Consider the following 69,227-nt stretch of genomic DNA (forward strand, 5'->3'; position numbering starts at 1 on the left):
CCCACGGCACTCCCTTGGCAGTCGTGGTTGCTGTGCGGCGTGTGCTGCCTCTGTGGCCCTGGCTTGTTGGCGGGTGCTGCTTGGTGGGTGCTGCTTGGGGCTCCCCACTGGGTCCGAGACTGGCATCCAGCACCCCAAATGGTGGGAGAAGGGGCTGCAGGGTTGGAGAGTGGCAGGCTGTGGAGGGTGTGGTGTGGCTCCTACATCTGGGCGATCTTGAGGCCGTAAAAGAGGGTGCAGCTTATACTCGGGGGACCGGGTTCAGGTCCGGGCCTCCGACTCTCCAGCTGTGGGACCTTGGGTCACTGCTCCTCTCTGAGTCTCAGGCTTGTCATCTTTTTGATGGAGATCATACCAACGCTTAGCACAGATGGTAGTTGTGAGGATCACATGAACTGTTCCCTTAAATGCAGCTCCGAGTAGATGCTGCTCAGGGGCCGTGATTCCTGGGACCACAGCGGTCTTGCCTTCCAGCCCCAACGTCCTCTGTGGTAGGATGACTGAAATGCTCCCATTAAGGCTCTACCCCTTAAATACACATATATTTACATTCACATAATCACATAAACGGTGTGCCATCCATCACTGACCCCAGGGTGAATGAAGGATTGAAGAGCAGGGCTGTTTGGCGGCAGGGGTGGGAGGGCCCAGGAGGCACTGGAGACCTCGAAGGAGTGGGAGACGACCCCCGGCAGGCGTAGGGGCTTGGCAGTGGGTCCAGGACACTCACATTCGTCGTCTCATGGGTTTGCCTCCCGAGTGGAGAAGTGAACAAGCAGGGTCTGGCAACAATTACTTTGCTGTGTTTCCTGCCTTTACTCTTCCTGGAGTCTCTGACAGACTGTCCCTTCTCCCCTGTCCCCCGCCACCCTCCCTGTCTCTCAGGCCATCTGCTTGGTGCCTCTTCCATTGTACGCTTACTTCGAGTCTCGGGCCTTTCCCGAAGCACTACGATCTGCAACTAGGAGCTCAACTGCTCGCTGATGTTCAACCAGCCAGTTAGGTGGTCACACAGTGGACCCACCATCCTCTAATCAGCCAGCTGGCCAGTCAGTCAATGCTCTGACCACCTAACCAGCTAACTAGCCGTGAAATTGAGGAATTGAAGAACCAACTAGCAATCAACCAACCAACTGACTAACCAGCCAACCAGCCAACTAATCAAGGGACTAGTCAACCAGACAACCAGCTATTCAACCACCCAATGAGCAACTAATAAATCATTTAACCAACCCACAGACCAATGGACCGATCAAATAACCAACCGCTAACTAACAAATCCACCCAAATACACTGGTTGGGGGCACACGCCCAGCACAGGACTCTGGCTGGTCGGAGGAGAAGGCCGTTGCCTCCTGGCCGGGCCCCCAGCAGCCCCCCGGGAAGGGCCCACTCTTGCACTGCCTCCCTGCATAGCCCTGGCCCAGGCGTTTTCTCTGTGGACCCCACTAGCGCAGCGGTGTGCGAGCTGCACTGCCAGGGGCCCCGGGCTCTGTGGAAGGGCCCGGGCTGCCTAGGGAGGCCAGGGGCAGCCAGGTGGGCAGGCACTGAGACTGCCTTCCCCGTTTCCTACAGTGGGATTATGGGTGAGACTTTGAAGGAAAGTTAGATGTCTTTAAAATATTTTTTTTTATAAATGGTTTAGCTCTAAAGGCCAAGGATGGCGCCTTTGTGGGTGTGGGGGAGTCATGAAGATACCCAGGGCTCTGCACCGGGAGTTCCCGGTGGGCAGGGTGTGGTGAGGGACAGGGGCAGCCACCTGAGCCCCCCCAGGACGTGGGCCCTCTGAGTCCGAGGCAGGGCAGCTGGGAGCCGCAGGCATCGCACTCAGAACCTCTCTGAGACCCACATGTCGGCGAGGGGCTGGTACAGGTCACTTCTAACTGCATCTCCTCACCTGTTTCTGAGCACAGCCTGCTTCCCACGATCCAGGGCCAGCTGGAATGCCCAAACAGCCCCTGGCTGGACACGGGATGACCTTGGAAGCGGCACCCACTCTGAACTGATGCCTAAGCATCCTCAGCCCCAGCAGGGGCCGCCTGTCTGCCTGTTTCTCAGTCCCCACAGCGGATGGAATAGAGTGGGGATGTGTCAGGAGACGGTAAACCACCAGCTTCCTGGGCGGGGTGTGCAGCTGGGACGCCTACGGGGTTTCAGCTCAGAGTAGCAGAAAAGCAGCCAGGCAGAGCCCGGGGTTCTCCCTCGGGGGCGTCAGGGGTGGACTGAGTCCCACCTTGCTGTGAGGCCTCAGGTGAGTCACTTCGCCTTCCTGGGCCTCGGTTCCCTCTTCTGTAAGATGGGATCGGTCAGCGGTCCCCACTGAAAAGTCCAAGGCCAAGAGCAGGGCACGTCTCTGTTTAGTGGGACATGCCCCCGCCCCGGCTTCATGAGTAGAGAAACTGGCCCAGCAGGGGATTTTCGGAAAAACTGGGATTGTGATTGAGGTTTGCATTGATGTCTCTTTTCTTAACCCTGAGACACCTTTCCCTCTTTTTTCAGGGGCCATTTCTCCTAAGGAAAGCTGTTGCTTCTGTCCAAGTCCCCGGGCCGGACTCCGGCAGCCTCTTGGTCTCTCCAGCTCCGGGTCTTCTCAGCAAGGCCTGCCCCGCCCGCTGGCAGAGCGTGGCTTTAGCTCTCTCCCAGGGAACGTCCGTGGAACATCCCCAGACGGCCTGCCTGCTGATCCGAGGGGCTATCATTTATTCCGACGCGTCACCCCCTTCCTGATTTATTGGTGACGGGTCAGCTGTGTTCTGTAGGCAGCAACGGTCGTGCCATCAATTTTTCAGAGATTAAGAGCATGATGGGGAAGATAAATTCAGTGATTCTGGGCATCCTGGGAGAGCAGCTCCTAGGAGGGGCCCCCTCACCCCTTCAGGCTCACCTGGCGAGAAGTGAGTCCCTTTCTGCTGCTTTTCAGGGTGAGAAGTGCCCTGTAAGGAGGGGCTTTGCTCCCCGACGGGACAATGGTCCTGCTGAGGTCACAGGGCGGTGTCCTGCGAGAATCACAGGCTGTTTGACCTGAGAGTCACAGACGGTCAGAGCCAGACGAGTCCTTAAAATCACGCTGTCAGCCCTTTCATCTTACTGATCGAGAAACTGAGGCCCAGGTGGGGAAGCAACCTCGTCACGGACAGACAGCCAGAGGCCGCACCCTGACTCCCCCTTCGTGATTCCCGCGCGAGGCCTTTCTCCCGGGGGTGGGGCTTAGCCGCACAGCGGAGGACGGGGACTTCCGAGGTGAACGTACCTCTTTCTGAGCACCCCCACTTAGGGAAAAAGAAGCCGAAGTCCAGAGAGGACCTTTGACCTCTTGATTGTAAATTGCACAGGCATCCCTGATTTTGTGCTGCTTCCCTCGCACCCACCTCAGTGCTCAGGACACAGCAGGTGCAACAGATACTTGGGAGAAGAATGAATGTCTGTTAACGTGTCTGGAGCCAGAGCCACGGGACGGGAAGCCTGCACCGGGGCTCAGTGGCCGGTCTCGGCAACAGCAGCCTCGTGGCAACACTGTCCTGTTTCCGGCGTGTGTTTCCCACACGATGAGCAGTGGGCGGGGAAACGGAACTCCCACAGGTGGAATTTGCATCTAGGGCTTAGCTCTGGGCAGGTAACCCGCTCCCCCTGCTTCAGATGGAATCCACAGCTTGAGAAGTTACTCCGGAGGCTCCATTGCTAAATAAGACAGGCTTCTGGGGATACAGCTGAGATAGGTCCCAGGAGGGAGGCCCAGAGCTGGAGTAGGTGGGGGGTTGGGGTGGGGGCGGGGGAGGCAGTGAGACAGGAAGAAGCTGCAGAGTCCGGAAGGATGGCAGGGGGAGGCAGGGGAAGCCCCGGAGCCCCTTCTGTTTGCAGACGGTGCCTGGGTGATTTAGCACCAACTGAATGCAACTATGAGGACATTCCCCGGGCGAGGACCCTGCCTCAGCGGAAACCATCAGCCAGTTCTTGAAAGAGAAACATAAGCTTGGTTGAAATGATAGCATCCAATTCTAGTAGATCCAATTCACAGAGACTTAGTTTCAATGTAACAGACTTTCCCGGAGCTCCAGGTCCGATGTGTGCGGAGCTCTGTGGGAATGAAGAGACACGGGGCTATAAATAGTTATGAGAATGGATTCTGTCTGGAGCCAGGCCATCCAGGTCTGAGTCCGGGTTCTACCATTTCATAGTCGTGTAACCCTGGGTAAGTCACTTCACTGAGCCTCAGTTTCCTCACCTGTAAAGTGGGGATAATAGTAACAGGGTTGTTTAGAGGATTAGACAAGTTAGTACACACAGAGAACTTGTAGGATGTCAGCACACAGTATGCGCTCAATAGTATTGTTCTATTATTGTTGTAAATAGAGTGAATGTCCCGGGCGTTATGCAAATGAGGCTGCAGGGACAGTTAAGACCAAATTACAAGGGCCCTCAGCCCCTACTTGCAGGACCTCACTTGCCCTCGGTGTTCCCCCCAGGGATTTCCGGAGGTCTGTGGGGGGCCACTTCCCTTGTGGTCAGGAAGCTGCTCGCCCACATTCTGCAGCTCTGAGCATCCTGAGGAAGTCCCGGCCCACGGCTGGTTCACTTTCCAGGTGATCCCTGTCGCCTGGTCTGCACTGCAGAAGCTCCACACGGGCAGTCTGCATTTTGTCTGTGGCCCATGGACATATTTTGGCGGATGGCACGGTGTCACAATTTGACACCACAAGCCAGGGGATTTTGTGTTTAAAGAAACTATATTTTTAGCGATTTTCAAAACTGAAAGGAAGATCTGGCAAATCTTCCACAAACACACAAATAGGTCTGCATTTCTGCCAGGCCAGGAGGGGCTGAGCTGAGTAGCCGCCACCCTGTTTGTTAGGGTGGTCGGGGACCACGGTCTCCACTCGGCCCCCAGGCCTGGGGCTCCCTCTGTTCACCACCCCCCCGAGGTCCACCCGTTCCTGTGAGTAGCCTGGCCTCTGCTGGCATTCATTCCGTGCCCCCATCCACTCCTTCCTGGCCCTGCTGACCCCCCCCTCCCCTCCCCAAGAATTCACTCCAAAGATCTTCCTGCTTTCCGCTTCAGCCCCATCCCTCACCCTTGGAGTGCAGATTTAAAAAAGAACGCAATTGACTTGCCGAGGACAAGTGATCAATTAGACACGAAGACTCAAAGACTTGCTGCAGGAGAGCCTCCGGATGTTTTGATCTCAGGCCTCTTCTTGTACTTGGCTGCCTTTGGGGCTGCTGTGGGCAGGTGGTCTACTAGTAACGACAATCCAGCACCCGTCTCCCACCCTGCCCTCTTCTCTTTCTTCCTAAAGTCTACCCCATGCTCTGGGGGTGAGTGTGGGGTGGGGACCAGGGGCTGTGACAGGATTTTGGAGACACGTGTCCACACCGGGCAGGCCGCATTGTGTCCTTTCCCCGTGCTTGGTGACCCTCTGGGGGCTGCACAGGACCGCCAGAGGGGTGGAGGAGCCATGGGGAGAAGACGTGGGAGCTGACCGGTCTCCTTCAGAACCCTGCCACCCACAGGCAGCTCTTGGCCCAGTGGAGACAGGAGGGAGCTTGTAAGAAGTGCAGGCTCTTGGGCCCCAGCGCAGACCTGCTGAGTCAGAACCTGCATTTTACCCGGATTCCCCAGGCGGTTCGTGTGCCCAGAGCACTGTTCAGCTTGATCTTGGCTCTGGCGCATATTCATTCAAAGTGGGCGAAGCCTTTTGTAGTGATTCTTAACTGACGATGGGATCTGATTCTTACCACCCCCCCTCCTCACCCTCCTGGCCCAGTGCCTGATGGATAGTAGGTGCTCATAAGTTTTTGTCGATCTAAATCTTCTACAGGGGTTAAGTTTTCTATGTAGTTTTCAGCCTTGGCCACACACCTGGACTCCCCTGGGGAGATTTAAACCTCAGGGGTCTCTGGCCCCACCTCCAGAGAGTCCAACGGAATGATGGGGCGTGGCCTGGGCGTGGCTTGGGCGTGGCCTGGTCTTGGAGAGTTGGAAGCTCTCCAGAGCCCCAAGTGCAGCCCGTGCTGGGAACCGCTGCGTTGGTGCCCACGATAAAAATTCTCAGTGGTCGAAATCACTCTTTCAAATCCCACAGGGAGGCTGATGTTGGAGACCCCACTCACCGTCTCCGTTTTTCCTCAGTGTTGGGATTGGATATCCGTGTCCCCACTAAAGACCCCGCCCCGCTTGCATTCAGGGGCCAAGGCACGTGGGACACACGTCTTTGGATGCAAGGGTCACCCACATCTGGGTGATGCCCCAGGAGAGATGCTCACCGTGTGAGGGGGCGCCTGGGGTGTGAGAGCTCATTCACTTATATGGATGTCCTGCCCTTGACCTCCCCCTTCTCTCCCACCCCTTCTGCTTAATTCCTATTCCTGCTTTGGTCTCAACTTGGTCACTTTCTCCAGGAAGCCTTCTGTGACTCACCCCAGGAGAGGCAGGTTTATACGTTTGCAAAGAATGGTGCTCTTTACACAACCCAGAAGGCGAACACTCAGGCATGTGAGGTTGGGCGTGATGTCTAGCGCCCCCTTCCGGACTGGAGGCTCACCGGGGTCCTTCATTGTATTTGCAGGGCACATGGTGGCTTCGGTTAAAATTACAGTGAATGATGGCTCATATGACTAAATCAGTGAATACATGAATAAGAGCAGTTCTGCATGCACAGGTGGTTGAGGGGGTCACAATTGAGGAAAGGGCTCTTCCTTTCCATATGGCTTCTGGGTAGATGTGTTCTATCCCATTTCCATGAGGGACCCTGCAGTGTGCAGTGAGGCATGGCTGTATTTCTTAGGTCTATAATTTACCAATAATTAGGCTTTCAGGCACGTATGTCTTGTGGTTTGAATATGATTCAGTTATAGCTCTGTTGCTAAAGTAACCGCATACGTAAGCCCTCAAAAATGCACTTTAATAGTGATGGGCTACTGTGAATTGGTGCTATTTAGGTAACTTGCAATATACTTTCAGGGCAATATAATTACATGGCTGGGTTACTTTTAATTTCATGGGGCAGCGTTGCTCAAGCCTTCGTCATTCCGGTGCCACCATTTGAATTTTTGCCCTGCTTGTGTACCACCTCTACGGTGTCATGAATTTCATATTTTTAAAAATCTCATTTAAAATGTCAGTAAAGGTACTCATGAAAAATATCTGTGCATGTAGCTCAAAGGGAAAATTTAGATGACCACAGTAAATAGAAAACCAGTTATGTTCTTGCTTTTCTCAAATAGAAGGTAGCCATAAACTAGCTCCCACCCAGTAAACAAGGAAAATAAAACAATGTTATTAAATGTTAGCTAGACACAGCTGCCTGCCCAAGGCTCGGAGACTAATAATGCCTGTTCTTTGTGTCAGAAAGGGAGATTGGGAAGTGTGGGAGAGGGTGTCAGCACTAAATTGAGACTTTTTCCTAGGCGCAAGGAGAAGGGTTGGGAAAGAATCGAAAGAGTGTAATTTATGTTGTGATTCAATATTTGTTCAGTACCTTGTTCATATTCCAGGGCATTACGTTATCATAGAAATTCATCTGTATGAGCTCACAGTTTGCTCTTAAGAAAGCCAATCGCAGGCTTGATGTTTCGGTATCACGTTGGTTTCCTCCGGCTCTTCCTTACAGCCAAATCAAAAGGGTTGGGATTGAGTCTTAATTGAGGTCTTCTGCCCCCACACCTAAACTGTAAAGTTAAGAACCACTGACAAATCACAGGTACCTCCGAGGTGCAACTGACCAGGGTGGGGACCCTGGTGTCACTACTTGTTTGCTCTGTGACCTGGGGCAAAGCTCTTCACTTCTTTTAAGTCAACATTTTCTCAGCTGTGAAATGTGCATGATAGTATCAGCCTCAAAGGACGGACACGGGTTATAAAAACAGTGTTATACGTGAATCCCCGGCTGGAACAGGACAGGCAGTCTGTCACCTGTGGTCATCGTCCATCCTGTAAGCCCGAGAGAGCGAGACAGGGTCTGTCTTACTCATGGCCATGGCATCAGCGGCTGGCACCTGCTCGATGCTCAATAACACCCTCATGCTTGACCCGGTGCACGGTCGCAGCGGGTGGGGGATGCTGTTTGCTCCCTCTGCCGTCTTCAGAGAGTCTTCTCAATTAGGTGGTTTGAAAAATGTCACGTGTCAATGTAGAGATTCTGCCCCTTTGTCCCTTGCGGTTGTGGGGGCAGGGGCTGTGCGGGGCAGGCAGTATAAAGGGCTTCAAACTGTTTGTTGCATGGATGGTGGAAACAAAGCAGATGTGAGACCACAAACTCTTCAGCCATCAGACCTAGAAGGGCGGAGCGCCCTCGTTTTCCAGAGGGGGAAACGGAGGCCTGGAGAGAGAAGGTGACTCGACTAAGGTCATCCGGCCAGGCCGAAGCACAGCAGAGGCTCGCAACCGCATCTCCTGATACCCGCCCCGTCTGGAGCTCTGCCCTTGACATCACGTCCAGTCCTTATTTGCTCCTCCAGCTGCTGTCGTGTAATGGTGATCTGCTTGTCTTTCTTCCCGGAACTCTGCAAAGCCTCTGGTCTCCTCTCTCCCCTGGGAGTAAATCCACATTCTGCGCCGGCACCTGCAGAGAGCAGGGGATGCTGGGAGCCTCCATGTGTGCTCGTGTCGTTCTAGTCCGGGCCCAGCTGCGATCCCGGGGGTGTGCGCATGTGCTCACCAGAGCGCGGGCTTGCCAAGCCGTCTTCAGAAAAACATTACCTCATGTCTTCCCGCCTGGGTCTCATCTGTTGGACTAAAACATTTTTATTCTGTAATACTCTGCAAGCAACCTTCATGAAGAATATGGGAAAGGAAAACAGTACTAAGAAGTTTTTAAAAATTGCAGTCCCACCATCCAGAGATAACCACTGCTAATAATACCTTGGCACATTTCCTTCCAGTCTTTTTTCTCTTCATACATATGTATTCCCGCCCCCCCCCCCCCCCAGCCACCCAGGATGCTCACATCCTATAAACAGAGCTTTATACCTGCTTTTCCCCCACACCCACCATTACGTTATGACCATTTCCCCCATGTCACTAAATATTTTTCCTTCTTTTCTAGATATTTCTTCTTTTTTCCTAGAGGATCAAGGATTTGTATTCATGGACTTGGGGAAAATACATTATTTTTCTATTAAAATTAGCATGGCCACATTGTGAAGTGGAAGGCAAAATGTACCTGAATTTTATAACTGAGACGGGAGGCTTAAACGGAAAATGAGCGGATGAGCTGGGACCCGCAGAGGGGTCTCTGACATTTCACGCTTCTCTGACGTTTGATGGGCGCGGGTGAGCAGTATCAGTCGACTTCAAGACTTTTTAGGAGAATTTTTGTGAGTGTATTGGAGCCAGACTGATGACATCTGCCGGGGACCAAGATCTCAGATGCTCCCCGAGACATTTTTAAATACAGGACTCCCCAAGTGTCATTGACTTGATATGTGTTATATATTACAGACATGTCATACACTTAATAGATACCTATACATTGTGTACTATATACAATATACTTCATCTATAACATGTATTACATAATTACATACAACATAACTTTATTTAGATATAATTTACATGTCATACAATTCACTCACTTAAAATGTATGTTTCCATGGTTTTTAGTATGTTCATAAAAGTGTGTCACTATCACCACCATCAATTTTAGAACATTCTCGTTGCCTCAGAAAGAGACCCTTTACGCGTTAGCAATTCTTGCCTGTTTCTCTCTGCACCTGACAACCACAAACCTATTTTTGTCTCTATGGGTTTGCTTACTCCTGACATTTGCCATAGATGGAATTGTGCAACATGTGGCCCTCAGTGTCTGGCTTCTTTCGTTTCTATAACGCTGTCACGCTTCATCCTTGTTGCAGCAAACATCAGTTTTCCGTGTTTTTATCGCTGGACAATCGTCTGTTGTATGGATAGACCCCATGGTGTTGGGCCCATTTTTAGCCGTTGTGACTAATGCTGCTATGAACATTTGTGTACGCGTTTTTGCACGGACATAAGTTTTTGCTTCTCTTGGTGTCTGTCCAGGGGTGGAGCTGCCGGGTCCCAGGGTAGCTCTGATTCTCCTTTGGAGGGACTGCCAGCCTGTTCGCCACAGGGGCCACGCCATTTTCCTTCCCACCAGCCGTGCGTGAGGACTCCCGAGTCCCCCCACTCGGTCCCATGCTTGTTACGGCAGCCCTCCTCGTGGGTGCGATCGGTTTTTCACTGCAGCTTGGATTTGCATTTCCCTGACGACTAAGGCCGTGGAGCATCTTCTGATGTGCCCATCGGCCCTGTGTGTGTCTCCTCCGGAGAGACGTCTATTTAGATGGTTTTCTCACTTTTCAGTCGGGCGGTGGAGTTGTCTTTTTATAGTGAGTTGTAAAAGTTCTTTCATGTTCGAGATCCAAGTGCCTTGTCAGATTGACGGCTTGCAAATAGTTTCTCCCACTCTGTGGGTTTTCTTTGCGCTGTCTGGATGATATCCTTTGAAGCACAAAAGTTTTTTTTTTTAAATTTTTATGAAGTCTCAAGAAGATTTTCAAGACATGATTTTATGAATTTAATGTCTCATATGGGCATGCCATAATTTAACACTTGTGTTCCCAGGTAATTTACTATCATTATTAATCGTGTTACGCTATAGCTCTTTGAATAAATCTGTGCACAGTGCTAACGGTTTCCTTAGGACAAAGTCCGAGAAGTGCAACCTCTCTGCCCAAGGGCATGAGTGCTTTTACGACACTCGGGACATTGCTTTCAGAAGAGGTAGTGCCCATGTACCCGCCTCTGCCCACCCCCCACCCCTGCGGTGCATCAGGAGCCTATTGGCTGTGTCCTCTGCTGCTGTTACTTATGACAAAAACTTCCTGTCTGGATTCACTGAACATTTACTGAATTTCACTGACTTGTAAGATGAGTGTCTAGCTGGTCCCGGGTTCGCTGTGCAAGAACCTGGTCTGGGGAAGAAAATGTGAGGTCCATCAGAGGTAAGTCCAGGTAGAAGGGATGGCTAACCAGCTTCCAGCATACCTTTCTTTTTTTTTTTAATATTTTATTTATTTATTTTTAGAGAGGGAAGGGAGTGAGAGAGAGAGAGAGAGAGAGAGAGAGAGAGAGAGAAACATCAATGTGTGGTTGCTGGGGGCCATGGCCTGCAACCCAAGCATGTACCCTGACTGGGAATCGAACTGTGATACTTTGGTTCGCAGCCCACGCTCAATCCACTGAGCTACGCCAGCTGGGTACCAGCATACCTTTCAAGAGCTGCAGTCTTATTTACTTATTTAACCTCATCAAGGGTACGTTTATTGATTTTTAGAAAGAGAGAGAGAGAAACATCGATGAGAGAGAAACATGGATTGGTTGCCTCCCATATGTGCCCTGACTGGCGATCAAACCCACAACCCAGCTATGTGCCCTGAACAGGAATCGAACCTTCAACCTTTCGGTTTCTGGGAAGGCGCTCCAGCCATCTCAGCCGCTGAGCCAGGGCCAAGAGATGCAGTTTCATTCCTTTCCTGTGCAGACAACAGCTCTCTGGGAAGAGAAACCACTCCTTCTGGAAAGTATTTTTTTAGGGAGGCCTTTGCAGAGCACAGGGCAGGAAACAGAAACTCCGAGAACCTTTTGCTGGCCAGCGGTGGGCTTCGCTCCACACCAGTCACCACCCACTCTCGCTGGCACCGTTCATCCACCCCTCCCTTCCTGCTGTCAGAAAGGAGTCCATTCAGGTCGGTCCAGAGCGGTGGGGCTTGACTGTACCAGGAAGTCTGCGGCTTCCCGCCGTCATTCCAGGATCGATTCATCCCGCAAACACTTCTTGAACCTCCGTGTTGCACTCGCGTAGCCCTGGAGGTACCACTGTGGATCAGATCTCTGGTCTCATGTGTTTACCCCTTTAAGATTCCGGAACCCTCTTTAACGGTTGGACCTGCCCGTTCAGAAAACCTTGTGCCACACACTGCCCCCCAATGTAAGTTTTATGTGTTTATGGCCCCTCTGGAGACCATCAGTAGATTTCCCAGGGCGGGAGGTGGGTGGGGGCAGGGGTGCCAGGTTCAGGGTCGTTGTTATATTCTAATGAATGAAAAGAAGAGATGTCATTGTCATAGTTGTGTCCTTTTAATGACATAACCCCTTGCAGCTTGACCTATAATCTAGGATTTCTACTCGCAGGCTTTGACATTTGAACAGCAGCTGCAGCAGAAAGCCCAGCAGATGTGGTCCCAGGCCTCACAGAGCCCACAGCCCTGGAAGAAGTCCTTTCCTGTTCCTGGACTGCCCTGGGGACATCTGCTGAATCTCAGCGGGGCATTTGTGCCCTGGCTCTTGCCAGCTCTGTGTTGGGAAGGAATAGGGTGAGTGAGCAGAAGAAGGGAGGCCTCGGGGAGCCTGGCTCTCACCAGGTTGGCGACCTCCCGTCCAGACCGGGGCTGCGGGCGGCTGCGCGGAGCTTGGTCTCGGATGATGTCAGAGCCCCATTAGGGTTTTGGGAACCCAGAGGCCTCAAGCAGCGAAAACCAAGGTAGACATCTGTGGGCAGGAAATGAAGCCAAGAGCGTGGCCACCCATGATCGTCAGCCCTGGGGGGTCTGCACGCTGCATGTGAACTGCTTGTGCAGTTTTCCGTGGCACACGACCCGAGGCCTGTTAAACCAGTGGAGATGGGCAGATCCGTCCCCCTTCCTGCCTGCCTCCCGCAGGGGTGAATCACCCCGAGACAGGAAGATGGCCTTCTGGGTGAATAATTCACGGGCTTCCTTTGCTGAGCTCTGGAGGAACCCTTGAGCCCTCGTCTCCTCTCTCTCGTCCCAATGCCACACACAGGGCACGTGCGGAGGACGCGACCAGGAGGCCGCCAGCTGCTTCAGAACCGGCAGGAGGGCGGCACAGAGAGAACTCTGATTTATGAGCCCTCCATGTGCTGGCGCCTTGGAGGGAGGCTGTTGGGAAGAGGCAACCCCGGGAAAATGGAGGAGGGGTTGGTTTACACACAGGCTATCTCGTCAGACGCTTAGGGTCCTGTGAGTGGGCTTTCTCGTGGGTCATGGAGTGCTGTAGAGGACAGGAGGTAGGAAATGACTGGGAGTCTGCCGTGTCCCAGGGACTGTGCTACGTGCCTTATATGGGTTAACACGAGTCATCCCCCCACCACTCACTGTTACTAGTATTGCCCTCTATGACAACCTCTGTGAGGCACAGAGAGGTTAAGCCTCCTGCCTTAGGTCACACAGATGGTGGTAAGTGGTGGGGCAGGATTAGAACTTCCGCTGTGCTTCCAGCCTCCCCAGTCGCTACCTTGAAGCTCTCCGGCTGCGGTAACAGTTTCTTGATCATCCAATAGGACCCGGGCCCTAATCGAGTGAAGGACACCCCCGAGTCAGGATCTAAGGCCCCCTGAGGCTTGACAATTGTTGCCCCTCTAGCTCTGGGACCATGGGGTGGTCGTAGGAGAGAGGGTCCCCAGTGCCTGGGGTTGACCCGCTGCTCAGGAAGTATTTTCCTGTTTACAGAAGGGGTACCAGGCCTCAGCTGCGCACTGCACGGTGGGGCTGTTCTGAGGAGGAAGGCCAGGCTGGAAGCATGAGGGTGACCCCAGCCGAAGGCCTGGATGGTGACCAGACACCCAAGGGTACCTGCGTGCCCGGAGGATGGGCCAGTTGAGCAGGCTCTGAGGTCGGAGACCCCTGGACGTCACCCACCCAGGCCTAGGGCCAGGGCCCCCACCCTCCTGCCTCTCCCCCGCAGCGGCAGACTGCGCTCCGGGCTGGTCTCTGAGTCAGAGGCCCCGGCAGGAAAATAAACTTTCTGTCCTCAAAGGAGGAGGGAGAAGCTCTCTTTTCAAAAATAGGAGAGGCAGCCCTGTTGCTATGACGAATTTCTCCTGTTGCTCCGTGTTTTTAACATTTTTTAATTTTTTCGAATGACCCACATAAAAAGGTACATATGCCTCCTTGTTAAAATCCGCGGAAAAATCTCCCTCTGACGTCCGATGTGAGGGAGGCTCCCGGAGACGGGGGCCGGGAGAGCATGTTTGCAGGCCTTTGAAGGCCCCGGCGTCTCTGACCTTTCGGGGACCCCACCCCACATCATGGCAAACCTCGAAATGTCCCTACCGATCCCAGTACACATACGCACTTCTTATAAACATATCTGGAAAGGTTCTAAAATAATTCATACTGCATAGTTCTATGACGACTAAATTATTCATTGTGTTCTTGCGATCTGGGCTGTTCTATTTCTAAAGGCGCGAGAGCCGTGGACGAGCCGTTGGCCGGCTGAGGCGCTGTAGGCATTTAGTCAGACATTTATTAACGTCAAGCTTCCAGTCGCCTTTTAGGGGTTCTGGGGCCGACTTACTCGTGAATTCGGGTTTCAGATCCCTCCCATGGGCCCTTGATAAGCTGGTGGGCTTCGGGCTCTGGGCCTCTCGTAGGGGGCCAAGGGCTCAGGAGAAGGCATGCAAAGAGACAGAGACGGGGGGAGGCTGGGAGGAAATGATGAGATGGGGCAAAATATAAAGAATCTGAGACTTAGGGTGAAGGCATATGGGAATTCTTCCTACTTTTTTTGTAAGTTTAAATAAAATGAAAAAATGAAATGAAATGATATCCCAGTAAAAAATGAAAACATCTCCACGCCCAAGGTGGGTGTGGTGGGGATGGTTGGGAGGGGTTCATGAATGCATTGGAAGATTTTGGGGCAGGGAGGGGCTGAGGGGTGTGGCTCCTGGTTCTCTTCCCCTCTAGCCTAGCAGGTCCGTTTCTGTGTGCCTTATATTTTGGGGATGCATACAGATTCTTCTGGAAGGGGCAGGTCCGAGGACCTGGAGAATCGAGGTCCAGCTATCCAGGAGGCCATGGGCTTTTCCAACAGCGAAGGGGAAAGAAGCCGAGTCACTGGTTGTAGGTCGCTGGGTAGGGCTGGGCGAGGGCAGACAGGGAGGAGAAAGCAGTGACCAGGATGGTGAATTTGAGTCTGCAAACCAGCACCTCGTCGGCCTAGTAGGACGCTGGGCGCTGCTCTGGGAGCCTTGCGAGCACCTAACCCCTTTCATTCTCACAACGCCCTGCCAGGCAGGTGCTGTTAGCAGCTCCACATTCGAGAGGAAACTGAGGCTCAGAGAGGTGGAGTCACTTCCTCAAGTTCACACAGCCAGGGACTAGCAGAAAGCCGATCTGGGGACCCGGCTCCAGCTATGCTGGCAACACAGAGGGAATGGAGACTTCGGTAGGTGCTGCCAGGCCAGAGGCGGGAGGGAGGGTGGGGGAGATGGGCTTCCAGAGATGACCCACAGTGTTGATGCCACGCCATGTATTAAGTGCTTGCTCGGAGCCTCACTCCCTATACACATCACACGTGCTCTAGCGAATGGGCCCAACCAGCCTCTCGCAGTGCCCCGGGGAGAGAAGAGGGCTACCTTTGCACATGGGGTCTTTTTAACGCCTAGCAGAAGAGGGGAAATCCACTGTCCTTGAGTACCGTGCGCCAGGTTCTGTTCTAAGCATGTTGTTATGTATCGACTCACGTCATCTTCCCAACAGTGGTGGGAGGTGGGTGCTTTGCTACTCCCGTCTGCAGAGCAGAAAGCTGGGATTCAGAGAGGTTTGGGAATCCTCCTGGGTCTCACAGCTAGCAAGTGGAGGACCCTTGGATTGCATGGGCCCCAGCTGGATAATCCAGGACCATCTCCCCATCTCAAGATTCACAATTTAACCACGTCTATAGTTCAGTCACGTGAGCGCTGAAGGAACCAGACGACTTGCCCGAAGCCACGCAGCCGGTCCTGGCTGAAGTGGAGCCCGAGTTCCAGGGTGGCCTGTCTCCGCCCTCAAGAAAGGCCCAAACAGGCACCGTTTGGACTTACAGAAGATCCTCACGCCACAGAAAGCGTCTTTGAAGACTTCCTGACTTGAGAGCCTCTCTGGTCAGCCGAGTTGAGCCACCGATGACTAGGGAGACAGAGGAAACCATTCAGCTGTAACTAGCGTGAGGAACCCATGAGCATGGAAGATCCATCAGAAGTACCAAGGGCAGTGGGAACCAAGGTCCTCCTCTACACTAGGGCTGCCCAGTGCATGGGACAGGATGGGGTAGGCAGGAACCAGCCCCCTGGCCTCTGGGACCAATGGGGTAGACTTTTGTTGGAGGTCAGAGTGGGATGAGGGAGGCTAAGCGCCCTTCCCTGGGTCCAGGGAAGGCATTGCTAATCAATCATCATGTGCTTCCCAGCCAGGCCTGGATGTGGCCCCCGGATCCCTAAACACAGAGTCCCAGGATCCCAGGAGTTCAGCATCAAGGTGAAGCTTGATCCACCGTCTTGGAACTACCCAGTCTTCAAGGGAACAGGCCACTGCTCTCTCTCACGCCCAGGGTCCCTATGTCGGACCTTGGATTTCAAAATCCTGTTAATAAAATACCACCACCATCCCACCCTCCCCAACCCTTTTTCACTGCAAAGGAGGAAAAAAAAAGCCAAACTTAGCCATGTTCAGAATGGTGACCAAGGTCCTGTGGCTTCTGATCATCTCCAGCCCAGCCCAGCTCCACCTGTTCTTTCCCGGGCCCCAGTGGGGCTGTGTGCTTCAGCCCCACCTCTGGCATCCAGAGGCCCGCTTGGCCTGGAGCCCAGGGTCCTCCCTCTGCCAGATGCGGCTCCTGGCTGATAAAACCCGAACCTCCTTTCAGCCTCGGCTTGGCTTGGGAGGCTTGGGGCCTCCAGGAGGCCTGCAGTGGCGGCACTGAAGTGGGGGGGGGGGCGGTGTGAGGCAATTTCCACAAGTCCAGCCAGAGACGGGATTCACCTGGCCCCCCTTCTCGGGTCCGCACATGGGCTTGATCGTCCTGGAAGGCTGCCTCCCCTCCTTTTCCTCTCCCTCCCCCTCCCTCATCGCTCCCCTCTTCCTCTTCCCCCTTCTGGTCTCCTCCTCTCTCCTCCTCCCCACCCCACCTCTCCTCGTCCACAGCAGATGAGGAAACTGAGGCTCAAGGTGGAAGGACTCACCGTGGTCACACGGCTCACGGTGGTGGCGACAGGGATTCCGTGAGATCAGGTGGGTCTGATCACAAGGCCTCCCTTCCGCACCACTGTTCTGTGGGTTGACGAGGTAACTTGTTCTGGGATCCAGAATGTTTTCCTAACGGAAATGCCTCTATCACTGGTTTTCAAACTTGAGCCAACTGCAGAATCTGCCAGCAGCCTGCTAACCTGCAGCTGGTTGGGTGCGGCCCCCAGAGGGTCGGATTCTGCCGTCTGCAGTGGGGGTCTGAGCGTCTGCGGTTCCAACAAGCCCCCAGGCAAGGCTGCTGCTGCCCGCTTTGAGACCGCTGGTCCTTACTTAGAACGACCTTTAGATGGCGATGTTTGGATTCCCCTGGGCATTGTGGAAATGCCCTCTCCTTCTGGACCAGCAGACTCTGGGGCTGCTGCTCTGCTGGGCGACCTTGGGCGAGTCCCTTGCCTTCTCTGGGCCCAATGTCCCCGTCTGCACAGTAAGGCAGGAGCAGGTGCTCTCAGACCCCTGGGCAAGCGTGGCAGGGCGGGAGGAGAGGGCTTTGGAGTCAGGCTGGGTCTGAGTTTTGACTCTGGGGACTTGTGTGACCTTGGGCAAGTGACTCAACCTCTCTGCGCTTCCACTTAGTGTCTTGGAAAGGAATGAGTTAGACTACACAGTTTTAAGTGCACATTTCACTGAATAGTCGAGGATGGTGGGGAGAGAAAGGTGAGGTTCTCAGGCTGGTCTGATGGTAAAGGACATGTCCCCCCACCTGCCCAAGCTTTCAGGGCCCAAAGAGAGCCGGGGAACCTCCTCCCTCCCTCCCTCCCTCCATTCTTTCCTTCCTCCTTCTACCTTCTTTTTTTCCCCTCTCTCTCTCTCTCTCTCTCTCTTCTTCTCCCCTCCCTGATCCTCTCCTCTCTTCCCCTTCTCTTTTCCTCTCCACACAAGTTATTTTCTGCAGCTTTAGCTCTGGAATCAGACCTGGGTTCAGTTGCATCTGTGGGCATGTTCTGGGCACCCTTGGCAAGACAAAAGATGACTTCCCTCTATGGCCACAGCGCCCTCATCTGAAAATGGGCACGTGACTCGTCCCCCGGCTCTGGTGGTGGTCCATGTGATTGATTCCACGGGAAGCACGTGGTCTGCGACACGCGCTCAGTAGGCCCTTCTGTCCGTTCCCTAGTGTGGGGTTGAAGGGCTGGGCCCTGAGCCGGACAGCTGGGGTTCCACCCTTGCTGTCCCCCCGACCAGCTGTTGGCCTTGGGCAAGCCACTTAACCTTTCCGGGTCCCAATTTCCTCACTGGTAAAATGGGGACAGAAGCAATAACTGCTTCCTGGGGCTGCAGTCTGGGTAGGTGGCCAGTGCTCAGCACGCTGCCCGGCTGTCAGCTATTTTGATGATGCCACTGACGAGGATGTGACCATGGGACCATGCCGATGATAAGCCAGGTGCTTAGTTGGGGACAGAACAGGGAACAAAACATAATCCCTTCCCTGAGGAGTTCCCAGGGCCAGGGAGAGGCGCCCTTACAGGCAGGGACAATATCACATGGGTGCCATGGCTGGGGGGAGCCCAAGGGGCCCAGGGGAGCCCGGAGCACCCCCAAGGGGCAGGGAAGGCTTTGCCGGAGGTGGTCCCCAAGCTGAGACCTGAAGAGGGAGCAGAAGACCTTTGAATAATACATATGTTCTTATGAGTTTTTTAAAAGAAAATAATTGGGTAAATGTGGTTATTATAGCTACAAAGTTGAAAATAACCTAATCGACCACCAAGAAATACTGATCGAATACGCTATGGTGCCTGACTCGTGAAATAATTAGCAGCTTTTGAAAGAGGGTTTTATATCTCTCTATATAGATATAAAACACTGAATGAAAACTCAGGTTACAACATGGCCCAGAGGGTCTGACTGGGTCATTGCATATTTATATATAAAATATAAGTGTGTGTATGTTCATATCAAAGTGTTAATAATATTATTTATCTTGGGCATCAGGGTTTGGGATGAAAACAGGATTTATATTTAAACGATACAGGGTCTGGATGTAGTTAAAAGTTCTGATGCATTTTCCCGGCCAGCTCTCCAGACTTTGTATGTCAGTGCTTATTCCAGTTATGCATGTGATGTTTGCTCCCGTGTAACGTTTTCTGAAATCAAGCAATGTAATCTTTGTTCATTTGATACTTAAAAAAAAAAACAACAACCCTCACTGCTGTTCTAATTTACAAAAGGAAAAGAAAAAGAGGGAGCCTATGCATCAGGCCAGGAACAGGGCAGGAAGGGCGTCTGGGGGGGAGGGAACAGCGTGTGCGGAGGCCTGGGGTGCGGAGGCAGCCCAGAGTGGCGGACTCTCCTCCTCACTCTGCTCACGCTCCCCGCAGCCGCCGCCTGCAGCTCCTGAGGCCCTTGTGGGGAGCACGGCGCCCCCAGCTGCATGTGCTCCTGGTTTGTGCTCAGACAGTGGGCAGGGCTCCCAGCTGGGCTTGGCCACTGTGGGGGGCGGGTCGTCCCCAGCAGGCGTTGCCACCAGCCACCGCCCACCAGCCGGGTCCCTGGCTGGCAAGGACAGCCCCCCCCCCCGCCCCCCCACCGCAGCCCCTGCTCCCAGCAGCTGGCCGCCCCCACCCTCACTCAGGCCAGTTTCCTGCCCCTCCCTCCGGCTCTCCTCCCTCCAGCTGTTTCTCTGGCAGAGTCTGCTCCCATTCAGGACCGCAGCCCCAACCAGCAAGGAGCTCAGGACAGACGGAGGTCTCCCCAGGAGCCTGTTCGGGGATGAGGGTGCCCTAGGGGTAGGGCAGGGGCTGCGCTCTGTGGGATTCGAGGAAATAGAGGAACTGCTTTCTGGGCAAACAGCCACAGCCGAAGACCGGTGCGATCGGGAGAAAGAAGTCAGGAAGCACAGGTCTCCTGCACAGCCCTGGGCGGCTTGAAGTCTCGGGGAACCTTCCAGAAGACCTGGGCAGATACCAGCCTCAAGGTACCACGCTTGGCTTTGACACCATCGGAGGGGCCAGGGAAGGGGAATACTAGTTCAAGAGAGCGGTTCTCTGGCTCTTCTTACAATTTCCTTTTTATCAAAGTGGACGCAATTCTATGATGATTTTCAGATTTCCAAAGTCAGGCGTGCTAATTTGTTAAAAAAGTGAGGTCTCCAGCAGTCTCAAAGCAGCGAGCTCAGTGGTTTCCTTGTTTCTCTGCTCCTGCTCACAGTGGCCCCACGAGGGAGGCAGGGCTCCCGCACCCCCCCCCCTTCCCAGGTGAAGAAACTGAGGCTCAGAGAGGGGAGGGCACTGGCTCCGGGCTGGGGGCTCGAGAGCGGGGTGACGCGAGGGTCTGCAGAGCCTACCACGAGCTGTACTGCCTCTCAGGGCAGAGACAAAAGAAGGGCCCTCACCCAGAGGTGGCCTCTCAGGAGCCCCTCTCCCTCCGTCCCTCCCTGGCTCGCTGGCTAACCGACTGACGGTGTTTGCTAGGTGCCTGCGTCGCGCCCGGCACGTGCACGGATGTGACTGTGGAAACACACACCCAGTTGTTTCCCCGGTTCTTCACATTGAACATATTGAGGGTGATGCAGGTTAATAAGATCCTACAGGTTCACACCCTCCAGGTGGAGCATTGCGTCTCCCACTCGCTTTTCCAGCAGCCCGTCTGGGTAGCTTTCTTGTGCTGCCCCTCGGGCCGTGAGCTGCCTCGCCCACCATCCACATCCCTCCACCACACCAGCGACCGCGGGGTGCAGTGGCCTCTCAGCGTGGCTGTTTCCTTCTTTTTCTCCCCCAGGATTACACCTAGTACAGACCTGCGAGTGTAGACCTGCAGTGACCACGCTAGTGTGTCATTGTTGGGCGTGTGTTCTCTGGACACCTGTCCAGGGGTGACATTGCTGGGTCCACGGTTAGCCTGGTTTTAAGGCGGTGGGAGGCTTTTGGCCACCCGGTTCCCGAAGGCTGTGCCGGCTCACGCTCTCCCGGCGCTGTCCTGGGATGAAGTGTTCTCCCGGGGTCACGCCTGTTGGTTGCTATCCAGCTCTTAAAGCTCCCTGATAAGCCCTGGCCGGGTTGCTCAGTGGTTTGGTGCGTCAGCTTGTGCACCAACAGGTCATGGGTTTGATTCCCGGTCAGGACACACAGGTAGGTCAGGATGTGGGATGCGTATGAGAAGAAACTGATAGGTGTCTCTCTCTCACACTGATGTTTCTCTCTGTCTCTGCCCCGCCCCCCCATTCCTCTCCCTAAAATCAACAGACAGAGCTTCCCTGATGAGAAAGGGGAGAGAGCACCTGGGGCCTCCCTCCACATTTCTTCTTAACGCTGATTCGGCTTTACAATCATATTGTTCACTTTTCTTTTATGATGACCTTGTTTAAGTCCATTCCTGTTTCTTTTTTCCTGTTAGCTTGTTTATCTTTCTCTTGTTGATATTTAAGAGTTCTTCGTCTATGAAGGGTATGAGCCCTTTACCAGTGTTCTCTCTTGAAAGTGGGGAGAGTATTCCACTCCCCCCATTTTCACACTAGCACGGTTTAAACAGGTTAGCCGTCAAGACCAGCTTTGTGCAAAATTACAAGCAAACAACACTTACTAATTAAGGACAGTCAGCCCTCCGTATTGCAAGTGCTGCATCGGCAGATTCAACCGACCGTGGATCAAAAATCGTTGCCAAAAAAAAAAAAGTTTTGTTATTGTTGACATGGGCTCTGGAGTTGGACCTGCAATGGGTGTACCTGGACTGAACACGTAAGCAGAATGTCCTTGTCATGATTCCCTAAACAATACGGTACAACTATTTACATTACATGCTGTTTACGTTGTATTGGGTATTATAAGTGATCTGCAGGTGGTCTGAAGGATGTGTGTAGGTTATGTGCAAATACTCCACCGTTTTATATAAGGGGCTTGGGCACTTGGGATGGTCGTGTCCACGGGGGTCGGGGAACCCAATCCCCGGGGGGCACGGGAGGGTGACTGTGGCTGCTCCTTGACGTCCGTCCGTTCACTCCGACCTGTGTGGTTCAGAGAGGACAGTGAGACGACAGTGAGGACAGAGAGGACAGTGAGGACAGTGCTCAGGCCCTGGGTCTGCTGTCTCTTTTCACGCAGGCCCTCGTGGCCCTTCTGAATCCCCCCACTTCCTTTTCAAGACCGTCCTCCACGCAGCTCTTGCTGCCTCCCCTGCTTCCTGCAACTTGCGCGCAGGGAAAACTTCTCTAAACGCCTCTGCTGCCGAAATGAACAGGATTGGCTAACGCGGGCCTCTGCCGGCAGGAGGTGGGTGGCTCGGCATTTTCTTCAGAAAGAGGTTTAGCTTAAGCTGGTGACGCCCCAGCGGTGGGGCATCGGGCACTGAGATGAGTTACTCCTCTCTCGGTGCACAGGGACCTTCTCAGGACTCCTCCAAACTTGAGAAATAGATAAACTTGACTTTGGGTAAGTACTTCCCCCTTCTTCCCTTCTGAGAAGTCCCCCTGCAGCTGGGCCAACGCCTATCTGCACGAGACCCTCCCAGTGCCTGAATTTCCCCTGCCGCCGTGCCTATCGCGCTGTGTTGTAATTGCTGGCCCCACCGCCTGTCTCTCCTGCTGGCCCGTGGGGCTCCTTGAGGCCCGAACGGGATATTATTCTCCTTCTATCCTCAGTCTCCAGCACAAGACCTAGGATGTAGTAGGTGCTCAGGGAATGGTCGTCACATAAACAAAGTAGCCAGGCCTCAGTTTCACCATCTATAAAGTGGGATGAGGGAGCTATACTGAAGTTTCATCTCTTAAATGTTCACTTAGTAACTCCTGTCAGTTTGCACATCATTCCATCGTGATGATTTCTTGAATCCTCACATGGCTGTATGATAAAGGTACCATTAATATGTCTGATTGACAGATCAGGAAACTGAGTCCTGGAGGGGGCTTCTGTTGTTAGATCCCCAGAGAGGCAATAGAGCACTGTGGTTATGGGGTTCGGTTCTGTTGGGTGGGTTTGATTCTGGTCTGCCACCTGCCAGCTTAGGGACCCAGAGCCAGTGATTTCTTATCTTCCCATCTCAGTTTCCTCATAAAATGGGAATGTGAATAGTAACTACTTCCTAGGATTATTAAAAGGTTAAATGAGATGATATATGGGGGGCACTTAGCAGAGGGCTCGTCGTGTGGAAAGGGCTCTATAAACATCAGTTGTTATTCTGTTATCATTTCTATACCACCAATCTGTCTATACCTGTGGCACCCATCTGAGCCCAATAGAAGTTATTATTGCTTTCTTTACCAGTGGAGTATCGATGCCCAAGTTCCTGCCGGCCGGGGTACAAGAAAACCAAAGGCTGATTTCATTCACTTTGAGCTACGCTGCACAGGTGCAGCTATCACCGCCAATGCAGAGGCTACGAAGTAGACTCAAGACTTCTCAAAGTGTAACCCTGGAATTACTGCCCTTAGGATCCATAACTATGAGTATTTCTTAAAGCGTCAGTTTTCTGACTCAGAATAGCTGAGGATGAGCAGCAGGGGGAGTCTGCATGTTGAACCTGCTCCCCAGATGAGTCTGATGCACCCCCAAACTAAAGAGTCCTCGAACGTCTCCTCTTTTTGCCTTTGCCCGGGTCTCTGGGCTCTTTGCTGCACACTGAGGTCGTTTTTTTGTCCCTTTCTAAGCAGATGTCTATGTACTTGTTGCAAGTCTCCATGTCCTGTGTCAGCAACTGCGGCCAGGAGGCAGGAGAGAGAAGAAGTGAAACTTTGCCGGGTTGTACCACAGAAAGTCCGCTCGTGTTAGCAGTCACCCAGCATGCACACTAGGAAAGGGTTTCAAACCACAGAAATACATGAAGAAGTACAACTCGCAAACAGATAGAAGTGGTGTTGGTCTAGTTGAGACAGAGGTGGAGGACGCCAGACCGCAGCTCACCGGACCTCACTCCCTTGCAGGGCCTCCCAGAATCATCAGCGCTCTGCGGGGCAGGCTGAAACATGCAAATCCACTCCAAATTGTCGTGAGATCAGAGTTCTTGACCTTTGCTGCATGTGCTCTGTGACCTTAGGCACGGTACTCTCACTTCCCCGCCGTAATCATTGGTAAATAAGGAGGTTGAATGTTGTGTTTGTCTGGGCGGTAGCAGTAGTCACAGCTAGACCAAAGACATGTATGACGGCTCAAGAAGACAGACGTTCATTGTAAGGCAAGTATTTCCGAATGGGGGGTCCTCTTCCGTGCAGCGATTCAGTGTCCCGTCTCAGCCCCTCCTGTCCCCTTGGACAGCATCAGTGATGAAAGCAAGCATGGAGACGGCATGTTTGCTTCCAAACTGCCTTTCACCACAGGTAAGAACGAATCATGTGACCAATCTAGTGGAGTTCTGGGAAGTGGAGTTCTAGGCCAAGGTGGCTTCTTCCCATCTACAGCTGTGCACTGTAGGGGGGTAGGGGAGGAGTTTTGTGGCCAGCTGGCTGTCTCTGTCCCAGATATCGTGGCTTCTTGGGTCTCCCATTCTCCGATTCTAAGTCCCCATGTTCATTAGTCCGTCTTAAAGTTAACATGGTGACGATGGACCCACAAATATGTCTCTTTCCTTGAGATAATCCCCATCAAACATAACAAGTAAATCCCTACATTCCAGGCCCCTGAACACGGATTTTGTCTGGAACTTGGACAACTGCCACCCTCTTTCCCTAGAAAAAGGAAACAAGCATCACAGTTTTGTTGAGCACAGCACATTCACCGAGCCAGAGGTTTTCATAGCCAGTATCTTGCTTTGTCCCCTCACAACCCTCTATTGAAAGGCTTTAGGGTCATCGACCCCCATTTTATAGAGGAAGAAAATAAGGCTCACAGAGGTAAAGGGATTGCCAAAGGTCACATAGCTCATGAGCCAAAGAACTGGGCTTTGAAGCAAGGAGACCCTACTCCTGCTGTAGGGTCCCATTCTGTGTGTGTGCGTGTGTGTCTAAGGTAGGGTTTTCTTGGGCTGTACCCCCCAGCGCTGGGCACAGGGGAAGTGCAAGTGCAGGCATTATTGTCCAAGTCCCTAGCGGGGGTCAAACTTATTGATTACAAGGCAGCGGGGTGGTTGTCCTGGCCTGAGAAAGCCTGGTGTGAGTAAATATGATACCCATTGCCCAGAAAAAAGGAAGGAGATGGCGTACGCGGACGTACATTTGGCATCCGTGGGTCCGGGATGACCCTGAGGTCTTGACTAAGCCAGGCACGGAGTGGGTGCTCGGGATCGACTTCCTGTATGAAGAAACCTGTGGGGGAGTGAAAGCCACGTTAACGTGAGAACTTAGGATGAATCAGGCCCAGTTCCTGTTCTCAAGGTCTCCGAGGGAGGGGAAGTGACCTTGGAACACACACTTTCATTCATTCACTCAGGAAAACATTTATTTGCGCCATCTGTGTGTGGCACTCCACAAAGCAGCTTGATGAGAAGGACCGGAGTATTTGCCCCGATTTTAGAGATAAGGGAAGTGAGGCCCTGATTGGTTAAGTGACACTTCCAAGGCCACCTGGTGGGACTCACACTTGGGGCTCCTGGTTGCCAATCTAGGATGCTTTCTTTCCTTCTGGCTGAGGGGGAGGCCCTAGGCTGGGCCTGGGATGCAAGGGAGGAGGGTTGGCAGCCACTTTGTGCCACTTCTGAACTCTGGGACATGCTGGTTTCAAGTAGAACTAGGAAATTTAGTGAAGTCACTTCTCCTTTGGAGCCTCTCTATTTTTGTAGTGATGGGCACAGGTGTGGTAGAGAAAGAGTGGGATTTCTTGCCCTGCTGGGTGGAGCCAGGAGGCAGAATTCTACAGGGTGCTGTCAAAGAGAGATGTCAGTACCTGGTTGGCCTCTGTTGACAGCAGGACGTGGTCACAGACCCCACAGCCAGCTGTTCTAGAGTTCAGACCCCAGCTCTGCCCCTCAACCTCCTGGGGCCTCAGTGTCCTCATCCGAAGGGTGGGAACAGAATCAGTGCCTACGTCACAGGGTCGTTGTGGGATTCAATGACTTAATGCATGTACAGCACTGAGTACAGCTCATGGTCAGCTCAATGAAAGCCTTTCTGTTTTTTTTTTTTTCCTTAAAAGGTTATTATTTATGTATTTTTAGAGAGAGCAGGGAGGGGAAGGAGAAAGAAGGAGAGAAACATCAATGTGTGGCTGCCTCTCATGCGCCCCATGCTGGGACCCAGCTCGCAACCCAGGCACGTGCCCTGACTGGGAATCGAACCGGTGACCCTTTGGTTCACAGTCCTGTGCTCAATCCACTGAGCCACACCAGCCAGGGCAGCATTTCTGGTTTTATGCCCAGGAAAGCAGGCATTGAAATTTACCTTTGCACATCTGACGTGCTGTGGGCATCTGGTACCTGTGACCTTGGGTTCCTAGGCTAGAAAAGGTCATTTTGGTCAGTCTGCTGGCTTCATGCCTCGCCCTGGGGAGAGGCCCTGGGCTCCCAGGGGTGGGAGGTGAAGCACCACCCACCACAGACACCCTCTGGTAATCTTGGAAGTACCAGCAGCTGACTCAGTAGGGTGGTCAACTGCTACCCAGGCAGAATGCTGGAATCGGTTCTGCTTTCTTGGGGTACATGACTCGGGTCCTCTGATCCCCAGCCCTGGGCTCATGCTGAGAACAGCTGTTATGCAAGGAGGTGGGTGGGTGGGTGGCTGATGCAATACTCAACAGCTAGCACACTTGGTTTTTCCTTCTGCAAATCGTGGGTCAGAGAGGCAGGAGGCCAGAGAGGGTGTGATGTCACCGGGAAGACCTGGGGTCTTGTCCTAGGCTCCGCACCCACCCCCAGGGTGAGCTCCAGCAAGTCCCATCACCTTTTTGAGCCTTAGTTTCCTTTCACAGGTGTTCAGAGAGGGTCTTCAGGGCACCAGCAGTGGTCTGGGGTGGTGAGGAAGGGCAGGGGACATCCAAAATAAGCACATCCCTTGTCATGTGAATTTGTTGGAACAGCGCTCAGAATCTAGGAATTTCTGGATGTAAGATGATGTTGAGAACTCAGATAGCCAGTGTATGAGTGTCCTGTTGCTGCTGTAACAACCACCATGGACTTTGTGGCTTAAAACAACGCAAATGTATTATCTTTACGTCCCAGAGGTTGGAAGTCCAAGGGCGTTTCACTGGGATAAAAGCAAGGTGTCAGCAGGGCTCCATTTCTTCTGGAGTCTCCAGGGGACGATCCAGTCCCTTGCCATTTTTCGTTTCTAGAGGCCGCCCACACTGGTTGATCTCTGGTCCCTTTCACCACCTTCACAGCCAGCAGTGGCAGGAGGAGTCCTCTCACACCGAATCTCCCTGACTCTCCCGCCTCCCCCTTCCATTTATGAGGACCCCCGTGATGACGCGGGGCCCACCTGGATAACCCAGGCTAATCTCCCCATCTCAAAAACCCCTAACTGTATCACAACTGCGAAGTCCCTTTTGCATGTCAAGTGACATATTCTCAGGCTTCCCGGGTTAGGACAACGATATCTTGGTGGGGGGTGGAGGGTGGGGCGCATTATTTCCCCCTCCCCCCCCACACTGAGGCATATCACAAACACTGATCTGCCCGCATCTATTGGGTTCCTGGCTTTGGACACTAAGAGCTCAGATGGCCACTCTCGTTCATATAGTTGGCTCAGCAGGGCACTGACCAATCAGAACAGACATGGATGTAAACAACCAATGAGGCTGTGGCAGGGTGTACAGGGCGATTGTCATGGGCAACCAAGGCCCCAGCCTATAGCGTCATCGAGGCTGGATTGGAATCCCCGCTCCACTGCTTACAAACCCTGCAGCTCTGAGCAAGAGTGTTTGCATCGGGGAAATGGGATTAACAGTGGCGACGCGCCCCCCACAGGGTGGTGGTTAGAGGAAAGGAGCATGCCCGAGTTAAGTGCGGAGCAGGGTGCCCGGCACCCGGTGAGGGGCGCCACGTGTACCGGTGATCCCAGTGTGGCTTTGTTTCCCAGGCGGGGCTTCTCTGTGGAGATTTCTAGATACGAGAACCCTCTGTCTGTGCTCCAGGCTGGGGAGAAGTTCTAGCCTAGCTCATGGGCTGCAAGGAGCAGAGCAGCTTCCCGTTCCCTCGTAGGAAGAGGGCTCATTGTGGAGGATGGGCGCCTCGTCGGGGGGGGGGGGGGGGGGGCGGCTGTGCCAGCTGCCCAGGCAGGGCTGTGTTCAACCGGAAATTTCTCAGGATCTGAGGTGGCTCCAGGGAGGGTCATTTCGGTCCCCACAGCTGTGAGACCCTGAAGCCCTCTGTTGTACTGTTCAGCGTGGCTCAGTTTCCTCCAACTCCGTCTCTTTCTGAGTTTCTCTTTCCATGCCTGGCCTTGCTACTGAACGCTCCGCCCTCCTCCCTCTGAGTAGCCTGTTTAAGCAGCCCGGAGGGACCGCATTACTGGCTCACTTAGTCTTGCCAGAGTTCCCGTTGGGTCCCTAATGAGGTTCAGGTTTCCCTCTGATGAGGAGCTAATCCCCTCTCAGTCTGCAATCCTCATTTCCTGCAGGTCCAAGAAAGCTCTTGAACTGACATTGTATTAAGTTGACATTGACCTTGGCGTTATCTAGTCCAGGGATAGAACTCTATACTCCTCACTCCTGAGCCGGGGCAGACATCACGGATTCGATCATGTCTCTGGCTGAAACGGAATGTTTCTGTAATTTCTCCCCGTGTTTCAAATCATCCCTGAATGTGCTGGTTTGAAACAATGTGCTTGTTTGCGATTCTGTAACTGGGCGGAGTTCTGCAGGGACGGCCCATCTTTATGCCAGGAGGTAGCGGTGGGTTGATCTGGGGCTTGCCCATGGCTGGGGTGCTCAGGGTGGCCTCACATCCTGCGGGGACTCGTGCTGTTTCTGTCCATGCGGCAGGGCTGCTGGGACCTCTCTGCCTGGAGGCTCAGGGCTCCGGGGCTGTGCAAGCAGAAGCTGCCAGGCTTCCTGAGACACAGGGCTGGGACCAGCACCGCCTCCCTTCTGCCGCATTATGTGGGTCACTGCAGGTCACCAGGCCAGCCCAGATTCGAGGGGAGGAGAAAAAGAGTCCCCCCTCTCGATGAGGGGAGTGACATATGTTTATTGATAGGGGTTAGAGATGACAGGTGAGCGTCCATCTTTAAAGATGGTCTACCAACCAGACGTGGTCTTAAAATCTGATCGATGACAATGATCATCTGAAACAATTATTTGTCAGCCCTGAGTGTCTTCGTCCATTCGGGCTGCTGTAACAAAATATGGCAGCCTGGGTGGGTTCTAAAAGGCAGAAATTCGTCTCTGACAGTTTGGGAGGCTGGAAGTCCAAGATCGGGGTGCCGGCACTGTTGGGTCTAGCGAAGGTCCCCTTCAGGGTTGCACACTGCGGACTTCTCGTTGCGTCCTGGAGTGGTGGGAGGGACTAGGGATCTCTCTGGAGTCTCTTTTATAATCCCATGACTGAGGCCTCCACCCTTCTAACCCAATCACCCTCTGGAGGCCCCACCCCTTAACACCGTCACATTGGGGGTCAGGACTTCAATACATGAATTTGGGGGAGGGCACAAGCCTTCAACCATAGCGCTGAGCCTGTTCCCACTTCCGTTTCCCAGATGGGAAAACTGAGGCTCAGGGGGTGAGAGGGACTCGTCTAGAGGAGCAGAGGAAGGGGGTGAGGGAGCCGGGACACAGCCTCCACGCACTCCACCAGCACTTGCTGAGCGCCTACTGTGTGCCAGGAGCATGGGACCCAGGGAGAGATGAGCCCTGCCCCCAGGGGGCTCCCCGCTGAGCTCAAAGACAGGTGTGTGAACAGAGTGGGGTTTGTCAAGCTGGAAGCATGGCTTGAACATGCACGGGGCCTGTCGCTCCTGGCACACAGGCACGCGCTGCGATTCCATCCATCGTCCACTCAGTGCGGTAGGTGAGCTCTGGGCCATTTGGACTTCAAGCCGGTTGTTACATTTGTTACATGCACTTGAGTTAGCGCCTGCCTGGTGCATTCAGGATGCAAGGTGCTACAGGAACAAAGAGCAGGATCGGGAAGCCAGGAAATAACCTTGACAAGGGAGTGTGGGTTTGAGCTGCTTCCAAGGACGAGCTGGCCCTGAGTGCTCGGAGGAGAAATTGGCCGGAAACAAAAGATATTTCAGGCGGGGAGAGCAGCATGAGCCGCGGTTTTGAGGCTGGACGGGGAAGGGGTGTCTGCTGTGGTGGGTGGACGCAGGGAGGGGGCTGGAGGGAGTCTGGCCAGTCTGCAGGGCCTCGAACGTCCCACCCAATTTTCCGGGTGACCCAAGGCACCCGTCTCACCAGAACAGCATCCTATTGTCCCCAGGCCTTGTCCTCTTCAAACTCGGTGCTTAAACTTGAACATTTGGACAATGGACGATTTCAGACAATCTCGAGCTAATTGAATTGGAAATTTCAACTTGGCAGAGGGCATGTGGCTTTGTGGCTTTATCTCCTGGGTTGTCTGCTCCATGAACCAGCTGGGAGAAGAGGATATTTCTTTGCAATGGTGGTTTTTTTTTTGGCTGAACAATGGGTTCCCTCCTCTACCACGTCCAGGCCTTGCTGACGGAGGTTGGGAGGAAACGAGGGGTCTCTTTCGGGGCGAGAGAGCACTGATGCAGGATGGCACCTGTGGTCGGCCTGTGGCCTGTTTGCAGGGGGAGACAGACTTCCGGGCTGCCCGCTGGGCCAGGCTGCGCGTGGAAGTGCCCGAGGCCTCCCTCGGGGGTGGGGGGCGGTGACTGACGTCAGGAGCAGGGCCTCAGGGCGTGCAGACAGTCTTCCGTCTGTCTTCCGTCTGTTTCTGACCGACCGCACTCCCAGGGGCCTCTCCGACGGTCAGGATCTGGGTTGTGAAGACAAAGGGTGTCCCTGGAGGACGAACGGAACGGCGGCCGCCCAGTGGGGGGAAGCAGACATGCTGCTGCCTCACGGACCCGATTTGAAACCCATTTCTGTGGCTGGTGGGCCAGAGGACCTTGGGAAGGTCGCTGACCTGCTCTGAGCCTCAGTTTCCTCTGCTGCAACCTGGGGGTCGTGAGAGGGCTTTCCTCCTCGGGGCAGCGTTGCACGGCTCCGTGGGAGCACGCGTGGCATGAAAGTGGGGCTGAAACCCACAGTGTGGGGGGCTGGCTCCAGCGGCGGGGCAACGGTGGGCACCGAGAGGCTAAGAAGCGCCCGTTGTAGGAGGTGCCAGAGTCGCAGCTTCCCCCGAGCCTGTCCCTCCGTTTCCTGCGGCTGCTCCTGGGGGAAGCAGGGCCCGTCCGGCCTAAATGGACCTTTCTTTTGCTGTTTCGCTCTCCCCTCCTGTGAAGAGCCTCAGCCGTGCAGGAAACCGGGAACAGGAGCCTGGGGAAGGGCAGGGGCGGCTCCCCAGGGCCTGGCTGGGAAGGTGCCTCCCACCTCCCTGTCGCCGATTCCTGGCAGGCCTGGGAGAGGACGTTCGTCAGGCTGGGGCCCTGGGCCTCCTCCCTGTCCTGCTGGGTGGCCTCTGATCCAGGCGTTGGTTCTTTCCTTTCTTTTTTTATTTAACTGGTGGGGGTGACACTGGTTAATACAATCACATAGGTGTCCAGGCTTTCTGTTCGCTCCCCAGCCTTGGCGCTCTCCCAGCCCCAGCGTCTTGTGTTTCCGGCGGTGCGGTCCGGGGCTGGGGGTGGTGGGGGAGCCTGTGGCGTCCCAGGGTTCCTCCTCCCAGAGCTTTCTGTGCTGAGTCCACAGCTTGGAGGAACAGGTAGTTTCCGGGCGCAGGTCCTGGCTGCTGCCCAGTCTCACTTCCTGCCACCGTCAAAACTGTCTCTGGGGCCAGCCGCTTGTCTTGGAAGGGTCACGGCGAACTCGCTGGAGACGTGGGAAGTGGGGCCAATGGTCCCATGTCACAGCCGAGGACACGGGGTCCAGAGCCAGCCTCCCAGTCCGCCTTCGAATGCCCCCTTTCCCCAGCGTTGCCAGCGTCTCGCTCTTCCTTGGGGTCTGCAGCCCAAGGATCGGGTGTGAGTCACACGGACCTGGGCTCAAGGCCTGTGTCCCTGGGTGAGCAGCTGGGTGATCCCCCGTCGGCCACTCCCTCCCAGCCTCAGTTTCCCCACTTGTAAATGCTGTGAGTGACAGCAATGCCAGGATCCTCCCCGCCTGATACAGTTAAATGCAGTAACTGTTCGAAAGGGCTTCCTTCGCAGGCCCCTGTGAAGGGAGAGGGCTTTAGGCTTCTGGGCACTTAAGATGGGGTGTGTGCGAGGGCCTTGGTAAGAAATTTCTGAAGTGAGATTGAATTTTTTTTTCTGAATCCTCACCTGAGGATATGTTTCTTGATTTTAGAGAGAAAGGACAGGAGAGAGGGAAGGAAAGAGCCAGAGGGGGTGGAGGGAGAGAGAGAGAGAGAGAGAAACATGGATCAGTTGCCTCCTGAGGGGCAGGATTGGTATGTGCCCTGGGCGGGGATCAAACCCTCAACCTTTTGGTGTATGAGATGATGCTCCAACCAACTGAGCCACGTGGCCAGGGCGAGATTGAGTTCTTTAAACGCCCCTTTCCACTCAGCCTCCAGCATGTTAGCAGCCATGCTTTCCTGTCCAGGATGTGGCTCAGAGAGGTTAGTTGCCTGCCTAAGGCTGCACAGCTTGTAACAAGGGGAGACAGATTCCTGACACCGGGTTCTATGCTTGTCTTGTCCGCCACACGGGCTGTTCCTGTTCTCCCGGCCCCTGTGTCGGGAGCCCACCCTCCCTCCTCCTCTGTGATTTCTGGACGCACCTCCTCCCCTTGGAAGCCTGGCCTCATCCCATGGTCCTGCGAGAACCCAAGCAGTCCACTCTTTCCCGCCGAGGCACTTACAGCTGGTGAGTACTCACAGGGTGGGGGTTGGTGAGCAGGATGTGTCCACAGTGGTGACTGCTCGGCCACGGTGGACACGAGGTGCGGGAAGCCCTTTGGCTAAGGATCGTCCCGGAGGCTGGCGAGCTGCAGCCTCCCTGCTGCAGGGCCCGAGCTCAGAAGTCACTGAGCCAATCCCACAGAAGCATGCCGTGCCGACTCCCTCACAACCCCAGCGGGGCCATGCCGTTCCTCCCTTTCCTTGTAGATAAAGTGGCCGCATTGGGTGGACTATTTTCCTTTAATGTGTGTGACGAAGCGGTCCATCAGCAGAGCTCGAACAGGGCAGACTTTGGAGGCACGTGCCGCAACCTCGGCACACCCCGCGTCTGCGCGGCCCGCCCGAGAGCCTGCCGCTTTCCCCCAGAGCATGGGGGTGGAGCTGGTTGCCCCGGCTGTGTCCTTGGCCGTGGATGCGGAGCAGAGTCCTGGTACCCTCTGCTGAAATGGCAAAACTGTCATTTCACTCAGTGGGGGGGTCTCTTCCTATCTCGGGCAGGGTGGGGGGCTGGGGAGGGGCGCGGGGAGAGGATGGGTTGGCGTCTGGGAGAGCGTGTCTCTCCGAGGAGGGAGGCAAGCTGGTGTGCTGCTGGGAGCTTCTGGCATCTGACTCCTCGGCTTCACTTTCCTTGACTTCTGAGCCGGGCGGCCCCGGTTTCCTCATCCGTGAAGTGAGGGTGAGGATGACGGTGCCTCACGGGATGTGGGGGAGGAAGGGGCAGATGGACCTAGGGGAGGGCACGTTTTGTTTATCTCTGGGTTTTTGGTACTCGGCACAGCCGGTTGTCCAAGGAAAGACTCTAGAATCGGGGACATTGGGCTCTGGAGTTCACGAGGGGAATGTGCTTAGCTCGGGCCCGGTGCTCAGGAACTGTGTGGTGCTTGCTATTCTGTCACCTGCTGTCCCTGTCCCTAGGAATGGGGGTGGGGAGCGGGGGGGTGGGGCTGAGTGAGAAGTTCTGCCTCTTTGCGCCTGCGCTGTGCGGCTTTGGCCAAGTGGCTTCGCCTCGTTGGGAGGTGTGGCTTTTTAAACTGCATCAGCTCCCTCTTGGGTGGTGGCAAGGATGCAGGGGTGACATCCCTGTTGCCCCTGGCCCCAGGGCAGTGATCACCTTCTGGAATCCTCTGAAAGGCTCTTCTGGGTGTCATGTGGCTCCTCCACAGGTGGTGGTGGCCAGCTCCTTTCTCCCCTTGGGTGTCACATGGAAATGCTGGGGTGGGGGGTGGGGTTCTGGGTGTGCCCCCAGACCTGGGGTGCAGAGCAAGGCCACGCTGCAAGGAGCTGGGTCCAAGGCTGGCTGCCTGGCCCCTGTCTTCTCCACGCACCTCCTGATCCCGTGACCCCTCCTCGATCTCTCTTTCGAAGAAGCCGGTGTCCTGAGCCTGCTGCTGGCTCCCAGACCTCGAGTGGAGCATCTTTAGGCAAAACCAGGCACTTCCCTCTCCCAGGGGAAGGGACCTTGAGGCCCCATGTGCCAGCCAGGTTCTTGGTGGCTTCTTCCCTGGGCACCGGCTGTGGTCAGAGGCGACTCCTCAGCTGGGGTGGAGGGCTGGTAATCAGGGCTGTTGGGTGTCTGGGGCAAAGGGAGGGGCAGGAAGGACCCGGAGGGCTGACGGTGCAGTTCCCACGAGTCAGCATCTCCGTGGTTGCTGGGGTCTCTGCTCTGGCTTCACCCCGCAGCGGGCGGGGAGTGGGGCTCGGAAACCTGCAGCAGCAGCAGAGAAGCGGGAGGAGGGAGACAAAGGCTCCTCTGTCAGCCACTGGGGGCCTGGCCTCAGGGAGGCGGCTGGGGAGGGGCCAGTGCTGGGAAGAGGCAGATGAGGACTCGTGCCTGGCACCTCGTCACCGGCCGGATTGATTCTTCCTGAGCAGTGGGTGGAAAATTACTCTGGATCCTTTCCTGAGGGGCCGGGAAGGCTAGGGCCAGGTCACGGGGGGGGGGGGGGGGGGGGGGGGGGGGGCGGGGGGGGAGAGGTTTCTCCACATCCCAGGAATGCGATCCCTGCTTTATTTTAAAACAGAATAAAAGCCAAAAGCAGCCTCAAGGGGTGGCTGCTCGGGGCCACCCGAGGCCGCCACACCAGCTCCGGGCCACAGCTAGGCGCGGGCTTGGGCTCTGGCCTCTGGCCTCTGAGGTCGGGGATCAGACACCTGCCGGCTGGGCTGGCCGGTCCTGGCTTCCTCTCGGCGAACCCTCGGGGTCCGGATCTGCCCTTTGGGGCTGACGAGGGGCCCTCGGGCAGAAACCTGCCTCCTTCACACTATACATGGTTTTGTCCGGCTGCAGAATCCGCCCCGATGCTTGATCCCCACCAGGGCCTGTGACTGACTGTGAGCTTCCTTTGATAAACATGGAAACCGAGGCGCAGGAATTGGGATGGCTGGGACGGCTGGGACAAGAACCAAGTTCCCCTGACTTCCTGTGAGACTCTGTACCCGGGACGTGCCCTGGCTCCGCGGGAGCAGACAGTCTGAGTAGCTCTGAAGCGTTTTTTCTGATAGATGAAAACAGAGCAGCCAGTGCAAAGGGAGGCCTTAAAACTTGTTTGCTCATTTTAAAGGACAAGGGCGTGAGTGCCCCAGATGCTATTCAGAATGACTGAAAAATAATACACACACAGAACGATGGCTTCTAACCTTGTAACACACATACAATGCTGATGAGTTCAACAGGAAGACACTAGCAACAAGCCAAATGCCCATCCCCCAAAGGAAACATGGCAAACCCAGCACGGAATACTAGGCAGCTGTCAAAAAGGATGGATGCTATTTTTATATACCGATAGGAAACCACCTCCAAGGTATGTTGGTAGATAAGAGAGACAAGCTGCAAAATAGCGTGTGTAATTGATTGCCTTCTGTGCAAAGCAGGAGAGAAATTAGGGTACACATTTGTGTTTACCTGAAGGAAGTCTGGAGGGAGACACGAGAAGCTAATGAAGGGTGATGGGTGTCGTGGGCACTGGGTGGAGGGTGGCAGAGTAGAAGCAAAGGTTTGCGCTGTGACCTCTTTATGGTTTTAGAGGGTCGTGAACATCTCCATTAGATGGAGTCGTGCTGCCTAGTCAGACATTCAAATTCAAATAGCCACTTTGGAAGTGTGAACGGATGCGCGTAAGTGTCACTGTGAAGTATTATTATAAACTCGCACGTCTATGGCTTCCAATGCCGCCATGCCCTTGACCATCACTTGAACACATTTGGGATTTTACACCTGCTTTACCTGACTCCAGCTTCCTTGGTGCCCTGGGGAGGAGGTTCCTTCTGATCCACTTTGAACCAGCATGTGACTCGGGGCCTCCCTCCTGTGACCTTGTCCTCCTGGTGGCTGGGATGGGCTCCCGGGGTCCCCCGTGGGTGGTCCAGCCACCGTTCCAGAGTCCACTTGCTGTCTCGTTCCCAGAGAGCCCTGGACGAAGTGTCTGTGGGAGAACAGCGTGTTCTCGTGGGCTCCCCCTGAGGCTGACACCCCACGGGCAGGGAGACACTTTAGAGAAGGTGGTGGCTCACACCTAATAGGACTTCGACAATCTGCCTCTCTCTGCCGGGACCTGCCCCCACCGCACCCCGAACAGTCTGTGTACTAAATAACACATCGTTTCCTGTTAGAATTAACCAAAGACGCCAGTGTGTGCTGGTCAGGACGTGGTCACCAGTTGCCACCTGGCTCTGTCTTTCCATCCCAGAGCGAAAGCCCCTCCCGTTTCCACTGGGGTCGCACCGGGCCCCTCATTCTTGGCTCTGTCTGGGTTTGGGGCACGCCCTAAGGCTGCCCTGACTATGTTCTCAGACGCACGCACATGCAACGGGAAGCACCCCCGTGCCTGCCCCCTCCACTCTGTTGTGGCCCCCCCCCCCGGGGACAGATGATCAGTCGTGGGGTCGCCCCGCTGCCCACCCCAGAGCACGTCCATCAGGTCCTCCTGAACTTCCTTGGAAACTGGGGGAAAGGGCCTTTCAGCCTCTTCCCCTTCCTCTCCTCCGTCTCCCTGTCTGTCTCTGGGACTTCGTGTCTGCTCTGCCTTTGTCCTTTTTCTTCACTCTTGCATTGGCTGCTCGTCACTCTCTGCCATCGTGTCTCTGCCTCTGTCATTCTTTCTCTTCTGCACGCCTGCCTCTCGCCGCCCCTCTCCCCCTACGTTTCTCCGTCTCCTCTTTCCTGTCTGTTCGCCACCGCCCTCCTATCTCACTCTGCACCTCGGAGGGGCAGCCTCTCTTCCCTCCCTGCTCCCTCCTCCCTACAAGATGCCCTTCCCCACCAAGCCCTGCCTTTCTGGGGCTCAAGGTGGAGAGGGCCCTTCTCCCAACCCCCCAGGCCGGAGGGGCAGGGCCGGCTTCTTGGGTATGACACCAGGGCAGCAGCCACGTGGCCTTCGGAAGGGCCGGCCCCGGGCTGGATGCTCTGCAGTTACCGTCTTGAAATTCTTAGTACTTTCCGAGTAAGGAACCCGCCTATTCCCTCCGCACCAGGCCCCACGAAGGACATGGCAGGTTCGCTGAGGCCTGTGAGCTTCCTGGGAGGGACCACAGTGGGGCTGAGGCGCAGGGGCCATGTTCCAGCCCCGTTCCTGGTCTTGTCCACTGACAGTGGCCACCGCCCGGACATGCCTCCAGCCCCCAAGGCACTTGGCTCCCATTAGAAGGTTGTCCTTCACCAGCGGAAGGTGGTGGCCAGGTTCACTCCCGTTTTACGGATGAGGCGGAACGAGATGCAGAGTGATCAGGGCACTTGCTCACAGCTGGGGTTCCCGGGGAGCAGCAGGCCCCCCTTCTACCTGGGAGCTAAGGCTCAGCCTTTACATCTGTGAAAGAGAGGCGATGAGACAAGCTGTCCCCATGCAGAGCCAAGGACGCCCCAGCCCCGGCAAGTTCCTGACACCAGTGCCTGGCACGCGGCTGCCTTTGTAACCAGTAGCCCGGCCTCTGTAAGCCTCAGTTTCTGCATCTGCCAAATGGGGACCTTGGTGGCCACTGCCTCATGCATATTTAATGACACGGGTGAGTGCTCGGCACGAGGCCCAATGTAGGTGGGCGGGCAAGGTCAATATCAGGAGCTTCTATCCCGCTGGCCGCCCCCCCCCTCTGGGGCAGAGGAAGGAGTGACTGTGAGTAGCAAAGCCACGTGGTTTATTGTCCCAACGGGGCCCTTTCACAGGAAAAGGGGCACTCTTACTACATATGCCAGGACAGGAGGGGTAGACCGCACGTAGGCTCGCTCTACGTGTGGGTCACGTGTGTCCGTGTCGGCATCAGAACAGGGAAACAGACGAGCGGGTGTCGGGGAGTGAGCCCCGGGACACCCAAGGCCCGCCCCCAGCTGGCGGAGAGCGCGGCTGCGTTCTAGCATTCGCCACGGGGAGTCGTGTCCCGCTGCTAACAGCACAGAGACGCCACGCCAGGGAGCACGTCATGACAGCCACCTGGTCCGGGCCCTCCGCCAGATGTTCTGGAAATGCCTTCAGATTAAGCCAGCAATGCATCCACCTGGATGTCTAGACTGAAACACACAGTCACTCCTTCCCTGGCACGTCTCGGAGCAGTGGGGACAGTGCCACGGGCTTGTGGGGACGGCTGTTGTGTTTGGGCCGCCTCTGCAAAGATCCAGACCCTCGAGGCTGCGTCCACCGTCAGGATGTCACTAGGGGTGCCGGTCCCCGTGTCATGCCGCTCCCCCTCCACAAAGCTCTGCAGAAAGCTCTGCTCCAGGCTCCGGGCAGGCTCGCCATTCTCCAGAGTGGGCTTGTTTCTAGTGGGTGAACGGCTTCTCTTTCCCAGCCTAGGAGTCTGGAGGTTTATGGTGTGGCCCACCCATGCGAAATATTTGGGACATTACTTATTGTCTGCGTTTCTTCCCTCTGCCTTGGCTCTGCGTTCTGTCCCCGCCCACAGTTCCCCTCCTCCTTTCTCTCTCTTAATCTACGTTCCCCCGGATTCATGAACCTCTTTTGAGATTCGTTTTTCCTCTTTTGAGACTCGTTTTTCCTCCCTTCGGGCCCAAGCCAATATAGACACAGCTGCGAGCAAAAACATTGTGTAGCGCCCCTCCCCCTGCCCAGGGAGGGCGGCCCCACCTGGGCAGCGGCTGGAAGGCGAGGGGTTAAGGCTGGTGCAGAGGAAGTGCTGGCCGAGGTTACAGTGAGGAAGTAACCCCAGCTGCCTGGGGAAGGAGGTGACGGCTGGCTTATCCTGTGTGACTCCAGGCAGCTGAGCCAGGCTTGAGGTGAACACAGGAGGTTTGCTCGAGTTCATTTCAGCAAAAAAAAAGAAGAAGAAGAAGAACTTTCTAATGACTTTATGGGGTTTTCTACGAGTTCTGCTGGTGGGGGTGGGGGAGGAGAAAGAGGGTGACCTGCTCTGGGAAATTGGCCAAAACCAGAGGGAGTTTATTTCTGGTGATTGTGTTTCTGAGCGATGACTTGGCTCAGGGGACACCTGAGAGGAGGTCCCAGACAGAGGGCCTCCTCCCCCCCATTTCAAGGCGACACTGGACTCAGAAAGGCAAAGTGGCTGGCTCGCCAAAGGGCAGCCTTCACGGTGCCTGAGCGACCCTGTCTCATGCTTGCCTCTGCCCGCCGTGGAAGTGAGCCCCACCAGCCATGGCGCTTTGCCCGCAGCACCTGGGCACGCTGCAGACATTTGTCAAATTAATTAAATGAAAAAACAAAAACAAAAACAAAAACAAAGTTTGTGATGGCAGAGCTAGGATCCAGACTCGATGTCTTCTGACTCAGGAAGTAGTTCCCTTTGCTTTAAAACAGTTTCATTTATTTGTTCTTAGAGAGAGGGGAAGGGAGGGAGAAGGAGAGGGAGAGAAACATCAGTCGGCTGCCTCTGCCCCTTGCATGTGCCCTGACTGTGGGGACCCACAATCCAGGCGTGGGCCCTGGCTTGGAATCGAACTGGTGACCTTTTGCTGAGATGCTGCCCGACCAGCGGAGCCACACCGGCTGGGCCAGGCTCTCTTTAAACACAACGATCAAGGAGTGCTTTTGCTGGGGCCAGAGCACCCACCTGCCCTGATTTGCCTAGAACGTTCTGGTTTGCACATGGAAGATCCCGCCTCTCAGGACACCCCAGACCCGGTCGCCCCCTACAGCCTGCAGATGTGGGCTCTCATAATCTTTTCATCGAGCCCCTTTTCTGGTGGGGAGACGGATTCCGTGGCCCAGGGTTGCGTGGCCGGCCCAGGGCCGGGCCGGAGCTGGTGCCCAGCTTTGCTCTCTGCTGCACTCAGCTGCCCTCCTTCATCTGTGCCACAAGGGTGCCAGAACCTTCCATCCCACTGCCTCTCCCGCAACAGCTTTCAGCATTCGGGACTTCCCTCTGGGCTTTTGCTGGGTGTGTTTTCTCTTGAGAGCCAGGGGACAATTTTCTCAGCAGACCCTTCCTGGGGCGAGGCCTGAGCTGTGCCCTGGGAAAGGTGATGGCCCAGGGATGGAGGGGGGCGGGGAGGGCGGCCTGTCCCTGCTGCCCGGCGCCTGGGAACAGGGCGGGATCTCACATTCCCACTGACCTGGTTGCTGGCAGCCAAGCCAGCCTTTTCGTCAACTGCCTGGGCTGGAGCCAGGGCATTCCAAGGGGCCAGAACCTGCCTGCGTGCCCGGGGCTGCCTCCTGGGCACGGTGCAGCTGGGGCGGCTCAGGGCTCCTCGGTCTCTCAGGGCTCCACCTGGATGGACGGGCCCCCGAGACCCCCTGCTTGTCCCAGAGCCCAGTGTGTGGTGGCCGCCCTGTCTGGGGCCGGTGTGTCGGGTTACCGAGGGCTCTCTGAGGTGGGACCGTGGATGTGGGCAGCCCTGCCACCCTGTCCAGCCCCGTGCGTGTGTGGGGGCCGTGGGCACAAGAATGCAGGGCTCTGCCTCTGGTGGGGTCCCTCATGGGCAAGCCCCAGAATGTCAAGGCCAGTCACGGTGATGGAAGATGTGGGCCCTGGTGTCCGAACAGCCCAGGTTCAATGTCCCCTCTGCCCCTTCCTAGCTGTGGGATGTGGGGCCAGTGGCTTTGCTTCTTTGTGCCTCAGATTCCACATCTGCAAAATGGGAATGAAAAGACCCATCTTGAAGGTTGTTCTGAGCGGAGGTCCTGGGTGCCCTGCGGACCCCTGAGGAGTGGGGGTCCGTGCCATCGCCCCCGGCCTCTTGGGTTCTGTGCCTCTCACCTGGGGCTGCACCCAGGACCCTGGGGTGGCCGAGGGCTTCTGGGTCCCCACAGAGGAGACTTGCTGGTGAGATGCAGGGCCACCTCGGGGAGAGGAGGGCATACTGCCTGTAGCGAGAGGGGCCATCAGCCCATTTAAGCGGCTGGGTCCAGGAGGATGCGGGCCCCGGACCGCCGCAGATCCGAGTCCTGCTCCCACCCGTTAAGTGGGGACACCCACCGTGTCCTCCTGGAGTGGGGGTTTGTCAGGACACGGGGACTCGAGGGAGGCCAAGTGCCCCGCCAGACGCCTGGCACGTGGCAGCGGGATCATCTCCTTTCTTCTGGCCGGTATGGCTGGGCTGCCAGCTCTGCCCGGATTGGTGTAGCGTGCACAGTGAGGCTGGGGGGAGCGGAGGGGACCAGATGGGACCCCCGGGCAGAGGGACCTGAAGGAACCAAGGCTCAGGGACCTCGAGCCACTGGGCTACGGGAGCACAAGGCAGGGGGTTGGTTTGGAAGCACTGGAGCTCCGAGGTTCCCCCTCGGTGACCCCTCCCTGACCCCAGGGGGGAGCTTCCTGTGAGTCCTGTAGTCCTGTCCTGGGTCAGTGACCCCAGGTTGCTGACCTCACTCGAGCTGGCCAAAGGGAAAGGAGACCAGCGTTCACACCCAGGGGACCTCCCTTCCTCTCTGCAGCTTATCTCCACCCGGTCCCCACCCTGTGCGGCCCCCCCCACCCCCCCACCCCAACACCCGCGCCCTGGAGCTCTGTGGGCGGGGTCACACCCACAGCCCACAGACATGCTTGCAGACTTTTTTTGTTTTCATCAACAGTGAGATAGCAAGAACCGGGATCTAGTCTAAACACAGCGTGTATGCCATTATTTAACCCCAGCAGTTCTGTGTAAGAGGTACCCTTGCATCCCCCACATTTCAGATGGGGAAACTGAGGCACAGGCTGGCTAAAGAATTCTCCCCAGCTCCCACAGCTAGCTGGGATTAAGCCCAGGCAGCCCCGCTCCCAAGCTGGATGCTTAGTTCCATTTAAGCAAAGGCTTCGCACCCACCAAGGCTCAAATGTCACCTCCTCCAAGAAGCTTCCCTGATTTCCCCAGCCACCGTCTCTTTGCTTTGTACAGAGCCAGGGCCACAAGCCTAGCAACTCACAGGGCCGGCAGGAGACACCAGTGACTAACAGAGACATTACTCACTTGCACAAAGAACTACATGCCCTCCTGTGAAAGTGGACATGCTAGCCGGGTTCATCTTTCTGTTGCCGGTGTGCTCCTGCTTCTATAGCAGCGGAGGCCCAGGGCAAGCTCCACAGCGGCTGGCAGCTGGTGCTTTGCACCTGTGTGCCAGTGGGGATGGGGCTACCTCCCCCAAACAGCATCCAGCAAAGAAGGGTGTGGCACCCAGAAGGCACCCCCTAGCTGCTTTTTGAATAGGTGTTTGAATGCACGGACCCACGCAGCTTCTGGAACCTGCCACCCCTGCCCCTGCCTCAGGGCCTTTGCACTGGCAGCCCCATCACCTGGAGCGCTCAGGTCTCCACCTGAGGTCGGTCACCAGCTCAGAGAGGCCTTTTCTGAGTGCTCTGCTGAAAACAGCACCCCCTCCCGCATCGCTACGCCCCATTTCTCTCGATATTTTACTGATAGCCCATGTCACCACCCGTTGTCACGTTCACTTCATTTTTCAGCATTTCAGAGTTCTTTAATCCACCTGCTACGCCTCAACACTTTACCAGCGTAACCTCCTTTGACCCTCGCAACAGCCCTGCGAGGGGAGGGCTGCCGTTCCCCCTGCGTTTCAGGCGGGGACACTGAGGCACAGAGCGGCACGGCGGCTGGCCTAAGGTCACACGGTGGTGAGGGCCAGAGCGGGGGTTCAGCCCAGACGGGCTGGCTCCGGAGAGGTGTGCCTTCTCTATTAGGGTTTGTCACCTGTTCCTCCCCATGGGAATCCCAGCCCCTCCAGGGAAGGGGCATGTCCCTCTGTTCCCTGCTCCTTCCCCAGGGCCCAGCCCCTGGGCCTGGTGCCTCATAGGTGTTTCCTAAACATTTCGTGGGAGGATGGAGGAAGGGAGGCAGGAGGCTCAGAGCACTGGAGGGCAGAATCCTTGGCTTTCCGGCTTCCCCCTAGCAGGGGCATCAAGGCCGCCTTGAATTTTGTCAGCTTCCCCAAGGGTTTGAGTCAGCCTGTCTGAGAGAGGCCCCCTCCCCCTCCCCCTCTCTCCCCCTCCAATGGGGCCTCTGTTTTCTGACCTCTCCCAGGCGAAGGTGCCAAACCACACTCCTGGAGCCCCGGGCCCACGCTGAGCACACTTCCTCCCATGACAGGGCCGAGGGGGAGAATGTTCCAGGCTGGAGGCAGGAAGTCTGCAGAGCAAGATGGCCTGGAGCAAGGGGGCTGCAGGGCAGCTGGTGCGAGGCGGGGCAGGGGGGGAGCTGGGCCGGGCTGCCCTGGGCCAGATGTGCGCAGGGCCTCAGCCCTGCTCCAGAGGAGACCAGGTAGGACAGCGGAGGGCTGGGAAGGGGACCGATGCTGTGGCCTCCCGGCGTCTCTGGTCTGGCCAATGTTCCCTGACATCAGACTCCGTTCTGAGCAGTCCCGGAGAAGCCGGTGCCCTGCTGAGTCCTCCTTGGACCCTCCAAAGTGGGCCGCCCAGAGGGCGTGGCGGGAACACATTTCCCGGTTTCTCCTTTCCTAATGTTATGAATAAGTGGTCACAACAATGACAGGCACGATGTCAAGCTCTTCGCCAGCTTGTTTTCTTGCATCCTCATACCCCTCGGGGACGGATGCTACTGGGGAGGCGTCCGAGGCTCAGAGAGGTGAAGCAACCTGTGCGAGGTCGCACAGCCTGCATGTGCTGCAGCTGGTATTACAACCTAGCCCTCAGTGACAGTGACATGATTCTAGGGAAAATGGGGCGTGGGGGGGGGGAGGAGCCAGAAGCCCATCCGGGAGCTCTGGGTTCTACTCACGGCCCCCTTGCTGGGGAACTTTGGGAAAGATCACAGAACTTGTTCGAGTCAGTTTGCTCATCTGGGAAATGGGAAGAAGGGGGAAGCAGCAGCATCTGAGACCCTGCAAGGGGCAGGCTGCTTTGCTGGGCGCGTCGCATCAGTCACTTTCCTTCATCGTCACCGTGTGGCAGGCCATCTGTGTCCCAGAGGCTGTCTCTTTATTACGCTTCAAAGCCCGGGGCTGACAGGAGCGAGACCATAGCTTGATGTCAACTGAGGGGCCGTAATCGAGTGAAACAGTGCCTCGCACAGGCTCTGGCAGAGGATGTGGGGATGCCAGGGAGGGGGAGGGGGCCGCGCCCGGCTGCGGCAGTGGCCACTGCTTCCTCCTCCGGCAAGGGCAGCGTGTGGTCTGGGAGGGGGAGGCCGGGAGGGGCGGCCAGCTGTGGCCTGGTGCCTGAGCCCGCTCGCTCAGCTTCCAGATGCCCTCCAGGCTGGTCTTTGAGCTCCGGCGGTTTCCGGAAGCACAGCCCTTTGGTTTGGTTCAGAATCTGCAAACTGCTTGCAACCTGGCTTTCTTCCCACCGTGGGGCAGAAATGCTGCTGGTTCTCACAGATGTGTCTCTGATGGCTCCACGCAAACATTTGCTGGGAACCGACTGTGTGCTGGGTGCCGTGTCCATCTCTCTGTTGCCTGACACGTTCATGATGACGCAAGAAGCGAGAAGTAACATCAGCCCCGTTTTACAGATGGGCACACAGAGGCTTGGAAAACAGAGGTCATTTGTCCATGTTCACTGGACTCCCACGTGTGGGCTCCTGTGGCCACCAGGGAGCTGGGAGAGGGGACAAGTCTGAAACAACCTTGTCACAGCAAGGACCCCGGACCTGCTCATGGCATGGTGGTAGGGAGACTTGTAAGTTAACCTTGAACCTTTAGCCTAGAGATGTCAGACTCGCAAGTGGTTCCAAGAGATCTTTTCATCCAGACCCCCTGACGCGCTGAAAGGAAGGGTTTATTATTGCCATTTTATAGGGGACTTCACGACGGCTCAGAGAGGTCAAGCAACCTGCCCAGGGTCACACAGCATGGCGCTGAGCCATGTTCTGTTTTTCTTGGCTCAAGGCAGGGAATAGGCAGACCTTGGCCCATTCAACCATGCCATTTTTTTAAGGCTGGAAGGGGGCCTTTGAGACCATCAACTCCACCCTCCCTGTTTTACAGATGGGGAAACTGAGGCCCCAAAGGATCAGGAATTGATCTAAGAACATTTGCCAAGTACAGCCTGTAAGGTATAAAAGAAAAAGCATTCCATTCTTAATCTGGATTCAAATCCCACCTTTGCCTCTCAGTAGCCACATGACCTTGTGGAAGACTCTTAACCTCACTGGGCCTCAGCTACCTCAACTCTAAAATGGGCATAATAACACCACCATCCCACGGGGCTTGTGTGAGGTGATGTGCAAAAAGTGCTTCTGAGCATCCTGGCACGCACAGTAGGTGCTCAATAAAATGTTATTTTGCTGGCTATTATCAATATTAGTTAACCCTGACATTCTGGACCTCGAAGCTCCTTACAGGATGTCCGTCTGGGTCTCACGTACTGACCTGGGGCTCTGGTGTGAGTTTCAGGGGCTTGGTGAGCAGGAGAGAGGGAAGGCAGGAGGGAGCAAAGCCCAGGGGTGGACAGCAAGGGCTCCTGAAGCAGACGAGCCCGCAGACAAGCCTGGTCCTCAGCTTCCTTGCTCTTCTCTCCCACGGCAGGTGGGGGCCCTGTTGACGGGGTAGCTGCTCTGGCTGCCACCTCCCAGGCATCTCTAGGTGTCAGAAGGAGAAGCCACACTTTGGGGCAGCATCCAATGCAGCCTGGCCCTTGGGGCTGACGCCGGGGCTGTGTTGGCCTGGATTCAGGGGCAGGATCTGAGATGATGGCTTCTCAGGGGCCACCCAGGAGCCCCTCAGAACCCGGCTCCATCCAAGCCCACACTGGGAGCAGGGCACCCAGCGCGTGTCACGGGCTGGCTCCTGATTCGGGGCATGCAGCTACAGCCACCACCCACGGTCGACTCCGACCACATCCTGAGCGGCTCACTCGAACGCCCGGAGCCCACCTAACTTCCAGACGTGCGCTGTGCACGCAGCGCGGGATTATTTGGGTGAGCGGCCTCAGAGCTGACTTCAGGGGATTAACAAGCGGGGGCCCGGGCCTCCCAGGCCCGTGGGAAACAAGGAGGGGAGCACATTTGTTTACAGGCCACCTCCAGGGGCCGAGGCTGTGTTTACAGGGGGAGGCGCGGGCTCATCTGTCTGGCGGCTTGGGACACACACTGGGGGGCCGAGAGGACACGCAGTGTGTGTCCGTGGGACCCATCATCGGGCGCCCCGGCGGCTTTCTGGCCTGGAGGGAGAGACGTCTCTGCAGACATCCCTGGGGGGGCCTTTGGTGGCTGGGAATGGGGGCTGTGTCTGCAATGCCACAGGGGGTCAGGCTTGCAGAGGGGTGTTCGCACGGCCCCCCGGGGTCTGGGTGGGGCTGGGGCTGGGCTGGCCTTTGCTCGGTGTCCAGGTGGGCAGGGGCCCGGTGGCTTGGGCCGTAAGGACTTTGGAAGGGGAGTTGGTGTTATTCTAAGGGGAAGAGGAGCCGCTGAGAACTCTTAAGCAGGAAGTAATGTGACGTGATTTGCATTTTTAGAAGATGTCCCCAGTTACTAGGTGGGAAATGAAATCCTAGCTGACTGTAAGAGACGGGGTGAGGTCCCTGTCCCAGTCATCCAGGGGGGCAGACGTGAGGGACAAGGCTTGTGAGTTGTTTAGGGCACAGTGCGTGGGATTTGAAAGACGGGGGGGCGGGGGGGGGAGGCAGGGACAGTCTGGGTTCTCCCTCAGGGTCACAGCAGGGGGGCGTTGATGAGAGCTTAGGCAAGGGAGGACTTAGAAAGGGCTCAGAGGTGTGAGGGATGGTGCTGTGATTCAAGGTCTAAGACGCAAGGAGAGCTTCCTGCCCCAGGCTGGGGGCTGGAGGACCGAGTGGGCACTGCCACCCAGGGAGCACTGCGGCCAAGCGACGGAGACCCTGCAGGGAGGCAGCCTGGGGAGTCAGCACCCACCGGACCTCACTCTCCTGCTGCCCTGCAACCCTCTCTGCTAGAGGTCAGTGGGCAAGGGCCCTGTAGTTGTCTCTCCTATGGGTCAGCCTGTAGGGCACAGAGCGGCAGGGAGTGGGTTTGCAGACAGCACCCAGGGGAGGAAGGGGTGGCCTTCTCCCAGGGGGATGCCAGGCACTGGTGCAGGTATCGGGGTCTCGTGCTTCTGTGTTCCCACGAGCTGCTGGAGGTTTCCGGGGCCTCTGCCCCTGCGCAGGGGGGCTGTCTGGGTCCAGGGGCCTTAGCTCCCTGCTTCACCCAGCCCTGCAGAGCCCTCCGCTCCCACGCGGCCCCATCTCATCCAAAAGAAAGTGGGACAGCCCGTGAGGCAGCCAGCGCCTTCTCGCCCCACCGCCGTGACTCAGTGTGAGCTGCGGAGCGTGGGCGTGAGACCAGGGAGGAAATTCTCTCCCAACACAGCTAATTCTGTCCCGGGGCCGGCTGCCAGGCCTGCCGCTGGAACATCAGCAGGAGCTGTGCGGTTTCGAGGTCTCTGAGTCTCTCAGAGCGGGGGATCCAAGGACGACCCCCTGCGGTATCTCCTGGAGCCAGCTGTGGGGTCTGGGAGGCCCCTTTCCTCCGTCCTGGAGGGTGAGAGGGTGGCAGGTGGGGCCGGCCCGAGGACCTGGCATCAGGCAAAGACATCAGGACCACAGTCAGCGGCCAGGCTGACTGGCGCGGGGGTGGAGGGGGGACAACATTGCTGAGGAGGGAGGGACAGTTGTGACTGGGACAGTGGTGTCTGGAAGGCCCCACTGTGCTGGCTGCCGCTGTGATTTTGGACGAGTGGAAATAGCAAAGGTTTTGGGGGCAGAGAGTCTGGGTCACATCCTGAGCTGACGCTCGGGCCGTGGGAGCCGAGGCTGCCACCGCACCTCCCGGAGGTCCCACGTGCAAACCCGTGCAGGCAGGACCCGGAGTGGCGAGGCCTAGGTGCGGGCGGTGCCAGGCTGAGTTCTGGGCTCCGGGGATGTGCCCGCCACGCCCCAAACAGCCCAGGGTCCTCTTCTGTGCGGCTTCTGGAGGGTCGCTTGCTCTCTGGACCTCCGTTTCCCCAGCTACAAAATAGGATGCCCTCGGAGAGGCCTCCCAGCCCCTGAAAGCCTTTCGGAGGCCAAGAGTGATGGAGGAGAGGCATCCGGAGCTGCCTGTTGGGGTGGGCTGTGGGGGAGGTGGGAGGTGGGGGCAGGAGCCAGGCCGGACACTAGGGACCAGCCTCCGGTCTCCCTGATGGCCTCCCACGCCCACGGCTGGCCTGATAAGGCGCCTGCGCTGGGCCTGAGGCTGCAACCAGGGAAGAAAAATAGCAGCCATCTGTGACCGCAGTGGGAAGGCCGGTGAGTGGCTGTCGGCAGCTTGGGCCGGCTGGGCACGCAGGTGAGCAACGCAGGTGGTTGAGGGGCTGCGGAGCCACTCAGAGGGGAGGGCGGGGTGAGGAGGAGGGGCAGAGTGACAGAGAGAAGAGACGGGAGACTTGGTGGAGAAGAGAGGCAGAGAGTGAGACACGCAGAGAGGCGTGCACAGAGATAGGGAGAGGGAGAGGCGTGGACAGACAGACGGACACGGGCGGACAGACGTGATCGGAGAGGGAACACGTCCTTTGCGGACTCGGGGTGCCCGTTTGGCCGAGGGGCCTGGGCAGTGACCCGGGGAGGAAGCAGAAGGCACACGCGTGCCGCCCAGATGCCCCTCAGCCCTGCTGTCCCCAGGGCCTGTGGGGACCTGGGGACACAGGCAGGCAGGCAGGCTGCCCACAGCCCACGGAGGTGGGGCCCTGGATTCGTCAGGACCCTGCACTGCCACTAACTAGGTGAGTGGCCTCAGGCCAGGGAGCCTCCTCCCCCTGTGTAAGTCAGCACTGACCTCCGGGCCTGCAGGGCGAGGGGAGGCCCAGGCCCAGGAGCTGCAGGCTGCACACACTCTCAAAGGAGGGATGGAGCCCTGCTTCCAAAGGACTTTGCCCAGAGCTTCTGGGGTCATGGCACCTTCAGTCCGGGCCACTAACTAGAGGCAGAGGGGTTAGGGGAAAAAGCCCGGGGAACTCGGAGTCCTGTCTTGTCCGCTCGGTAACAGGCACACCCAGAACCCTGCCAGGACGATAACCAGGGGCCTCCTGGGAGGTTCCCCTGGGGCAAAGACCAGAGGATTCTAGAATGTTCCGAGGAGGCAAGGCAGTGGACAAGGAAAGAGTGGGCCTGGCGGTTCAGCAGGTTCTGAGCTTTCTCCTCTTTCTGAGTAATTTAATCTCCTTTGCTAACCTGTGACCTTGGGCCTTTGTTGACTCTCTGGCCTCAGTTTCCTCATCTGTGACAGTGCCCAGGACTGGGCCGGGGCTATAAACATGGTTGTTTAACAAACATTGAGCAAAGCTCTGACCAGCATGGCTCATTGGTGGGCATCGCCTGGCAAGGCAAAAGGTCTCTGGTTTGATTCCCTGTCGGGGCACATGCCTGGGACGCAGGTTCGGTCCCCAGGTGGGGTGCATGTAGGAGGCAGCGATTGATGTTTCTCTCTTCCTTCTTCCCTTCCCCTCTCTCTAAAACTACATAAAATCTTTTTTGAAAAACTAAGCAAGGAACATCCGCCTGAGGTTTTGGCGTTCTGTGGTGGGAGGAACCAGATGTGACCTTGAGCCCCAGTCCACCCCCTCCCCAGCAAGGGCCTGTGGTCGTGTGGGCAGGGCAGGGCCTGAGGGACCCTCTGCCTGGTGGCCATCTGGTCCCTGGCAGAGGTGGGCTGGCCAAAGAGGTGCCAGGGCCCTGGCCGCTGCATAGCCACCGCACACTGGGCTGACGCCGTGACTTCCTCGGCTCCTCCGAGGTCACTCCCTGCCTGAAAAGGGAGGCTGTGGGGGTGGGACTCCGGAGGCCCCTGGGGCAAGGTCAAGGCTGCTTGTCTGGCCCTTGGCCTGCCCAGTGTGGCTTCCTCGGGGATTCAGTGACCCAGGCGGGGGTTTATGTTTGTTTGCTTGGGTTTTTCTGGACCTCAGGCGAGGACAGAGGGCTGACACAATGACACCCCTCCGTCCGTGTCCGTGTGCATCACCGCCGGCCTCAGGAAGCCCCCGCACTTGTCTTATCTCCCTTCTCGCTGCATTCATTTCCTGGTGGCCCTGTTTTCTCCTCCTTCCCCTCCCGTGTCTGCTCCCCCGGAGCTGTTCTAATGTGCTCAGTGTGGGTCTTGTTCAGCGATTTGGCCGTCTTCTCGCAAAATGTGCATCGCTGTGCTGTGCGTGCCGCTGCCCTGGCGTGCATGTTTCCAATGTACTCAGGGGCTGCCGGAGTAGGTGGCTTCAAGATGCTTCGTGTCCCTTTGCTGCGTGTGCGCCGGCTAATCTGCTGCTCCCAACATCTGCGCAGCATCCACCCGTCCGTCCCCTCTTGCCCAGCCGTCGGCAGCTGCTGCCCGCGTGTCCTGGCCCCGTGGCCATTCTCTGCCCAGTCTCCCTGATAGCCTGAACCTGCGACTCTCTGTGGGAGGAGCTCACACCCCCTGCACAGGGGGGAGCGATATAAATGCTCCGCCTCCTGGTTCCCGAGCCCTCAGCCCGGGCCAAGGCCACATTCCAAGCCCTTGCGCTGCCTCGTCCCCTTTCCAGCCCTGCTTTTCTCCTTCCCTCCCGATTTCCCCGGAACATCTCCTTAATAGATCGCTTTTGCTGCAGGAATCCTCAGTTGAGGTTTGCTTGTTAGATGGCCACAGCCAGGGGACGCCCCGTAGACGCTGCCCTGGAGCACCCTAGCGTGCGTTCCTTGGGGGGTGGGTGCTGTGGGGCGCGCAGGGGTTCTCGAGTCCCCGAGGTGCAGCATAAGAGCCTGCACCTCAGCCCGCCAAGCTGAGGGGCATCCTTGCCAGCGTTCTGGTCCTTGCCAGTCTGGTGGGGACAAAGGTGTCACTGGCTGTGATTGCCCATCTGCCTGTCTCTGAGTATCCCTTGTCACATGCCCGGGTTTGGGGATTTCCCTTGTACAAATTAACTGTGTCTACCGTTTGCCCATTTTTCTCTGTGGGGGGTTTCTGTTGGGATGGGTGGGAAAGAGCTCCTTATACTTTCTAGGTGGCAAGTTCTTGTTGGTTTTAGAGATGGTTTGCCTCGTGTGTGTGTGTGGGTGGGTATCCCATTATCAGGATTGGGGGTGGCCCCGGCGTGGCCAGGCCTTGGGCAGAGCTGGGCTGAGATGCCACAGCACCGAGTGAGTGATCTGCGGGAACCACAGAGAGCATGCGAAGTTAGAACAGTAACGACAGTGACGTGGCCGTTATGGGTGAAGCTGTGTCTCCCCCCAAATGTATACATTGGCACTCTGACCTCCAGCATTTTGGAATGTGGCTGTAGGCAGAGCCTTTACAGAGGTGATTAGGGTAAAAGGAGGTCACTAGGGTGGGTCACCTCACCCTAATCTGACTGGTGTCCTCATAGGAAGAGGAGATTAGGTCACACATGCACAGAGGGACGAAGGTGTGAGGACACAGGGAGAAGACCGCCATCTGCAAGCCCAGGAGAGAGGCCTCAGGGGGAACCCATCCTTCCAACCCCTTGATCTTCATCTCTCAATCTGCAGAAGGGGGAGAAGTGGGGGGGCGGGGGGGGGCTGGGGGAGGAGCCAGAAGCCCATCCGGGAGCTCTGGGTTCTACTCATGGCCCCCTTGCTGGGGAACTTTGGGAAAGATCACAGAACTCGTTCGAGTCAGTTTGCTCATCTGGGAAATGGGAAGAAGGGGGAAGCAGCAGCATCTGAGACCCTGCAAGGGGCAGGCTGCTTTGCTGGGCGCGTCGCATCAGTCACTTTCCTTCGTCGTCACCGTGTGGCAGGCCATCTGTGTCCCAGAGGCTGTCTCTTTATTATGCTTCAAAGCCCGGGGCTGACAGGAGCAAGACCACAGCTTGATGTCAACCCAGGGGAAAAGTCTGCTCTCTAAGTCTCCCAGTCCGCAGACTTCATTACGCAGCAGCCCGAGCTCACGGATACAGCAGCCGTTGGTCAAGCTTTAGGTTTCCGAAACCTCAGAGAGAAGGAGGCCACCGCCTTGCAGGGCTGTTTGGGGACAAGCCTGTGACAACATTTCTAATGCACTTGGCACCCGCCACATAGTAAGTGCCCACGAAACTGTGGTGCCAGTATAGTAACACACGTGTTTATTCAGGGCTTGCTGTGTTGTGCCAGGCCCTGGGCCAGGGCTGCTGAAGAATGAAGCTGTTATCTAGCAGGGGTGGGGGGAGGGGGGAAAGTTTGGAGGGGAAGGTGACCTGGGTGGGTAGGTAGGTCACGGTCAGCTTCAGAGAGAGAGAGAAGCCTGGGGAGCTGGATGGCGTGGCGATGAAGGGGGCAGGAGGGGGCAGCAGCAGGTGCTAGTAGAAAAAAAAGTTCTCAAACGAGAGGCACCTGGAGACTGTCTCCCTCCCAGCAGCCCTGAGAAGTAGGCAGGGCTCAAATGCTATTATTCCCATTTTACAGATTGCACAACTGAGGCCCAGGGAGGGGAGGCAACTCGCTCAGGCGCCACAGCAGGTCTCCTGCCTTCGGGACCATCCCCTCGCCGCCATCTCCCCCTGGAGACCTATGGGAACTGTCCCGAGGAAAGGAGGGCCATGGCTGGCCCGGGGAGTCTAGCCCAGGAGCCTCGGGGAAGGCCAGCTGCAGGCCCTGGTTCCAAACGGTGTGAGTTCAGGGGCTCAAGAGGAGCAAGAAGCCGGGACAGAACAGCCCCCCTGCCCCCGTGCTGTCTAGAGAGCTGAGGGCAGAGAGGGTGGCAGGCTGGCCACAGCCCCGCCTGCCCGTTGGGCTGGGATGGGCGATGTTACCTTTGGCAAGTGATTCTCCTGTGTGCCCCAGACCTCCGCCAAATTGTCCCAAAAACCGGAGACAGCGGGTTCCTTAAGGGGCTGGAAAAAAGATTTGAACGAGGAGGTGTCCTTGGAGGGGGTAGCTGGGGACTCTGGGGCATGAGGAAGGGTGTGAGCAGACGTGAACGTGGGACAGTTACGAGCAGGGCTCAGGGTCAGAGCAACCGGGGCGCGTGCTGACAGCCAGCGGACTGCGTGACGTCCACCTTGCCGCCTCACCTGTACGTGGCGGATAATAACAGTGCTGGTGCAGGGCGGCGTCGGTGGTGAGTGAGCGAATGCAGTTCAAGCGTTTGGTGTAGGGTTTGGGCCACTGAGGGCCCCGATCAATTATTGTTTATCTCGAGGAACTAAAACCAATAGCCAGTGTAGTTACGTGGCGACCTAAGGACCAACCCAAACCAGTTCTGAAACCTGCAGACCAGCGGGGTTAGTGGAGTTCCTGCTTGTGACCTGCGGATGTGATTCAGAGCTTCTCTGTGGCCATATCGAAAAGGAAAATGTGATCTGTCGCAGAAGGTGAATCATCAGGAATGAGGAAGCAGGCCAGTTCCTTGGGGGGAAGCCGAGGCGCTTCTCCCTGGGCGGGGGGCTTCGTCGGGGTGCCCCGGTAGAGACAGGGTGAAGCGTCACGGACCAGGGCTCGCATGGCACTGCGGGTGTGACTTGCACGTAGCCTTTAAGAAAAGGTGGGGGGAAACCGGGGAGGTGGCTCAGGGAAGGCAGCTCTGTGGAGGGGCAGGAATGTGATGAAGGTCTGGGTTCTTGGGGTTCTAGGTGGAGGCTTAGGGGACTCAGAGCGGTGGGACTGGGGACTGCTGATCCGACAGGGGAGCAGAGGGGGCACGAGACTCTTCACTTGGGATCCTGGGGAGCCAGACTCTGGAGTCGGACTTCCCAGCTGCATGGCTTCAGGCAAGTTGCTTTACCTCTCTGGACCTCAGTTTTCTCACCTGCAGACCAAAACCCAGCGGGGCCGTTGGGAGCATTGCATGGAGTCTTGCACAGCAGGGTTTGGCATGGGAGAAGTTCTCCCATAAAAGTTGCCTGTGTGCATACACATATCATGTATACATAATTACAGATACTTTTTTTCATAAGCTTCCTGGTTGTGGAGGAAGAAATACAATGACAAGAAATACAAATAACGAGAATTTTATAGTTCTTGACCATTTAAGATTGGCAAAGGATTCATTCTCATTTCCCACGATCCTCCTGACAACGTGAGGGCGGTGTTCTTACCCCCATCGGACTGATGAGGAGACCGGAGCTTAGAGAAGCAAAATCCTCGCCTGTGTTGCCTTTGACCTGCCCTTGCACCCAGAGCGGGGAGACCAGTGGGCAGAATGTACTGGTCCTCTGGCCCTCTTGGCCCCGCCCACCTTCCCAGGCAAAGGCCATTTTAGGAGGGAATTGAGTGGAAGCCTGAGAAATAATAATGATGATGACGATGGTGATAAGAACGAGAATAGTGGTAATAACAATAACAACCTAGTGCTCACCCAGGAGCAGTATCGTTCTCAGTACTTTGCCTGTGACGTTCAATCCTCTCAGCCGGTCCAAACTGTTTTGATCGTGCCCGTTTTATAGCTAAGACCACGGAGGTGCAGAGAAGGTAACTGATGTGCTCAAGGTCATAGGAAGTTCGCACAGACTGAGAATTTGAATGCCGGCCACCTGGCTTGGACGCAGAACTTGTGTCCTCGACTTACGACCTGGCCTGGGGGCAGAAACAAGCTAAGGACAGGAGGGTTGTATGTGGGACAGGACGGAGGCCAAAAGCAAGCCTGGGACAGGGGCCCCCTCCAGGAAGAACTGAGGGACGGGGTGGGGGGAGGACATGTGCCAACTGGGGGCGCTGACTCACTCGGTCCTCGGGGTGACGGGGGCGGGGGACGGGCAGCCGTGCCCAGAGGATGTCAGCGCCACCCTGTGCGGGCCCAGCCTGGCTCCCAGTCAAGGACGCAAAGAAGTGGCCTCTGACCCCGAGTGGCTCCCAGCCCGGCTGGAGAGCCAGACATGACGTGATCTGTGTCCCCAGAGCATCTCTGCAGACAGACGCCACAGTGCCAAGTGCTTGGTCCCAAGTCCGTTCCTCTTCGCCCTCCTCCAGGGCTCGGACACTCCCCGCCACCACTGCCGAAAGGGGGCCATGCTGGAGGGTGGGGCCCTCCCACCTCCCTCCTTCTACCGTCTCAGCTTAAAGTTGTCCTTTAAAACTCAGCCATTGGGTTAAAACTTCAGCCCCGAGGGGCTCTAGGGAAGCTTGCCCCAGGAGGCCTCAGACTCCCAGGCTGTTGAATACCTCTCCTCGGGGCTTCTCAGAGCACTTCCTCTGACTCGTGCCGTACAACTGACAGGCAGCCCCCGTGGAGCACCGTTCCTGCATCTTTTCCCTCTTCCGGCCTGGGACATAGGTGTGATGACCGGAGCTTAGGCAGCTTTTCTGGTCCCTGGGGTCTCTACAGCCCGGTGCAGGGAATGTGCACATGGTCAGTTCTTCCTCAAGCATACACTCGGTGGTAGTCATCAGACCATGACTTAGGGGCAGCATGGAGTGATGGGAAGGGCCCAGGTTCTGCAGACCTGATTCAAACCCCGGCTCTGCCACCTCCTGCCTGGATGCCTTGGTTGCCATCAGCCTCCTCAGTGCTCCTCGCGTGCTCAAGTGAGACTGCTTGTCCACATGCTCAGCACAGTCCCTGGCGTGTAGTAGAATTGTGAACACTAGTCACATTCCCCCAGGTAAGGGAGAGCAGCTGCGATGTCCCCATCTTCTCTCCTCTTTCCAGGGCCCCAGGAAGTGCTGGGGGACCCCTTATTGGGCACCTCTGGAATTTGCTCCCAGCCTGCAGAGCGGGATGACGCCCAAGCCTCCATTCTGAGTCCCCGGAGCCCAGAGTCCTTGGTGGAATTTTATAAGTAGATCTGATTTAATAAAAGCAAAAGATGACTTTTATGCCATAAAAATATATAACCTCCCATGCATTAAGGACCAGCAGTGAATTTAGATGGAGGAGCGCTGGAGTTACTGGTAATGAAGCATCGCTCAGTGGTGGCGCCTGCCTGAGACGTCTTCTTAGAGCCCCTGTGTCGAGGTGGGGAGAGCTTTGGTGGTGGAAGGTGCCTGGGTTCCGGGTGTCAGCGCCCTGGGCTCAAACTCCAGCTCCGCTGTGCATCAGCTGCGGAACCTCGGGCCCATTGCTTCGCCTCTGCTTCCTTGTCTGTGAGCCCACCCAGTGCTGTGGCTCTCAGACCCGGGGCCAACCGCTGCCTCCTCGTTCTTCCCTGCAGGTGTTTCCAGCGGCGCACAGAGACTGACTGGCCGAGGGCCTGCGCAGCGGAGCTTTGGACACCGACCGGCACAGTGAATGGTGAGGGGCTCCTGTGGTCTGAACTCCTGTCTCCCAAGGGCACCCGTGGGGTCCGCTGACAATGTGTGGGAGCCCTGCATAGCTGTCCCCTGGGTCTTGGGAACATGATTGAGACCAAGTTCATGGCACTATGCACCTCTCCTTCATTGCCCTTAGCATCGTTGAGATTTCCCCATGATAAAGGAACTTTTTGACAAATATTCATGTCCCCCACTAGACTGTAAGGGGAAAGGGAGGGTCCCAGACAGGCAGCCAAACATGGTTGTCCGGAGGACAGGTGCTGAAGTTGAGCTGACGTTCAGCTCTGTGACCTTGGACGAGTGGCTCCAACACTCTGTGCCTCGGTTTCCTCATCTGTAAAATGGGGTTCTTCACCTACCTACCTCACGGAGCTTTTGCAAGGATGAAGAGAGTTTATACATGTCAAGGCTTCAGAGTAGTACCCAGTACGGAAGAGGTGCTGGGCAGCTTTCGTTAAACAAATAAAATGGCAAAGCAGGAAGTAGTTAAACCACAGAGCCGGCCTTGCTCGTTGCCAGGGAGGATCACGTCGGTCTTGCGGGTGTCAGTTAACCTGTCGAAGCCAGTTCCAGTCAAGATTCCTCTAACACCCCCGTTTCCCCTTGCAGAGAATGGGGGACATGGATTATAACAGATCCCTCCTCTCCGATGAAGACTACCTGGAATATCCTGATGTCATGGTTGTGGAGGACTCTCACCCCCCAGAGAGCAGGGCGATCACAGTCTTCCTGGTGGTGATCTACAGCCTCGTCTGTTTCCTCGGGATCCTGGGCAACGGCTTGGTGATCTTCATCGCCACCTTCAAGATGAAGAAGACGGTGAACACCGTCTGGTTCCTCAACCTGGCCATCGCGGACTTCCTGTTCAATGTCTTCCTCCCGATCCACATCGCCTACGCCGCCATGGACTACCACTGGGTTTTCGGGACGGCCATGTGCAAGATCAGCAACTTCCTGCTCATCCACAACATGTATGCCAGCGTCTTCCTGCTGACGGTCATCAGCTTCGACCGCTGCATCTCTGTGCTCCTCCCGGTCTGGTCCCAGAACCACCGCAGCCTCCGGCTGGCCTACGTGGCCTGCGTGGTCATCTGGGTCCTGGCTTTCTTCTTGAGTTCCCCCTCCCTCGTGTTCCGGGACACGGCCAGCGTGCACGGGAAGATATCCTGCTTCAACAACTTCAGCCTGTCCGCGGCCAGCTCTTCCCCGTGGCCCGCTCACCCGCGCCTGGACTCTGTGGGGTCCCGCCGGTACATGGTGGTGACCATCACGCGTTTCCTCTGTGGCTTTCTGATCCCGGTCCTCGTCATCACGGCCTGCTACTTCACCATCGTCTGCAAGCTGCGGCGCAACCGCCTGGCCAGGACCAAGAAGCCCTTCAAAATCATTGTGACCATCATCATCACCTTCTTCCTCTGCTGGTGCCCCTACCACACCCTCTACCTCCTGGAGCTCTACCACACCGCCGTGCCCGGCGCCGTCTTCAGCCTGGGCGTGCCCCTGGCCACTGCCGTCGCCATGGCCAACAGCTGCATGAACCCCATTCTCTATGTCTTCATGGGTCAGGACTTCAAGAAGTTCAAGGTGGCTCTCTTCTCCCGCCTGGTCAATGCCCTGAGTGAGGACACGGGTCACTCTTCCTTCCCCAACCACAGGAGCTTTACCAGGATGTCCTCGCTAAACGACAGGTCCTCAATGAACGAGAAGGAGACCAACATGATCTAGCCTGGCCCGGGGAGCCCCGCAGACGCTCCCAACCTCGGCGCCCAAGTCTAAGGCTTCTCAAGACCTCGGCGGGAACCTCTTCGGCACCCACCAAGGCCCGCTGTGTTTTGCATGGGGCTGAACAGTGTTTTGAGTGGGGTGTCCGGGGCTTGGAACCCTTTCCTTCCAGTGGCCTGGGGGACCCGGCATGACATGTGGCTCCCAGCCTTGAACCGGCATCCCGTGCTTCTTGGGACACCCGCCTTGACGGACACAAAGCAGAAAAGGGAGAATTCTCACGAGCACCGCCCTGAACGGTGACCAGCACGAGACAGGGAGATGGTGCTACCCACTGTGCGCTCCCCAGTAATGACACGCATACGCTATGCCGCAGGGGTGTCAAACTCATTTTCACCGGGGGCCACATCAGCCTCGTGGTTGCCTTCGAAGGGCCGAATGTCATTTTAGGACTGTGTACATGGAACTGCTCCTTAACAGTTAAGCGAGAGCTCGGCACTGCTGCCGGGTAGAAACAAGGTGCCCGGCTGGATAAAACAAGGTGGAGGGCCGGATTCGGCCCGTGCGCCTTGTGTTTGCCACCTGTGGGCTATGGGGACCATTCCTGGTGGGAGAGAGGAGGCCAGAGCAAGCCAGTGTGGCATAGATTACACCTCTCCCTGCATGCCTTCGCCGTAGCCAGCCAGCACCCACCACTCACGCCATTCCTCTGGGTCCGGCATGTGGAAATGCACAGGTTACCTGGGAGAGGAAGGGGGCATGAGCCCATGACCTCCCAGGACCACGCACTGGGCTTTCAGATCCCCTGGGAAGACAAAGAACAGGTCCAGAGGGGGCACGTGGGCTCTTTGTCAGGGCGACACACACAGGTGGCCCTGAGGGGTCTGGGGAGCAATGGAGAGAGAAGAGGAAAGGACTTTCAGTGGGTGTGGCATGAGCAGCTCACCCAGACCCTCCCTGGGAGAAGGTGCTTTCTGCTGTAGTTGTTCCGGGGGTGGGGGTGGTGCTAGCCCTTTCCCCAACCCCTGTTCCCACTTTGCATTTGCTCCTGTTGGGGGCGCTGGGTTGAGGGTGCAGCTTCAGCAGCAGCCCCCACCCCATGCCAGGGACCCCTCTCTCCTTCCCTAACCCATTGGCTCTGGCTGGAGCTGCTCAGAATGAAACACTCCTGGGCGGGAGGTGAGTGAGGAGGGCTTCTCCTCCTCGTCCTCCACTTCCTCACAGCCTTGCCCGAGACTAGTCCGAAATCAACATCAGGAAGCACCCTGGGAGCACCTCGTGGGCTGCCGAGTGCACCCAAGGGCTCGGTCAAGGTCACGGAGCGGAGTCTGGAGCCCGATTTCTTGAGCCGTGCTTCTGGGGTGCGGGTCCTGGGGTGTCAGGGGCACCGAGCTCCTGCGGGCGGCCCTGGGGCCTTTCCTCGCCCAGCACAGCACCCTCCTGGGCCGCAGAGTCCGTCTCCCTCTTACAGACGACGAAGCCGAGGCTCCCAGGAGGCAGGCGACTCGCCCAGCAGTACGCAGCCAGCCAGGGGCTCTGTGCGGCCCCGTAAAGGATGTGCCTGCCGAGAACTTTCTAGACTGTAACCATAGCCGACGTGTATCCAGCACTTCCCATGATAAGCACTTTATGTCTGTCCGCTCGTCCGCCCCTCACAGCTGCCCCGAGTTAGGTGCAATACGTGTTACTTCCCTTTGCCGTGTGAGTGCCTGAGGCCCCGCAGGAGGTTCAGCCTGTTGACGGAGGGCCCAGCTGGTCTCTGCCAGAGCCTGGATTTGAACCTAGATCCCTGTCCGGCCCAAATAAGGCTGCAGAGTCTTAAGGTTTTGAGAGGGGCTGGGTGGGGGGTTTGACCATCAATATCTATTCCTCAGCAGATTAATTAAACATCTTAATGGCTTTTAAGTTGGCTTGGCGATTTGCTTTTGAGAATGACCCAGCAGGGCAGAGAAAATGCTGCTTCCCGGACACCCACCCGCACGCGCCCACGTGGCTCCCCATCCGGCACCCCTGAGGCCTCAGGGAGGGCAGTGGGGATGGAGGCCTGGCTGGGGGCAGCCCCTCGAGGGCCCGAGGCCTTGGGTTCCCCCGGTCTGCATTCTGTTCTCTCCCAAGTCCCTCCACCGGGAAGCCGGCCTCCACCAAGGTGCAGTGGAACAGATGTAGCATCTGCAGAGCGCGGGCCGGCTCCAAGGCCACGGGCTGTGTGGACTCACACCTCATTAAGAGACAGACTGTTCCTTCACTTCTTGAGTCGTTGTGCCTGTGACGAGCCAGCTTGGAACCGACCTCAAGCTGCAGCCTCCGATTGCTCCCAGCAGTGTACACTTGGGCAGTTGGGGAGCTGACAGAGGCTTTGGTATCGCCCAGCACCCCCCGTCCGCCCCCACCTCCACCCTCATGGGGGTGCAGCGACCAAGGCTCAAGACGGTGTGGGACGTGTTCCAGGTCCCAGAGATGGTCGGCAGCCAGGTGGGCCTCTGACCCCCAGGATGGGGCTGCTTCCTTGGCGTGGCTCCCCGCCAGGCTGGGCCCAGGGAGCCAGGAAATCATCGGGTCTTTGGAAAAGTTGATGAACAGGAGTGAAATCCAAAGCAGCTGTTTTCCTCCTTGGGGTCAGGCCTCCTTTCTCTGGCTGCCCTGCCGGTCTTCCTGTTCTGCCTGTAGCTTCCCCGCAAAGGCTTAGATGTTACCGTGACAGCCTCTTCAATCTTGTCCCTGTACCTTCTCCTGAGGATCGCCACCGGCCACACATACAGGGTCCCTGCGGTTCACAGAGTGTGTTTGCCTGCGTTACCCCACAGGCGGCAGGCTTGCCTTGTGCCCCTGAGCCCGGGCTCAGGGGCCAGGACCCGGCCCATGGGGTCTCAGTGCTGCCTCCTGGGTGGGGTGGGTGGGCCAGGGGGTGCTGAGAAGCGGGCAGAGGGACAGGGCAGGGAGTGGGGACAGGGAGGGGGAGGGTAGCTCAATGGAAATGGAGAGTAATGATGAAGGAAAGGAACCGGCATCACCGAACATCTGCCACATGCAGGGGTCACATCTTGTCACGCCCCCCAAAGTGTCCCGTGAGAGGAGGACCATCAGACCCACGTGGGGGACGCAGGGAGCGAGGTTCAGAGTGTGGACCTCACTTGTTCAGGGGCACGCAGCTAATTAATGATAGAACCGGGCTTTGAACCCAGTCTGCTGCCTGAGCTCCTTGTTTCTTCAGCCCTTTAGAGGGAGGAGCTGGAGGGTGGGGGGCTGGGAGGGGGACATGGGCTGGGTGCTGGCCAAGGGAGAAGTTTGGCTTAAGCCTGAGCCCAGAGTCAGCTCTGGGGCGGGGTGGTGGGGCTCAGGGGCCTGGACGGGTGGGAGGGGATAGAATCCAACAATGAGAGCCATGAGGGCCCCTCCAACTCCTCTCGCTCAGGCTTTCCCATGCCACTGACCAGGGAGCTGAGGTTCTGAGAGCCTCCCTCTGAGAAATCTGCCGCAGGACACGGTACTTGGCTTGAATGGAGGTGGTCGGCGATTCCCCAGCCCCCTCCACTGCCTCCCCTCTCTCCTGCACCTCCCTAACGTGCGATGCTCTGGTGGGAGCAGGGGTGCCCTGGGCCTATGGTTGCCAAACCCCGGATCTGGAAATTTGTGGCTGGGACTGGTACGCAGGACCAGGAAGAACCAGGGAGCCGCTTGTCCTGCTGTGAAATAATTCAGTAGGGGACTTGCTTGTCCTCCCTTTGGGGACAAAGTTTCCCTTGAAGAAAGAGACCGAGGCTCTAGTGGAGCTGGTGCCAGAGGTTCCTGCCACAAACTCCCCGTCGCCTTCCCCAGTCACCTCGCCGAATAGCAGCGGAGGCTCAGAGAGGCCAAGCGACCTACCCAAAGTCACACAGCTGTGTTATAAGACAGCAGGTGAAACCCTGAAATTCCCAGCTTGCCATCCCCCAAATTTTGGATTTCAAAATGTAGGCATCTTGGAAAAATTTCCCTCACTCACTTAATTTTCCTGGCAACCAAGGATATGAGACAGGTAGCGACTTACCCAGGATAACACAGCGAGCCATGGCAGATTTGAGACTGGAACCCGGGACAGTGTACTCCCTCCTGTGCGCTCTTTGGCACCACCTCAGGCCACCCAGGGACAGATGAATATCTACACTTTCATCAGCTGTCCCTTACCTGCCTGTCTACCCACCTGTCCACTCATCCATCCTCTCCTCTATCCACACACCCACCCACCCATGCACTTACATAACCCCCTATATATATTTACACATTCATCCGTTCCATAAAAACCTATTGAATGCCTACTCTTTGCCAGTCCCTGCGGCAGGCATTCACTCTCTGTCCTTATCGGCGCGTGTGCATTGGCTAGTGGGAGAGACGGCCAGTAACTTGCGAAAACACCCTCTGAGTGGAAGGCAGCCTCAGTAAGTGCAACACACATATTGCAGAGGGACTTGACCTTGTCCAAAGGCCAAGGGCACTTTCTCGGGGAAGGGACACTTGAGATGAGAAGGAGAGGCAGGCGCTGATTTGGTGGGAGGTGCAGGAGGGGGTGCTGCAGCTCAGGGGCGGGGGGGCGGGGATGTGGAGCATGGGAGCAGTGTTGAGGGGGGAGGGAGCAGTGTTGAGGGGGGAGGGAGCAGAGTGGACCTGAGGGCCTGAGAGGGGAGGGGCCTGCAGCAGAGTGAGGAGACCACATATGGAAATGATGCCCCGTGCCCCGGGGCATTCTGGGGAGGACAGAATGGCTGGGGGCCTGGGGGCTGCCACAGCCTCCAAATGACTCTGGGGATGCCTGGATTCTGGAAGCAAAGGTAGACCGAGGGGGAAGTGGATGGTTGGAGAAAGATTTAAAAGCTCCCCAAGCCCTTCTCGGGGGAGTGGTTAGTGGGAAACCAACCCAGGGGCCATTTCAGCTCTACGGAGGCCCTGGTGCGTGGCTTTATTGACGGAGCTTAATTGTAAATATTATTCAAATTTACCTCCCAAAGCACAATTATATGTCTCAGGGGAGCCCTCTGAGCACATAATAAAGCCCTATAAATAATACATATATTAACCTACGAGGAACTCGGGCAAGTTAATGCTGCAATCACCGGTGACGGCTATGGGGAATTTACGCAGACAAGACTGCAAGCGCTTGGACTTGGGGCTTCACCTTGGAGGTTACTGGGTTCTGTCCTGGGGGATCTTTCAGAAGTCTCCCCCCCAGGAGATGGGGATACACCTGGGCATGTCCCGCAGCTCCTGCCCTAGAGACCTGGCCAGCAGGCCGTGGGTGCGAGGACAGCGCTAGGGAAGGGGGAGGAAGCACAGGTCCGAGGGACAGCTCACCTTGTCTCAAAGCTCCAACGACTGCGACAACAGTAGCAGTACGTCATCTTCATGAAGCACATCCAAGGCTGGGGGTGGGGGGGGCTCCAGCCTCTCCCCTTTCATCATCTCTCTGGATCCTGCAGCAGCCTTTGTGGTGGGGACCACTGCCGTGTCCACACACAGGTGAGGACATGGGGGCTCGGAGAGGCGAAGCGACTTGCCCGGTGGCACACAGCTAATAAGCGACAGACCCCAGTGTGTTTGGCTGTAAAGCAACTTGCCAACAGAGACTGTCCCCTGAGGAACATCAGTGGGCTGCCTCTCACAGGTACCCCGGCCGAGATCAAACCTGTAACCTAGACATGTGCCCTGACTGGGAATTGAACCTGTGACCTTTCAGGTTATGGGATGATGCTCAACCAACTGAGCCACACCGGCCAGGGCTGTGGCTGTCTTCATATGCAAAAACCCACTTGTCTGTATGTATAAGATGAACGCACTTGCAGAGCAAGCTCTGCATCAATAAAAGGATGTTTAAGAGTAAAGTGATGTCTGAGGAAGGACTTCTCACTTCCAATGGTGCTCTGGGCAGAATCAGGTCTGGGGGCTTTTCTCTGAATCAAACAAGCATCACAGAGGGATGGGGTACTTGTGGGGTCCATCCAAAGGGTCTCAGGAAGTACTGAGTCCTCCCAGAGGCCACCCCAGCCCTGTCCCCTGACTCAAAGGGCCTTCGGTGGCTTTGACACATGTACTCGGGGATCACATGCATTCAGAAGTCAGATCACCTGGGCTCGCGTCCCAGCTGCACCATTTACATCAGCTGGAGTTAGGGCTAGATTAGGCTCTATGACCTTGGTAAGCTATGCAACCCCTTCAAAGCCTCAGTTTTCTCATCTGTAAAATGGGTATAATGAGAACTGGGCACTCACAGTGAGGATTTAATGAGATGCCACGTGTAAGCACTCAGCAGATGCCGGGCTCCCCTGCACCACTCTGCTTCGTCTAGACGGGGCTCAGCCTCTCACTGGTCTCCCCACCCCCAGGCTTGCCCCCTACAACCCACTCTCCAGGAAGCAGCCCGAGTGAGCTTCCATCGCAGAGCACTCTGGGCCAGGACCGCAGCCTCCACCCTCACCTCATGCTGCTCTCCAGCCAGGCCAGCCTGTCTGCCTCTCGAAAACAAACAGATCCCCCTGACCGGTGTGGCTCAGTGGGTGGGGCGTCTTCCTGCAAACCGGAAGGTTGTGGGTTCGATCCCTGGTCGGAGCCTGTGCAGGAGGCAACCCCTCAATGCTTCTCGCTCACATCAATGTTTTCTCCCCCTCTCTCATCAGTGAACATACCCTCAGGTGGGGTTTAAGGGGAAAAAAACAGACCAACCACAGCAACGACACTAATACATCTGAGACCGTTCCCACCTCAGGCCTCCGCACACGCCCTTCCTCCTGTTCCTAGGCCGGTGTTCCTGTGACCGGTTCCTCCTCCTCCTCCAGGTCTCAGCTCCAGTGTCGCCTCCTCGGAGGGGTCCTTCTTGGCCTGTCCGCACTTCAAGGAGCCCCCACCCCCATGCACTGCAGGTTAGAGTCTGTACTTTATTTTCTTGACAGTGCTTCATACCATTGGGAAGAGTTTTATTTATTTATGTGTGTGGCTACCTTAAGTCTGTCCCCCTAGTCGGGGCTGAGCTCTGTCAAGGGCAGGGACTCTGTCTGCCTGGTTCACCGCTGGGTCCCCAGTGCCCAGAGCTTAGCACAGAAAAGGTGCCCAGACTTCTTTTGTTGAATGGATGAAGAAATAACCATAGGTTGAAGTTATTTTTAGCACCATCACCAACGAGTTTCATGACAATCTGATGCCCATTTGCAGAGTATGGTTGCATCCACAGGGATGGAGCGTGGGAAGAACGGTAGGATAATCCCCATCTCACAGACATGGAAACTGAGGCCCCAGGTCACTTCGTCGGAGTCGGAGAAGCCACAGTTCTTTCCCTTGGCCCATCAGGGGCAGGCACACGCGAAGGAGGTTTCCATTAATCACACATCGACGAGGTTTCTCCTCCCTTGGCCTTTTTTCTTCCCGTTGTCTGATTAATTGCAGCCTGAAAATAAAGAAGCCAGATGCCTCCCTCCCCCTCTTCCTATTGTTTTGTGGTCTTCTTCCGGCCCAGGCCTCCGTGAAGGATTTGGCTGGTCCCACTGTGACGACCACAAACTTCCTGTGTTGATGCTTCCACTTTGAAATCCTGGATGGAGCCCTCCACTGGGCGATGCTGCGGCGACACAGCCAGACACCTGACCCCCAGATGTCCCTGGAGCCCAGCGGCCTCGCTCTGGGAGAGGCGGGACCCAGGACCACCTTTCCCCTGGTTGCCATCGTGCAGATGTCTGGCACCCACAGAGCGAACATCTGGGTGATGGAATGCGTTTGTGGCACCCAGTGGTGTCTCCCAGATGCTGGTGCCATGGAGCTGGGGCGCGCACAGGAAGATGGGCGAGGGGGTCCCAGTCTGGGCAGGTGGCTGGTGATAGCCCATGAGCCCCTGGTTGATGGCAGGCAGCTTGCCATGCCCAGGCTACCACCCAGGCTCCAGTGCTTTATTGGTAAGGAGTGACTGGTGACAGAATTTCAGGCACGGTGACAGGCAGCCAGGGGCATTGCTCATCCATCGTTCCCCTTCATCCTTGTTGGAAACCTGAAGGGTAAACCCATCTTAATTTTAAAGACGAAGAAGTTGAAGCTCAAAGGGGTCAAGTGAATTTCCCAGAACCACACAGATAGCCAGCCGTTGATTTTTACTGAGCACCTACTGTGTGCCTGTCACTGTGCTAGGCGCTGGGGATATGACAGCTGTCGCTGTTCTTACTTTTATAAATCCTACAACATGTTAGTATGTAGAAGAGCTGGCATTTGAACCCACGTCTGCATAGCTCTGCGGTTTGCCCTCTTTCGCTCAATATCCTGCCTCCCGAGTTAACTAGATCAGGCACAGAGAAATTAGAACAGAATGCAGACAGGCTTCCTGTTATAACGGCTTGGATCTCTCGGGAGCCGGAGGGAGAAGCCTCACATTCCAGCTGGGACTGATGGACTGAGACCGGTTCTGGCCACCGGGGTGTCATTGTCTGCGACCCCTCCTCAGCCCCCGGTTCCTCAAAAGACAAGAGGAGAGGGGTCGGATCCGGCAGCTCTCTCCCTCCTCCTCCCCCCAATGGGACGGCGCCCCGAAGGTGGAACTGCAGAAACCGAGGTGGGTTGAAGGACCGTGAAACTGGGAATGGAGTGGGGGCTCCTGGGTCCCCTTCCAGGTTCATCATAGGGACAATTTCAGCTTGTTGGGATCCGAAATGTCACCCCTTTCTGGCTCCCGGATTGGAAGCCTTGTTCTGGTCCCTGACCACAGCGTCTTCAAGGACGCAGATAGCTCAGTGGAAACAACTGCTCTCCCGAGGACATGCTTGTTGGTGTTTAGAGATGAGAAGGGAGAGAGAGAGGGAGAGAAACACGGATCGGTTGCCTCTCATTTACGCCCCAAGCGGGGACGAGCCTGCAACCAAGGCGTGAGCACTGACCAGGGATCAAACCTGCAACCTTTGGGTTTACAGGATGATGCCCGCCTCACTGAGCCACACCAGCCAGCGGCTACTTGCCTGTTCTTAACATGTCAGATGACAAGGTCCTTATGGTCAGCTGAGGTGAGGACCGCTGATGGGAAACTAGTCCCATCCCAGGAGAGCCAGGGCGCGGACCCAGCCGTCCCTGTGTGCCCAGTTCCTTTGTTCTCTGTTCTGTCCACAGGGTGATGATCCACCCCCACCAACAGCTCAGCCTTTTTCTCCCGTGTGGGTGCAGACACGTCCATCCACACAGCCCCGAGAAGCAGAAAAGAAAATCAGTGTATCTTCAAAGGCTGGGCATGTAAATGAAATGAATGAAAGTCACCATCCACAGTAGCTGGCATTGCTCTGTGGACTGACCACTTGCAATGAACCAAGCAAACGCCGCAAGAAATAAGATGACATCAGTTAGGATGCCATTGGCTTCGAGTAACAGAAACCTCAGCTCCAAATGGCTGAAGCCCAGAGGAAAGTACCTTCCTTCCCGTGATAAAAACACCTCGAGTTTGGGAATTAAGCAGCTGAACGATGACATCAAGGACCCAGAGTGTTCTTCTCTCTGCTCTGTCATATTCACAGGTGAGGCTTTGTCCTGAGGACGGCATCTCTCCTGGTCATAAGATGGACTCTGGAGCGTCAGATGTCCAGCCTCCAGGGCATTGAGCAGCAGAGATGAGGACGTTTCGTGTTGTGAGGGCACCTCTCCCAGGGCCTCCCGCAGAGGTCCCCTCACATCTCTTTGGCTAGAACTGGGCCACATGGCTACTGCTAAACCAATCAGTGATGGAGAAAAGAGATGGCTTCAACCAATCAGGATCCACCCAGGAGACACCTGGGAGAGGAATCACTGTTCAAACACAACCAGGTTTCAATGCCAGTGGGAAGGGGAGTGGGTTAGGGACAGGCATCCGGGTGTGTCACCGAGAGAAGACAGGTGATGCTCTAAAAAATAATGAGCAAACTGATGGGGGCGTAGCTTTGCCTTCTTGTTACAAGAAAAATAAATTCTCAGATCTGAGCAAAACTGTTGTGTGTGTGTGGCGGGGGTGCTGAAGGAAATAGTTTTTAGGAATAAAGAACTTATTTCTTAGAAAATCAGAATGATTCACCCCCGAGAGTAATGACTTCCTCTTTTTCTTTATATTAAATAATGCACCATCTTTGGCAAAAAATTAGAATATATGAACCAGCAAAAAGAAAAGGCAAGTCACCTGGAACCCGAGGGATCTTGCAAGATAAGCATTATTCTCATTTTAGTTTATCATCTACAGTCTGGTCTGGATATCTAGACCCTTCAGTATCTATCTAGCAAAAAGATTTGCATATACAGTGTCTGGCACAAATAACACCTCTTCTTATTACAAACGCTTATTGCAAAATCATACGCATGCAATTCTGTAACATAACAGTATCACACTCAAGCTCACCATATGACATTTTAGGCCAAGTGTTCAAATTAAAATCTTAAATGACTATACCCATATTATTACCCTACCCACCACACTCAAGCAGGCGTTGCTTCTGCCAGACCCTGTCTGTGCTGTTTGTGACATTTCTATCCTCTTTTTAATCAGGTCACCAAACGTCACCCTCTATGGCATTGATTATTCAAGCGATTGCCTCAGAGATGTAGCACAAGTGGCAGAATTTATTTAGCTTGCCTGTGGGTGGACAACTAGGTTGTTTGTTGTTGTTTTTTTCCCCAGAAGTATTATTGTTGTTTTTGTTGTGAGCTTCTGCAGCCTGACACACAAGCCCCGGGAAGCTGGCAGATCTGCCTGCCCTGAGCGTTCTGCCCACCAGCCCGGCCTCTAGGGCCCTGCACCCCCATGGCCCTCGGAGCAGAGGGAAGAGATTTGGAGTTTTCCAGAAAAGGTCAGCCAGCTCAGGAAAGGGTCTGGTGGGGTGGGCGGTGCTCACACACACAGGGTCTGGAATAGGGCCAGTTTCATCGGGCAAATGACGTTTCCTCTCAGAGCCTCAGTGTTCCCGTCTGTAGGACTGGGGATAGAAGAGGAACGCTTCCGAGGCTCGCACGTGGAGTCCGTGAAATAATCCACGTACAGAGCTTACACGGCACCTGGAAAACTCGGTGTGCTTAAAGGGTTGCTCTTTCTCTCTCTCGTTGTTGTTGTCATGTTCGATTGCATTTTGTGTCTTCATTGATTGGAGAGCCTGCGTTGGCTTTGTTATCTCTGGGGCGGTGCCTAAGGCAAGCCGGTGATTCAGGAGGCGGTGCCGCCCTGCCCCAGTGATGCCTGGGGGCTGCACGTTGGGTGAGAGCTA

The 69,227-nt window shown here is 56.1% G+C and overlaps 1 protein-coding gene across 2 annotated transcripts; it reads left to right on the plus strand.

The window, feature by feature from the left end:
- The first annotated feature begins 19,611 nt into the window (after positions 1-19,611).
- CMKLR1 (chemerin chemokine-like receptor 1) lies at positions 19,612-60,727 on the plus strand. Of its 2 annotated transcripts, XM_036014956.1 has the most exons (3): positions 19,612-19,951; positions 56,196-56,275; positions 56,905-60,727. In XM_036014956.1, the coding sequence occupies exons 2-3, from the start codon at positions 56,273-56,275 to the stop codon at positions 58,018-58,020; spliced, it is 1,119 nt and encodes a 372-aa protein (XP_035870849.1). In that variant the 5' UTR covers positions 19,612-19,951; positions 56,196-56,272; the 3' UTR covers positions 58,021-60,727. The 2 variants fall into 2 exon arrangements, with proteins under 2 accessions (XP_035870849.1, XP_035870848.1); XM_036014955.1 differs by lacking the exon at positions 56,196-56,275 and having other exon boundaries at positions 56,905-58,280.
- Positions 60,728-69,227: the final 8,500 nt, after the last annotated feature.

Source organism: Phyllostomus discolor, chromosome 13 (genome assembly GCF_004126475.2).
Source record: "Phyllostomus discolor isolate MPI-MPIP mPhyDis1 chromosome 13, mPhyDis1.pri.v3, whole genome shotgun sequence".
NCBI lineage: Eukaryota > Metazoa > Chordata > Mammalia > Chiroptera > Phyllostomidae > Phyllostomus > Phyllostomus discolor.